Source organism: Carassius gibelio, chromosome A12 (assembly GCF_023724105.1).
Source record: "Carassius gibelio isolate Cgi1373 ecotype wild population from Czech Republic chromosome A12, carGib1.2-hapl.c, whole genome shotgun sequence".
Lineage (NCBI taxonomy): Eukaryota > Metazoa > Chordata > Actinopteri > Cypriniformes > Cyprinidae > Carassius > Carassius gibelio.
In genome coordinates, this window is record NC_068382.1 from 17,014,079 (window position 1) to 17,073,561 (window position 59,483).

A 59,483-nucleotide genomic window follows, 5' to 3' on the forward strand; every position below is an offset into this window, starting at 1 on the left:
GCTCATTCCAGTGACTCCAAAGACTCATTTGATTTGGGTGGAGGAGGAGATGGGCTGCCTCACGAGGGCGTCCCGAACTCCAAGCTATTGACTCTGCCTAGCTTGTCTTTTGAGAAAACAAGCTCTGAGCACTGAACACTTGACTTACCCATTCACACACACACACACATGCACACACATGACACGATGCACTCTGTGTATCCGTGATGGTGATAGTAATAGTAATAATATCTTAGAGAGTAATAATGCTAAATGCAACAATGGTGAATACTCCATGATCATGAGGAATAGTAACTATACCTTGTATTTTTTTCGCTACTGCCAAAAGAACACACAAAGACATTTTGCTGAGGATTAAACAAGTCAATAACGGGACTCTCTCCCCTCAAAGATGCCAGCGGATCTGTTTGGCAACCTCATGACCTTCTTGTGGAGGTGAGCGCAGAGCCCGGGGGAGGGCGTTCCCCTACTTACCCTTGTGAAGACTTCACAGCACTGTATTGCTGAACTCCCTAAAGGGCACTGATGAAGGTATAAAGCAATATGAACGTTTTAGAGACACTATTTTCTTAAATTATTGGATGTAGTTTTTTTTTTTTCCATTTTTGTTATAGTTTTGTCTTTTTGTGATTTTTCTCTTTTTCTCAATGTTTAAATCATTTGTTGTTTGCTTTATTTTTTCACCATAGAATTTTTTTAGCCTTCTTGTTTTAACAAAGACAAAAAGAAAGAAAACATTTTTCAAAATGCTGGGATCCATGTATTTGTAGGGATAATGTTCTTATTATTATTAATAATAATGATGATCTAATATATCTCTTTAAAATAAAGCATTAAACAGCTCTTTGTTTTTTAAGCACAAGCATTAGACTGGTGTGCCCTGACTAAAGAGTCTCTTGAACACATCTGCAGAAAGGATTGCGCGCTACTCTAATGGAAGGGAACAAATACTTGAATTAATTGAATTCATGAAGCAGAAAATCACTGCAAAACACACTCAAGGCACAGAAAACCAGAGAAGCATTTCTTTTACATTTCATTGGAACTCTGGTTTAATTTCAGATTGTTTTTGGCACATTTTTGAACACCAGCTTAATCTAGTTAAATAAATGCTATATTATCAGTACAGCTCATACAATATTTGTGTGAAATTTTAACATTAAAAAAAAATCTGAGAAAAGCAAAACATTTGAACATTTTGTCATTAAAGAAGTCTCAAGAACTTTGTTCTTGAATTAAAATGTTGAGAGGACTCTTTTTCCATTTTGCTTGGCAGATCAGTCTGCAATGTAGGACCAGCAAAAAGAAATAAAACACGACTCAAATTCTGCATTGAGGTCGAGAGTGGACCAGGAGAAAACTATGAGAAAATGGGGTGTCTTGTTAAATCAAAGTTCACTGCTTTCATCTCTCTGCTCTTAATGACCTGAAAAACAGCACTTAAATTAAGAACTACCGTGCAAAGATTATCCTCATCAAGTTTATTATGAATTATTTTGAAAGATAATTTTAAAATGGCTTTGAAATGCAACCTTCTAGTAGTCTTTTTTGTTGAGAACCACTACCTTGAATATAATAAGAGGTTATTTACAGTACATATTCTGCCTCCCTACCCTTATATTTTACACTACACACATGCAAGTAAAAGTGCATTTAATTCTTACACTGAAGTCTCACTCAGAATCAAAATGCGTGTTGATTGAAGCTGTTGTCAAGTGCTCACTGGAGCGATTCCCTTTTGGTTTTCATGAGAGATAATCGGCACATCTGCAGAGCTCCTTTAAAACTCAGGAAAGCTTGCATTTCACAAAGTCTAACTCTGTAATATACCCTTTTTTGCTTCATAGCACTGGATGCAGTCCAAATCTTTGGCTGCAGTTGTATATGGCTTCAGTGTGTTTGAACCTTGTTTTTGTCATTGGACCAATTTCTGAATGATTTACTCTCTTCACTTTAGCAAATCTACATAAGCTTTCTCCATTCCCACTTGAATTATGCATGGGCAGAATGCATTGCGAGTGGTATGCATCAGGATGGTGTTCATAATTATTGTTGGATGTGCAAAGCACTTAAATGATTTTCTGTATAACTCTGCATTGCACCAGACATTTGGTTACCGTATAAATGCTTTAATAGTGGTGTGTAATTATACTTCAAGGATATCTTTAGTGTGAAATATTTTGAACTAGGTGATGCTAAAACAAAAGAATGGAAATGGAGAGTGCCATCTGTTTGCTATATTATTTAATAATTTTATACTTCAAACGCTAACATATCACAGTATAAACTCTTCTTTGACACTGAAAGAAGGGGATGATGTTCCCACTCAGCTTTTCCATGAAACTGCAAAATCCTGGAAAACATCTTGAAGTGACCAGATGGAAAAGGAAAACATCCCCAGGAGGAAATGACAATTAACCTCCACTGTGCTTCCTTGCATGTAGATCATATTAGCAATCTGGCTTGTCCCTGGATTCCCACTCCTAAAATGAAACCTAATATCTGAGGAACTTTGGTATTCAATCTCCTCCATGCAGAAGATGAATATTGGAAAATCTATGATAACTTCATTTACTAAACACGCTGACTCCATCAATGTGACTTCCAAAACATGACGCCGTTCCCGATGAAAATTGTGATAAATTGCCTTGGCTAAACATTTGGGGAAACAACACCTCAAGAGACATTTTAGGTGACTTAAAAACTCAAAGGCCTCGTTTACCAGCCAAAAGTTTTTTTTTTTTTTTTTTTTCTCAGCAAGTACACTTTAAGAAAAGTCAGAAAAAGACAGGGTAGATAACTTTCTTTGGCATTTTTAACTATCATTCAATTACACATACCTTAACGCCATTTGTCTTGTCTTAAATGAGGAGTTCAGGAATCAGGACCCTGTGGTCTAGCCTGGGGACCCGGTCTGAGCCTGTTAAAGTCTTTATCCTGTTGGAGTCACTGTATCTGGTTCCTTAGCGCTGGCAGTTCAGGGCCCCAGGAACCTCTTGGGTCTTTTAGGGCAACAGCAGTTGTTGTTGTTGGACCTGTGAATGGATTTTGATAGGTTTCACTCTGATGTTAAAAGTTCACATCAAAATTAAACTTCAGTGCATAACGGTAAAAAAAAAATGTTTATATTCTTTCTGCCTGTCAGTGGTTTTATTCCAAAGTCTCACATTCTGTCCTCATTTATCATTCTTTCTCATGTGTACAATAAATTAGTGCAGAGAAATACATAGAGATTGATCCCGGATCCCATCATTATTCTGTGGAGTGAGGTGCACAAGAAATCAATAGCATAACAAATACCTGAAATTGCATGATGTCTGTACAAAAAAAACATCAAAATTGTATTATCCTGTCAAAGAAAAACAGCAAGATTTATATTACATTCACAAGTATCCAAGGAACTAAAGAAATAAAAAATAATTGTAAAAGTGAATGATAATACTCATGGCTCATGCCCTCAATACCAAAAATCTAATGCTAATCCCATTGAAGTGCAAAACAGTAAACACAAAGGGATGCATTTGTCTTCCAGAAATTGTAAACATGTTTAATGTTATGTTTACATATACAGTAGAAGAAGCTTGAGCCGAATATTAGAGCGTGTTTTAAGAACAGAGAATAGTTTTATGTTATCTGCCAAAAAATACATTTAATATTCATCATGATCATATTTTAGATTTTAAACTGTTTAGATTCTAGACAGAACATCTGTGCAGAAATATTCAGAAACAATCTCGTAAGAGATCTGGGCCCGGTTCCCCAAAACGTTCTTATTGCTAAGTAGTTCTAAACCTATTCCTTAACCTCTCTCTTAACCTTATGGCATGATTCACGACACCTTCGTACGCTAAGTATATCTTCTGTAAGTCACAGTTTCGTAAGGTTGGTCTGGACCATTCGTATGCTCTCTCGTAGCGTTGTTAGAGCTCAAAACGCTAGTCACCGCCACTGTGCAGCAGTATTTTTTTTTAATTTTGAGGTCAAACTATGGTATGTTGACAATATTGTAGCTCAACAATGATTTTATGTTATGGACATTTTAAGACTCATAATAAATTATGTTCGCAAAGGATACAGGCCTATTTATGAAGTTAACTTTATGTGGTTCAGAACTAATATGGTGGTAATTGGCCTAGGCTATTTTGTAATGTAATTAAAGCGAATTGGCAATCACTTTTGATAATGAAAATCCGGCAAACAATTTGGCTCTAAATGGCTAAGATCTATAAATGGGTAAGCATGGTGGTGTCCAGTAAGCGACCAACTATGGCAGCGATCCAACGTGTCCTTGTATTGAATCAAAGACGGAGCCGCCGTTTAGTCCATGTCAATTTTTTTATTCGGCAAAACTTAAGCCCTTTTGACATTTTGCCTTACGTGGCTATATATATATACAAAAAAAATCGCCACCCAAGACAGCTCATTATGGAGCTGCTGGACCTTCTCAGACCTGCGCTAGGTCTAGTTTTTTTTTTTTTGCTACAGAGAGCTTCATCGAGGTCGTGGGAGAGTGGACCATCTATAGGGGTGTGATCTCTGACCTGGTGGCAAGGTCCAGCAACACTTCAAGTTCCTCTGACGAGAAGCTTTGTGCCCTTTTTTTTACGTTGCTTCCCCAGCATATTCTGTATCTAACTCTCTCTCTCTGTTCATTGTAAATAGGTTGCTTTTTATTGAAAACATTAACCAATGGCATTCAATACCGCATCTAACATAAGTAACTGCAGCTGCTTGCCAATCAATTCTGATTGTACATTACCATTAATATAAAAGTGTATTATATAATTTTTAGAAGTCGTTAAACCCATGTCAAGAAGCGCCACAAAGGGATAAAGAGGGAAGATTAGCGAGCGATACCCAGTTCGTCTAACCGTCATAACATATCGTGTGAACATATTACTGACCATTTGATCATTTAATTTATAGTCTATATTCTACTGATAACTTAAACTATGTTAAAATAAATGTTACTGTAAGAACGTGTTGTCTGTCTTAACGCTGTATTGCACCTTCGCGTGAAGTGGATAATCGATTCATGAGCAATCGACGCCAACTAATTCAGCACCCTCACTTTGGACAGCGCTCTTGTAACGTCGGACGTAAGAGACAGCGTGCTAAGAAGCTTCCTAAGGGACACTTCGGGGAACACATATAGGAACATAAACAACTTTGGTAAGATATATCTTTCGAGGTCTTCTTAGCGCGCTAAGAGTGAGCGTTATCGGGGAACCGGCCCTAGTCAGTTTGCCATCTCTATGGACAGGTCTGTCCTAAAATGTTATTGTTTCATGTCAAACAGACATTATATTTCTGAATGTCTGTGACTTTTTTATTCTTTTGATTTATAGGGCCATACATCATTCTAAATCCCTTTTGTTTATTGGCCTCAAGAGTGCACCAAAGTACTTGATTGATAATGAGAGATGATATTAGATATTAGACCACTGGCACCAGCGTGAATTGTTTTCTGGAATTTGTCACCAGCTTTTGACTAAACATGACGTTTCTTCATTTACTAAAGGTGTGTGTGGTTCTTATCTTCCACTGCTAAACTAAAACAGAATTTTGTTTTTGTTTTTTGAAATACTCAAAGTTGCAAAAATACACTAAGCGGCATTAAAACAAGCGTGCTTGTGGCATTGGTTTCTATAAAAACACTTTTTGCACTAGGGAGGATGTTTTGAGTATTGAGTATTAACATCAAGGAAAACTGTAGTCCTTATGGCATTAACCCCCTTAAAAATGCTTGTGCTGTACCTCAGCCCTACACAAATCATCAGCACAATGAAGTACAAGACCATTTAATGAGATCACTCAACAATGAGATGCTAAAAACCCAAAACCCTTCACAAGCCATTAAAACCTATAACATTGCCTGTCTCCTGTATTCTTAAACCTACATAATGGTTGAAGAAGCTAAATGCAGGCTGACTAATAGGCTGTATCTCCTGTTCCAAACAGAAGCTCGATCCACCCAAGATAATCACAGGAGGAGGAATCCTGCACGTCGGCCATGTAGTGACAGACACCCTTCATATAAAAGTATTTTAGAACATAAAATAAACAGTACAAAGAAATGGAGCTCTCCCAAGCCATATTTCATGTTATTCAGCACATTTGGTCACTGTCATTAATTTGCCTATTCTAGAGAAAACGAAACCGCAAAAAAGTTTTGTGGTGAGCAGTTTTCACACTAGTGCTGTATGTCTGTTTAGGCCATTGGTTCAGACTTGTGTGCAGTACATTGTGTGTGGCATACAGTACATTAATGCGATAAGAGTCTAGGGTTATGATCTGCTGATGTTATCTCATCCACTTCCTGTTGTTAAGGTCTAAGGCCGTTCAGCTCTTCACGTCTCGATATGTTCTTGATTCTTCACGTGGGAACATTGCCAAACTTTGTTGAACTGTTTGAATGTTATAGATTGAGATGATAAGTGGAATGTCATTGTACCAACTCCCTGTTTCCTTTTTAGGGAACCAGACACTACACTGCAGATTTAGTTCAATTGTGGCTTGGCCATTTACAGTTGTTTTTAGAAAGATGTCTCTGATATGACTATGCAAATGAATGACAACATACAATGTTTTATTTTCTTTCCCTAACTCTTAATATAAGACAAGTAAATATATTGTGGATGTTTTTCCTAATATATATTTCTATAAATGTATAAGATGTATAAGGATAAGTTTTCTCTGAATGTAGGATCTCTGTCTCACATTGCATGTCATGTTAAGTGCTAAAGATAGATGCTCTCAGACTGAGTTCCCTCGAGCTTCTGCAGCTCCCTTGGTATATAATGCAACCCAGATACGGTCAAAGACTTTCTCCACTTTGTGAAAACCTCTGATGATTCATTCAATTCCTAAGACAGTGTGACACCTCAGGAATTATTTATGGCTTATAGAGGACAAGTGTGAAAGCATCATGGATTTCACTTGAGGGGATAAGCCTTCAATACCACTCTAGAGCTTAAGCAGTTAAAACAATAGTGTTGTTCTATGGTCAAATCTTGACAGTTTGTTTGACATTTTAGATCTAGAGAAAACAAGACATGATAGGGTATTGCATCTGAATAACAAAGAATCTGAAAAACATAACTATTACTTTTTCTTCAAATACAGTTTATCTGACTATACATTGGTCACATAAAATTAGGCAAAAATTGGGCCTCCTACAATGTGTCAAAAATAATTCAATCAGTTCTGAAATCGCAACAAAAACTAAAACTGAACAATGTTTTTTTTTTTTTTTTTTTTTTTGTGGGGTGTGATACAGCTCACTTCTGGCTTCTTTTTCATTCCAGTATATTCAGACAGATGAGACACTCTGATGTTGTTCACATTAATGCCCTGCTTAGTTTTATGTCAAAAGGAACCGCAGCATGTGCATCGCCACATTGAAAACATGTCCATTCAAGGCAGCAGTGAGTTTGTATTCAAATTCAAAAGATTTGTACACAGTGATAAATCATGTCAATTGGTTTGAAATCGATCTTTGCGAATTCTAAAGGTGCTTCTTTTCAGAAATCAGTTCTCTAACATGATATAACACCGATCCAAACGGTCTTGGCTCACTGAGGGTGGGATGAAACTATTGTAGGATCACTAACCCTTTAGTCTGCCCTCACTCTGCAGTGTATTACGATCCAGTTTTCATTTTGTTCTTCATGTATTGGGGTCTAGTCAACCGTACCCTTCAATATTCTATAAATTTGGTGTCACCATTTTGTTTGAAACCTCCAGCATATCATACTTGTATATAAAGATTTGTCCATGAGATGGATTATTATACAAAACACTAATGTTTTTATCATGTTTAATAATTATAATTAGATAATGTGGAATAGTGCTAGAATAAAAGAATAGTGCTTAATATTTAAAAATTTTTAAACTCTGTATTACCGTTTCCTTTCTTTTAAAAAAAACAAAACAAAAGGAAGTTTAATGCTGCTGCTTCTACAATAGGAGAGCCTACAATTACTATATATATATATATATATATATATATATATATATATATTAATATTAAAAGCAGTATTTCCTGGTTAAAATTTTTTCATGAAACTGTTAATGTATATTAACAGTTATCAAACTGTTATATAACTGCTATATATATATATATATATATATATATATATATATATATATATATATATATATACATAATTTTTTTATTTTATTTATTAAACATAGGCAAAGTGCACGGCAGTACTTACAGTACATTTCATCGCCTATAGTTCTGGTCAGCTCGGACTATTCCAAGAAATACCAGCACACATTTCAAGGTAAGGGTCCACTCTTCAAAATGCATCCCACTTTTTAATCCAGAACAATGAAAAAACTAAAGGGGAACTAGGGGGAAAACTAAAGATTATCTTTTTAACAAATAGGTAACAAAGATTACGACTTTATTCAGGATTGTCTTCTCTTCCGGGTCTGTTGCGATTGAGTGCACGACATCCTCATTTTTTTTATTTTTGGACCAAAATGTATTTTCGATGCTTCAACAAATTCTAACTGACCCTCTGATGTCACATGGACTACTTTGATGATGTTTTTCTTACCTTTCTGGACATGGACAGTATACCGCACACACAGGTTCAATGGAGGGACAGAAAGCTCTCGGACTAAATTTAAAATATCTTAAACTGTGTTCTGAAGATGAACGGAGGTCTCACGGGTTTGGAACGACATGACACCCTCATCAATGACATAATTTTCATTTTTGGCTGAACTAACCCTTTAAGTGTCCACGCTAACAGTTTAAGAACATTTTTAAAGACAAGATTACTCTGAATGAACATTTTGTTAACGTTACAAGAAGAACGTTTGTACTTTGAGAGAACCTTGCCAGAATGTTAGCCAAAGGTCTTAGAACATTCTCTGATAGCTGGGATATTTCAAGTCTAATAAAGTCATACATTAGTGAGTCTGACTTCAAAGACTGATTTCAACTCATAAGTCACTGAAAAGCTTTCCCTCGTGAGCCAATGGCACCAAGCCTGACTCAGCTCATTGGCATATGTGACACATATACTAATGAGATTTGAGTCTCACTATGTTTAAAATATCAAAGAACTGTTAATATTTATTTTGTGAATATTTGTGCATTTAAATCTCAGGAGAATGGTTCCTTTAAGTTATGTTAAATAAACGAAATAGCCGGGCGGGATCAGGTTCTTGTCAAAGTCTGTTGGAGACTAACTTGCTCCTGCAGACATGTCACTGACTTGTTTCAATAATTCACACACAACCAGCTGCCACACTCTGATTCTGTGCATTAAGCATTCCAGTTGTGTTAGTGCAATTGTGAGGAGCTTCACAATTCATGCGTGCAAAGAGCGTGCATTGTAGTTTAGCTCAGGCTTTCAAAAAGGAAGTTTGCATCTCATTTGAAGCTTTGACTAATCACTTTGGGAAGGACAATAGAGAGGTATTTTGGAGATTTGCTGTCCCCTTTCAGAGATGAGTAATGTGTTTCTCTCTTTGCATTGGTCTGTTGTTGACTAATCCTGTTTGTGATCATTTAATTTAGCTTCTAGCTCAAGGGGCAAGGTCCCTCTAACCCTTCGGTGTACTCCTAATAACAATAATTTTCTTAATCAGGATTATTATCTTGTTTTCTAGAAAGAAAATCAAAACATCCTCCAAAAAATATGTACTTGAAGCAAACTGAAGCACACTGTACCACTTCTTGGAGGTCAAAAAGCTCTCACCCTTCATGTAAGTCCACTTATCTCTGAACACAGACTCCCTTTAGGAAATCAGGATGAGCAGAGGACACAGTATTCCTCTTAAATCCTCGTTTATAATTGCATAAATGTTTAATTTTAACCCAATTTCATTTTGATTTGAAACAGACTCTCTCTGTACCAAAATGATAAATTCACCTTTTGATGAAACCCACAAAAGCTAATAAAAAGTTTTAGACAACCAGAACAAGATGTGTGACAAAATAACAGCTTTTTTAAGTGCAAAACAAGAACAACAGATAAGTAATTAAGGAATAATGTACAGTCAGCTGGCCATTATTGGTAAATAAACCTGACATTGTGATTTTGTATCACCCTCAAGGTGTTTATTGTGCCATACTGACTGTCTGTACAATATACTGTATCTCTTATTACACAACTACTTACTAAAGAAATTATTTATTTTATGTTACTTGTGTATTAGCAGGAAGCTTCTGCTAAGAAAATGTGCAATGCAACACCATAGAAAACACTGGAACAATATTACAATTACAAAAAAAAAAAATGTTTCCTTGGTCTGGAATGTGTACACAGCTCAGTTTGACACTTGTATTACTCTTGTTTAATTGTATATTTCACTTTCTGTAATCGTAACAGTGAAGTCCAGCTGATAAGTGGATTGCACTGCACACAAGGTAGCTCAATTTCCCAAAATATAATAGAGACACACAAAACAGCTTAACAAAATTGGAAGCACAACTCAAAGGCACCCTGTGCTCTGTATCCCAGGCTCTGAGCCAGTTTCTTTCAACTGCAATTTCGACATTCAAAACGCAACAGCGTGTCCACTCTGCTGATAAACAAACATTCGCTTGGCTTGCAGCGAAATGATTGGAGGCTTTTCTTGGTATTTGATTGGCATGGTGCTGGCATACACAAGAGATTTCCCCAAGCGGAGAGTATAATGAGAGAACAACAATAAATATCTGCTCTACAGACAAAAACACTGCGACTTGACACTAGAGTGGTCCGAGGAGATGTGAAGTGTCACTAAAGACAATTAACAGCCATGGTAATAGTAGGGTGTTGGTGAGTTCTGACTCATTGCCAGTCTTAGACTTCTGGGGGCCCTATGAAAAACTGTGTCGTAGGGGATGGGGATATGAGTGGTTAAGAACAATTGAATGAAATGCATTTGTCCGCGCTTCCCTCTGTCATGAATCGCGCTTGCAGAAAGAGCTTGAGAAACCCTGTCTCCTCCATGGCTCGGTATGCTTTCAACTAATTTTTTTAGTCTTGAGCAAGAATGCACAACATTCACATTACACGATTTGACTTGTTTTCTACGTAGAAAGGGTGACAGGGCATCACATTAAAACAAATAATCATTCATGTTTTTATAACTGCTGGCCAAATTCAGCTTGTCTATTTTGCGTATAGGGAGGATCGGCTGTGGTCTGACTATAATGACATTGATGCTAGTATGACCTCTGCTTGATAAGTGATGTGTGCCAGCCGATTCCCATTCTCTACATGCTTTTTCACTGCTTCTATCCCTTGTGAATCCATTTGGGGTCATCCAAGGTCTGCATAAAAGAAGTATTAAGCAAGGTAATTTATGATATGAGCCTATGCCTTTTTACATAAGGCTGAGTCTATTAATCTCATGCCTCTCTAGGTTTTGGTTTCAGGGGAGGAGAAGTGGCAGAGGACATTTCCAAAAACAACAATACATAACCCAGATTTTGGGTGAAAGAGGCTGTGACTCATCATGAAACTTATTTCTGGGTTCTTGACCTCTATACTGCTGTAAAAATAAATGGATAGATCCAAATGCTTTGTAGATAGTTGGGGAGGCACTATAGCAGACCTTTTACTAGTAAAAAAAAGTCTGTGCGGTCTGTAAAGTACTTCAAAGAGGAATAAGAAAGGAAATAATGCATCCATTTATAATGGTTTACTCCAGCATAGCTGCCTGCACAAGTATAACAAAATTTAAAATGCCTAGTTGCTTATATGAAATGCAATTTGAAATCCTAAAAACAGTATTTTTGCATAATAGGGTTTAAACATTGGTGAGACAGCCATCAATATAAAAATAAATATTTCCATAATGCATGAGTCTTTTCTCCACAGGAAATATGAAGCTCAGTGTACAGTGTGCCAGGAGTGGCTTGGCTTACATTTACATTTTGTCGTTTTGCAGGTGCTTTTATTCAAAGCGACTTACAATTGGGGGATACAATAAGCGATTCTTCTTAAATTCTTCTTCTGAATGTTAATTACATTCATCATAACTGATTTGCTGGATGACATCTGTAGGTGAGCGTTCTTTCATTCTTTCAGCAAATTGCTAAATTAACCGAGCAGCCAAAGCTTCATGGCTGGATTAATTTCTCAGTTTATAAAAGTTTTAATACTTGCTATGAATCTGGTTGCAGTGTTTATGAATACAATCATCTAAATCATCACATGATTATATAAAAATGTAAAAAGGTAAAAAGGAAGAAGACCGAACCACAAGGTCAAAAGCTGCAAACTATTTCACAATTATCTCCAACAGCCAAGAAGGATACACATCTAAAATACTTCCCACTTCCCAGGCTTCAAACGTCAGTTTTTTTTTTTAATCAAAGAGTATGCATTAACTGACGTTTGAAGCCTGGGAAGTGAGCAATATTTTAGATGTGTATCCTTGCTGTTGCAGATATTTGTGAAATAGTTTGCAGCTTTTGACCTTCTGCTTCAGTCATCTTCCTTTTTACTTTTGAAGACGTGCAAGCACTTATTTTTTAGATGCATGGAAAATCAAAAGTACACCTGACTTTTTTGCTACAGTATATCATATAATATATGGTTTGATTATTATTATTATTATTATTTTTATTTTTATTATTATTATTTTTCATTTGGATGTTTTGATTATTTTATTTGAGAATGCATGAGCATCAAAGCTTTGCTGTGAACAAATGATATGCAAGTCTTCTTACAAGTCTACAGGGCAACAGCTCTGACTTTGTTTCAATTATAAATTTATTATTAAGTTAATATGTGGCTGGAATATATATTAGAGCTCTATTTAAGGTTGGGATTGGCTCTCAGGGATGCATGAAAATAAACCGTATTAAACTTTCAGATGCTGCTAGAGGGCAGTATGGTGTTAGGTTGTGCATACCACTCAGCTATTAATAATAAAATCGGGCATATCTATCTCTCTTTCACTTTGTCTCTCTCTTCCTTTTCGCTCCTTCCTTTAAGCCTATAATGCAGGAAAAAGTGTTCCTATTTCTTTCAAGCTTTTCTATTCCGTGTTTTTGTGAACCTTTGAATAACCTGTTCAAAATGGTTCCTGTGAACAAACAAACAGTGACGAAAATAAAGGCTTAAAATGGCAAGGAGACGTGTTCACAGTCAGTATCCCACTGAGGTTTTGCTACAGATTAAGTTGATACATGAGTGCTGATCAAGAAGTGCCTTTAAGAGAGAAAACAAATCAGAGAAAATCTCTCAGAGACAAAGTGCAAATTAAGTCTTCGGTTTCTCAGATTTCCCCCCATGAGAAAACGGCGTGGGAATCTCTCATGTGTCTACTTCAGAGTTCTCAGAACTGTCACAGACTCTGCTCAGATTTGCAGACAAAATAGACATTTATTGTAAAAGGGATATTATCTGTGATAATATATCCAAATTGATTTTGTAGCTATTTTGAGAAGATTTTTTTTTTAATGAGTTTAATGAAAAACACATTAAACTTAATTGTGATGTAATACACTGCAAAAAAAAAAAAGGTCCTACCTTAGTATTTTTGTCTTGTTTCTGGTACGGATATCTAAGCATTCATAAATTAAAATACATTAAGAAGCAAAATCACGTGAGATGGAAGTCTTGTTTTCTGAAGAAAAAAAAAATGTCATGCGAACATTTTTGCTCCGTCATTTTTGTTTCAGACACTCCCCCACCATCCTTTGTTCGGGCAAAAAGAAAATCCCGCCCCAAAACTAACACCATTGGTTGAGCCAGTGACATTATAGTCACTCAAATAAACAATTAAAATTCCATTTGGTTGTTGGTAGGGGTGCAGAAATGACATGCTTTACCTTTAAGTTGCATAAAAAATGCCTAACTGAGGATCTCCACTAAGTGGCAGTAACCTATGTCAGAGAAATGTCTTAGCAGTAAAGTTTTCCTCTGGGTGACTGTGGTGTCAGAGCACCAGACAACGCAGGAATATGACACCATGGCTCAAACTAATTAGTAAGGGTCCTACAGAGGCACTAAAACCTCTCAGACCACAGCGTAACTTTAGCCACGTCTTTGCTCATTCAATCACTGCTGAAGTGCAGGGTTAACGGTGTCTCCAGACTCTGTAGAACTTTAGAGTTGCATTTGAAAGACTGCTGTCAGCAGATGCGTTGTCCTGACACAAGGCAGAGTGAAACACTTCATCAAAGTCATAACAACATGTGACTCTCCTTGACATTCCATGTATCTAAGAACATTGTGTTCATAAGGTGATTTCCTGCTGTCAATCAACCCTGGCAAAGGCTGCAGCGGGCCAAGCACTTCTTCACCAGACAAGCGTCCACAAGGACAGTAAATCCTCGCTTAAGAGATGGATGTCATGTATTTATGTAGTGATTGAAAGGTTTGCTGATCTTTTAGATGTTGGATGTTTGGCACAGTTTTGCTAGCATATTACTTTCTGTACAGAAGTTTATTAAACAACACAAAATCAATCAGATGTTCAATAACATGATAACAAGCAGCTTACATTTTAGACATTCTTTAATTTTGCTCCACACAAAACCAGTCTTAAGTTGCTGGGGTATATTTTTAGAAATGGACAAAAATTAAATGTATGGGTCAAAATTATAAATTTTTATTTATGCCAAAAATCATTAGGATATTAAGATCATGTTCCATGAAAATATTTAAATTTCCTACTGTAAATATATTAAATCTTCATTTTTTTTATTAGTAATATGCATTACTAAGAACTAAATTTGAAAAACTTCAAAGACTTGATTTTTTTTATTTTGCAACCTCAGATTCCAGATTTTTCAAATAGTTGTATCTCGGCCAAATATTGTCCTATCCTAACAAACCATACATCAATGGAAAGCCTGTTTATTCAGCAGATGATGTTTTTTGAAAAATGTACCCTTATGACTGGTTTTGTGGTCCAGGGTCACAAACAGACATAGTGTGACTGTCCTAGACTGACTCCGATTTGTCAGATCCCACATAGCCTTCATTGGCTGACATCAAATTGATATCAAAACCTTACAGTTTAGTGCAATTGGACCCATCAGTTGGCCATCATCAGTTACGGGACAAACCAACACCCAGACAAGAACCAGGCCTTGTCCTGCAATTACTCCCACATATCTGTTGATCAGTCTGTACACTGTTATTACAATAACAGACAATGACGCATATAATACCACTCAACTTTGCATTGATTTCTTGTTGTTCAGTTTATGACTCAACTGTCATTTTCTATTGCATATTGTATTCCTCCTACCTTTCCCATGTATCCCTTCCTGAGGTCCTCCAGATGTGATTTTTACAGGAGCCACAGGAGACCAGCACAACATCTATTAATGTGAGAGTGGTTTTGGAGTCCAAGTAAAAACAGGCCCAAAATTTGACGATGATCTTTGGCCCTCAGAGACAGCAACAGCTAATTTGCTCGAGAGCAAAATAATTGACCTACAAATAATATTCTCTGAAACAAATGACAATCTAGTCTAAAATACTAGAACTGTGGATGGTGTTTTCCATATGCACCAGAGCATACTATCAACTAGCATTTCACATCTATATCTGAAAGGGCAAAAATACTCCAAACCTCATTTCCAGCCCTTTGAACTTTATTTACCAGCCGAGGCAGTGTGCCATCAAATGAACCTGGCTATATTAAAGCCTGAGATCTGAATTCCCGAGGAGTCCAGATGACTCCATGCAGAGACATGAATATGCAATATTCATTTGGCTGGTTTTCCCCTTTTTTCTTGAATTGATGGAGTCTAATCCTAATGTCTTTTCTGATAAGCCCAGCGCCATTGATTGCAATGAGGTGACGTTGGCGTACTTCTGAATGAGTGGTCCGGCATTTGCTCTGACCTCTCTCCGGCTCATGGTCCCCCATTAATTGAAATGGTGCCGGGGCACATTTGCATGGACTTATTGCATGATGAAGGAGGCCGGCATTAATTTTGCTCATGTGTTAACTCAACATCAGATCACACCAACTGCCACATGAATACTAACACTGTATGCTAATTGCAGTGGAGAGCTTTGGGCTCCTTTATAGTCACAAAAACAAAATGCATATGCAACCCCCAGCCCTCGCAAAAACAAACCCCGTATATTAACACTAGTAATTTTTATTTTATTTTTAATGCGCAGGTTTAACATTAAGCTAGTTAGTATGCTGAATCTTAATGATCTTGCATGCATGTTATATTTGGGGCAAAATAATAATTACAAAATAATAATAATAAATGACCTCATAATTTGTAATGAAAACACAATCTTCCAGTGAAAACATACCGATGATGTTTGCCAGGCTTCTCCAATCATTTTGTCAGCTTAAAACTACCCATTTTTGTATTAATGACCAAGCTCAAATTCAAATATGCCTGAATCCAATAAATACCTGATGGATAGAATCAATTCCTCAACCTACATTTTTTTTTTAAATCTTGTATACGTTTCATGTGAATGTACATCATAATATCTGTTAAATCATGACTTTAATTTGCAATGAACCTAACAATGAAAATGACATTTTAATTTTAGCATTTATTAATTTAGGTTAATATTAATTTATGTACATACTGATATATATATCAGTATATATACTGATATATATATATATATATATATATATATATATATATATATATATATATATATATATATATATATATATATATATATACACACATTTAAAATTGTTTACATTTATACTAGTGTATTTATAAACAAGATAGAATTAAAAATAAACAATAGTATATTTCTTAATTACCTTATACTATTAAATGTTGTGAAAAATAATTTGTTAGTTCATGATACATTATGCATTAATTGTTTTTGCTCACCCTTCCCATGAGATATGTTTTTGATAGAAATGTTCTTTGAAAAAAAAAAGAGACAATGTATTACTCCATAACACAGCAGATCCAGTAAAAATGTGGGAGTAAGCTGTGTAAAGTTCATTCTAAATCCATGCCATCTCAACATCCTTCAGCTCTAATCATAAACAAGTTCTGAATGTGGAATCCTTTTTATAAGGGTAACATATCTTTGTAAAAAAAAAAAAAAATTGAACAAGGCTGGCTTTCTTCAATAAAAGTGCTGAAAACTCCCAGGTATGCATTAAGTACCCACTGAGAATAGTCTTTCAGGGTATTATTTAAAGGGATGACCTTTGGGTTAAACAACATGCCATCATTAAAGGACTTGTCAAAGTGTGGTACACCCACTTCGGCCAGTCGTGATTATTCCTGCCTGTCAAGACTCGGTCTATGCTTATTATATGAAATCAACACTGCAAAATGTTTATCTTGGAACACCAAAGTGGAAAAAATGTTGATGACATCGCTAACAGGAACTTTGACGGAAGGAAAAGCTTAATCGCCTCTGTCAAAAACAAAAAAAAACATTTACCTTAAACCTGTTTGCTTGATTTCATTTTGAGAGCAGCTTGATATGGTACATTATGTTCTGTGTTTCATTATTAATTCTCTTTATTTGGAGACACAGAAACACAAACGTGTAATACAAATCCCCATGTGTGGCAATCTTCTGTCCGCTTGTTGAATGAATGAGCTCAGGTAATAGCTCATTAGTCATTCACAAATATCACAAGCAAGCACACACATTTCCAGAGTGCCTCCTCACAATACATTTCCCCCCAACCAATCTCTCTCTCCCCCTCCCCCTCCTTTCCTCTCCCCTCCCACTCTATGCTAGTGTGTGAGTTGCTCTCTCTCTTTCTAGCTCACAGGCACGCACTCTCAGTGGAGGAGAGGGTTTCAAAATCCAGCTGTAGCTCAAAGTGATCGCCTCCTTGGGCATATCCATCTAAGAGGATTGTGCCCTTTTCCCCCTCGTATCACTTTTTTTGTTGTTCTGAAACTGTAGGATTTTTCTTATCTGCACTCAGGTTTGGAATATAGTGATTGTTCTGCTGAAAACAACTGAAGTTGTTTAGATGACTGAAGCACCTGCCTATGACTAATTTGCGTTTTTTTGTACTGAGGTGATCTGTGTGTCCTGACAAACATGACACAGCTTAAGTAATTTCTTTTTGGTCTACTGGAATGGTTTCATTTTGCCATTCAAGGGATTCTTGCTGACAGCGTGGTAGGAATCCAGGAGTAAACTCTAAGGAGAAATCATGAGCTGGACTCATTACAAATGCTAAACTTCTGTCTGCTTGGAGCTACGCCATCTGAGGAATCCAATCAAGGTAAAGCATTATTTTTGCTTCTTGTATTTGGTCACTTATATGAAATGATTTAACCAATATGGTAGTTCATTATTTTGAGGGTGTAGGATCTAGCTTTAAATATTTTGTTGATGCTTAAGCATTAGTAATTTGATAGAAGTAGTTAATTAAAATCAGCTGACTTTAAAGCTATTACATCAAGTAGTGAGAAAGTTAATCCACCTCTCATTGATAGGAGTGCTGATTTTCTTGGCAGAATTTATGGCACACTAAAAAATTTTGACCTTACATGTACCACAGGTTAAAACATAGTTTATTAAAAACACCTAATATGCCCCACAAGTTATAAAACAGTTTTTTATTATTCAATTTATAATTTTATAGTATAGTCATAACATAAAACGAATTTAAGATTGACCTTTGAATTGACCGGTATCGTAGATTAAAATCACTGAAGAAAATCTTTATTTCATTCATAATTACAAAATAAGTCTGTAAGTGAAACCACTTCCTGTTCAATAACTATTTGACCACTTTTTTACCATTAATTCCTCTGTAGAGATGACCACTGTGTCAATGGAGCCCATAGTGGCGATGGTGGAGAAGGTTTCCAACGTCACTGAGCTTCCAGTAGAAGCTTCTACTAAAGACATGGCTGCCACCTTCACCATTGGCACCATCCTGTCCCTAATGTGTCTGGTGGGTGTGTCTGGAAATATCTACACGCTCGTGGTCATGTGCCACTCCATGCGCTCGGCAGCCTCTATGTACATCTACATCATCAACCTGGCACTAGCTGATCTGCTTTACTTACTCACGATTCCATTTGTGGTGTGCACGCATTTCCTGAAGGGCTGGTATTTTGGAGATGCCGGATGTCGGATCCTCATCAGCATGGACTTCCTTACAATGCATGCAAGCATTTTCACCCTTACTGTCATGAGCACAGAACGTTATTTTGCTGTCCTCAAACCTCTGGATACAGTCAAACGCTCGAAGAGTTACAGAAAAGCAATCGCTCTCTTGGTGTGGACGGCCTCACTGATTCTCACCTTACCCATGATTATCAGCGTCCAGCTGATGACGGAAAGCTCCAAGCCAATGTGTCAACCCACTCTGAGCCCTCTCTCATATAAAATCTACATCTCCTTTCTCTTTGGCACCAGTATTGTAGCTCCAGGGGTGATAATCGGGTACCTATACACACGCCTGGCACGAACCTACTGGATTTCCCAAACTGAGACTTTCAAGCAGACCAAGAAGCTCCCAAACCAGAAGGTCTTGTATCTTATCTTCACTATTGTGCTTCTGTTCTGGGCCTGCTTTCTGCCTTTCTGGATCTGGCAGCTTCTAGGTCAGTTTAAGCCCGAGCTGGATCTCTCCACCAAGGCCAAGCGAAACATTAACTATCTGACCACCTGTCTGACCTACAGTAACAGCTGCATCAATCCATTCCTCTACACCCTGCTGACCAAGAACTACAAGGAGTACCTCCGTAAAAGACAGAGGACGTGGACAGCTGGCAGCTACCTCAACCGACGGAGTCGCTTCCAGCGGTCGCCGCGTCGCTCCTTGTCCTCCAGCAGTCAGCATTGCACCGATAGCTTTGTGCTCGCTCAAACCTCTAGCATCAACAACAGTAGCCTCTAAGGTAGGTTGTTGACCTTGTCTTTTTGGCCTTCTATCATAACTTCATGCTATTTTCCAGACAGTCTGAGTCAGTGTGAAAGAAAAAGATCCTGTCTGAATAAAACCAAATCTTTTCCAGTTTATCTTCATCTTCGCTCAGTCCAGCGGTTCTGTTTTGAATCAACCTTTGCCAGACTGTTTTAGGTTTGCAGTCTTGGGTCTGATTTTCGGACCGCTCTTGTCTCTGCAAAGGGCTACAGCTGATATATGAGAACTTGAAATGCTTGACAGATTGCTTATTGTGCTCATTAAATAGCCTTAATGTTCAAAATACACACACAGTATAAATAGGCAGGTGCACTGGAGAGACATTCAAAAATGTAATGCATTTTAAAGGTGACACTTTACCGCTTCATGAATCAACGTTTTATTTGATTGTATGACAATCTTTAATTTATTTATTTACTAGAATGGATGTATGCTTGCGAATGATGACATATTTAAGTAGATCAGACATTTGATTAAAATAAATTTATTTCTGAAACATAACTATGATTTAACTTTCGAGATTTGTTCAAAATTGGTTGATAGATAATTGTTATAGTGCAACTGCTGGTGCAGGTAAAATAGGCCAGATGATAATTAGGTTCCTCTGATTGGATCTCAGCACCAAATTATCTCCAATCAGCAGAACTGATACCTGAATGCCTGCATGGTACGAATGACAGTAGACTGAAAGAGTAAAGTTCTAACAAGGTGGGAATAGGCTACAAGCATGGTTGAGTTAGGAAGAAAATGTGCTTACATTATCAACAATGAATTACTCACAGTATCTTTCTACAATAAGTCTGTCTGGGATCACTCAGGACAACAAAACTCCCCCCAGATTAGAACTTGATCTTATCATAAAATTAATTTAACATTTCCCAGCAAATTATTACATTAAAAACAGAATGGAGAAAGGAAAGTGAAAAAAAAAGAGTATACATGAACTCATTATATTATATACATTAATTCTCTGATCCAATTCGTGTTTCAGTTTGACTCATTCAGCTTTCAATTACCTTATTTTTCGGACTACAAGTCGCACCTGAGTATAAGTCGCATCTGTCCAAAAATACGTCATGATGAGGAAGAAAACATATATAAGTCGCACTGGACTATAAATCGCATTTATTTAGAACCAAGAGAAAACATTACCGTCTCCAGCCGTGAGAGGGTGCTCTATGCTGCTCAGTGTAGGCTACAGGAGCACTGAGCAGCATAGAGCGCCCTCTCACGGCTGGAGACGGTAATGTTTTCTCTTGGTTCATTTCTCTCGGTTAAGTCGCATCTGACTATAAAAAAATAATAAAATAACATAAAATCATCATGTTTATGAATAATTTAATTTCAAAGTGCACTCTCTAATTAGTTAATAATTATTTAGACAGACTTCTGAGCACGAGACAACCTTAATCTTAATGTAGACAGTCATAAAATCTACATAGTTGCTATCAAACAGAAAAAAAAAAAAAAAAAATATATATATATATATATATATATATATATATATATATATATATATATATATATATATATATATATATATATATATATATATATATTAGTGCTGTCAAAATTAGCGCGTTAACGCATTCGATTAATTTGAAATATTTAACGCGTAAAAAAAAAATAACGCAATTAACGCGGTTGCAGTTTTTTTTATTTCCAGTTGTGGCCTATGTGTGTTCAACGTGCAAAGAAATATGGATAAGACCAAGGAAGGACTTTTAGACGGAAAGTTTCAGTATAAAACTCTGCCGGATTACTCTTCAGTCTGCCACAAGAAACATTACTCTTCATTTAGTCTGCCACAAGAAACAGCAACATTAAAATCATGAACTCAAATGTCATTGTCTAAAAAAAAACAAAAAAACAATGACTGTAACAGTGCGTAAATCAGACCTTTCTGTAACGCTAACGTTAATAAGCTTAAACGAAAATGACGAAATAATTGTGTAGCGGAGTATTTTTTGTACACAGTGTACAGTAGTTGAACTGTCAATCACTCCTGTACGCGTGCATCACTGTCCTCCTCAGCTGCAGCAACTTGCGCTCTCTCTCTTCATCAAGCTTTAAAACAAAAAGGGGACAAAAAGATCATATTGTCTTTGTGCATAGGCTATAGATTAATTAGATACATGAATATCTAAATTTGTGCCTTGCCGTCTACGGTATTTTTTTAGAACTTAGAAAAAAGATGCTGCAGCCAATGAACAGCCAGCGGGGGCTGCTGGACGACTCAACCTCCACAGACAGTTTTTAATGTTTATCAGACAATAAATACTCAAGATTTTGCTTTAGTATAACTCACAACGAGTTTCACACACCTTCTCCGGCCACGTTGAGTTGTTGACACTTAACAGTGGGAAAAGCGACACATGCGCTATTCACTTGTATAACTTAAGGGTGAATGGGTAATGTAGTTTCTGCTCTGGGTGGGATGAATTAGGAAGCTTGCATTGTGAAGGGCGCTCTGAAAATCGGCAGTGCAGGTAAAAGATTAAAACCTCTATTAAAACAGATGTCCAAATGAGCGTACCGGTGCGCTAAAAGCACGTTCTGGGCGCAAGGAGAGGTGGCGGTACGCTCAAGAGCTATATTTGGAAGTGGCGGTACTGAGTACCAGTGTGTACCGGCCCACTTAAAGCACTGGCAATGACTATACTTTGGAATTTTTTTGCAGTCCACTTAGAATTCAAAATGTTTTTTATTGGCATTGATTGTTTTGAAATTCAAATGGTACTTACATGCCTGTGTTTTTATTTCTGTAATAAATATGGCTTTCAAGCCAACAGTTAATTTGGAGGATATTGATGGTTTATTGCAGGTATGTTGTTTACATGAGAAAATCTGTGTTACAAGTTAAACAAAAATTCCAATAAACAATCATATTTTGAATTTAAATAGTTTCTTTGTCTTGAGTTTACATTAATTATTTACATTTTACATTTACATATCCAAAAAGTTTCAGTCTTTTAATTGCGATTAATCGCGATTAATCGCGATTAATTTTAAAAAAAATTGTGCGATTAATTAGTTAATTTTTTTTAATCGATTGACAGCACTAATATATATATAAAGCTACATAAGGTTTATCCACAGTGAGAAATATTTCCTGAGAGTGTTAGAATGCCACTGCAGCCTGATACTGTGATGAAAATATATATATATTTTTTTTTTTCCAAGAGCTGTAAATAAAAAAGCTTTCTAAAAAAAACATAAATACTGAAACTACTGGAATGATAGTTTGGTAGTTTAAAAAAAGTCAGATTTCATGTCTAGAAAGAAATAAAGAAAAAACTAAGTAACAAAGAAACAAGTTCATTCAATTGAAAGCTGAACAAGAAAGTTTCAAACTGTCAATTCAATCACTGCCATATCATCACTTCCAGTCTCCAAAGATTATGCAGGTTATTGTTTCTTTTTCTTTTCTTTTTTTTCATCTCGATGTCGCATTATGCTTCCATTGTCTGACTTCAGAGCACTGAGAGAGGAAATCAGTCAGCACAGCAATGGAACAATTCTTCTGAGGTCTTTCCTCTTGGGTGGATTTTGACAATCTTTCTTTGGCGGGCCACATGACCCATATTTAAGAAGTGATGGGCATTGCCAGAAAGAAAACCTGTGTATCCCTGCGACTCTAAAAATAACCTGTCCTCTACAACAGCCTCTGCACACAGTCCTGCAATGTCTCTGTTTGGTGCAGACACTAAATCAACATTACATGAAATGATTACTCTTTCCCTGAGCTTTAAATATTGATTCACCAACATTGAGGAAGTTATTGCTATAATTAGGTGGATATAACAAACATTATTATTGTTGTTAAAATTATTTAAGCATGTGAAGTATAATTCCGAATTCACTATGAGTGAATTATTTTGTTATAATTTGAAAATCTAATTTAAAAATGGGGGGAGAATGGATGGAAATGGCTAATAAATGTAACAATTAATTGCACAGAAACCACAAGTAGCACAACGAATTGCCACTGTGCCAAACAACTAAATGGTGAAGGTCAGCATTTACATTTTCTATTTTTTTGCATACTAAATTTAGCTACATGAATAGCCAGTGCCGGTAGCATGCATTTACCTGAATTTGCATCCATATTATCTTTTACTTAAGGGCCTAGGAAATAACTGAACAAAAGTCACATTTGGCATTCAAATAAAAAAGATGCATGAAGACACAACAAAGTTTCCTTAACACAAAATTAGATTAAAGTCATTGGGTTCAATCTGGACACCAATCTGTCACTACGTTAAAGACCTTATTTGTCTAGACAGTGGGTTTTTTCATCTGGTTCTGATCCAGTAAGGATCCAAATCAATACATCTCATATATTCCAGGACCTTTTCCAGACCATCTTGTGCCTAGCATGAGATACTCCTGAAAGAACAATTGCTCGATGATAAACTGTTATGATCTTTCTAATCCAAAAGTAAGAAGAATTGCACACATATTTTCATCAAACTATAAAAATAACCCTGGCGTGTTTCAGTAATCAGTGTTGTGCCTGCCTTATGAAAGCCGCAATCATGGATCAATAGATTTAAATTTGACATTGATAACACAGAATATGCACACTAATGTAAAAATGCAATGTAAAAAATTGGTGTAATTTGTTGCATTCTGGCTAAGAAGACTATTGGTAGTTCACATTTGCCAAAATATTTTGTAAACGAAAAATGCAAGGGATGTGCAGAACTTAAAGTGCGTTCGGATTCTGTGGAAATATGCTGAGTTTTTCTTGCAGGATTAGTGATAACAGCTGTAGAGTAGAGATTGGGGTGAGTGAAATACATGTGCAGTGGTTCCATAAATGTTTGAATGTTTAACTTTTATTTCTGGTAAACTTGAATGAGATTCTAATGCCATAGGCTGTAATGAGAAAAAAAAAAAAGCAGAGAAACAGGTTAGAGAAAATAAGAATCAGCTGGTCATGCATCAAAATCTATACAAGTTTTGACAATGCATTGTCAAATTCTGCCCCAGCTACAAATACATTGTGCATTATACATACACAGTTGAGCTGCCTATGATCTAATAAAAAACTGCTAGTGTAAACATTGCGCTATGCAAGATATGTCAGGATTGCTTTGTATTTGTTTTCTATATATGAAACCGTTTCATAATTTTGTATTTCGAGTTAAAAAATATTAATCAAGAAATATAACTATACTACTTTTAAAAAGTATTTCATTACAGCAAGAACAACAACAATATTATTATTTTCTTTTATTTCATATAACAAGAGTAAAAATATTATTTATAATATGAAAAATACATAATAAATATTTATTGCTCTTCCCTCCCTTGCTTTCAAACATTAAACAGTAGAGCTTTTATTTAGGTGGAAAACTGCAGGGAAAAGGATTTTTCTTTTGTTGAAAACAAATTTACAAACCGAACTGTTTGTTCGCAGTCATGCGCTCACATGCAAAGTTTACAAGAAACATGCAGCTTATCAGATTACATATTTTTTATAATTACATATAATTATAATTATTATTATAAATTATAATTCTTTGCAATTTGATAATTAAACCATTTTGCATTCTCAACCATTTTTAGAATTAATTAAAAAAGTTACCAGCCAACTAAGTTAGAGGCCATTAAGCATTTCATTTGATTCTTTTCAATCGTTTTTTTATGCAAACGTAATCTCAGCCTCAGACGTCACGCCCACAGACCGTTGGCTAAACGTCTGATGCATATGGGACACAAAAGTGGAAACACTTCAGGAGTGTTATCAAATTGTTTGAATTCTACAGGATTTGCGTGAGACGTGTCGCAATTTTTAACATTTCACCTCTATTCTCTATTACGCATTTAGCAGAAACTTTTATCCAAAGCAACTTACATTGCATTCAAGCTAATAATTTTTTCCTAACATGTGTTCCCTGGGACTCGAACCCCCAACCTTGCACTTGCTAAAACAATGCTCTACCACTTGAGCTACGGGAACACCTGGACAAAAAGATACCGTTTCGCCAAACCCCCTGATGACAGAAGAAAGCCACTGTGTTTAGAACTGTGATGAGGAGCGCTTATCAGGATCAACTAAATGCTTGATTTTCAAAAGTATTTGAAATATTTCAAGTTTGTGGCATAGAATCTTTAAAATATGTCTGAGAGTTTTACACACCGGTCCGTTATTGTGGTAACATTTCCACACCCCGAAACTTGACGCTGAACAAAACTAACTGTGATTGGTTGTTTGACATGTCGGTCAAATGGCCTCATGGGCGGGCCTTGGCCAATAAAAATTTGCCATGAATTCCAGACCTGGCTACACGAGACTAATGCAAACGTGCTAGACGGATGTGTTTGACCAATGTGCTCTTGTCTGGCATCTTTTGTCTTGCTATGCAAATACAATGCTCTAGTTAAAATAAGGTCTGCTTTTTAATATATATATATTTAACCCCATTCCCCTGCCCCATCTCGTGTCTTTACATTTTCTGTGTGAATGACTTTCATTTATACTTGCCAAAATTGATTTTTACTTGCATTTGCTGGGTGTTAATTTTAGATCCTGACTATAAAAAGATCCAATGTATTAATCTATGACTATGAGTAGGATACCGAGATGTCGATCACATTTATAGGGCCATTGATCCAAGCACTGTAAATGTGTCAGGGTTGCCCCTTACTGAGGACACTAGTAAATGTGTCTTTCTCTGATATTAGAGGGTCACAGAACAGCACAGTTCCATCACCCCACGTCACCCAGCAGGCTACCGCAGTATTTGTCTTGCAAGGCAAGGTGAATAAGCAAGGTCAGGCCATTACAGATAGTTGACACCGCCATCACTCAAGCAACACCTAGCTAGTTTTAATGCACACGCATGCGTTAATGACTTTTTGTGAAATAATCATTGCAGCTCAGATCCCTTCAGTCTTTATCCTGTCAAATTCTACAGGAAACCCACATTCTGTGCAAAAACGACCAGCTTCTTCCCATAACCCTTTAGTTCCTCCTTTTGCAAGAACTGGAAAGCATTGTTATGCAACTTAAGAAACATTCAAGACATCCTATCTTTTCGTCTATAACTTTATCCCCATTTTAGATGAAAAGAAACTATGGGTTTGTATTATTCTCTTGATTTTTCTTAAATCCACTGGAGGTTTGCAATCTTTCACTGAGAAGTTAACATGAAAGCTTTAGTTTTAGTGCTTTGCCAAGGCTTTGGCAATGTAAAACACCACCGCTGGATGATTGATGTTTTAATGGTACATTCTTGTTCTTGTTTTTCCATGTGTTTTATGATGATGAATGATAAATGTGACTCTAGGGTGAGAGATTACATTGTGTACTCTGTCTGAATCATATAGTTTTTTTCCATTAATTTACATTTACATCTATTAATTTTGCAGATGCTTTTATCCGAAGTGACTTACAGTTAAGAAATACAACAAGCAATGTATCATAAGATGGGAAGAGATATGTTTTCAGTTGTTTCTTTAAGACTGTGAGGGATTCGGCTATTCGGATGGAGTTAGGTAGGTCATTCCACCACAGGGTATGGTGAAAGAAAACGTACTTGAGACTGATTTTGTGCCTCTAGGATGGGACCGTCATCCAACGCTCATTTACCAACCGTAGACTTCTGAAAGCAGTGTGACATGGGCTCTCTTGGATTTATTGAAATCAAGACATGCTGCTGAATTCATCAATCAAAAAAAGATACAAAAGGAAAAAGATTAAGCTTGTTTAAGCTTGATGTTCTTCAGAGAACTAAGCCTTTGAGAGAAGGACATTACAATGAAAAGAGACAGATGAGAGAATGTGGATTACAAAGATCAACAAATGAGTCATTAGAAGTCAGAGAGACTCATTAATATGGATTATAACATTTCCCTTAGAATATACAGTCCTGTGAATGATAAAGAAGCGTGTTCATTCTTAAAATGTCTATCTGAATGAAAAAATATATATATATATATATATACATATACAAAATTGTGTTTGCAAAAGCCTATACAATCGATGAGAAAAGTCAGGACTGATAGTAATTAATAGCAGATGTTTAAAAAATAATGAGCAGATGTGATTCACCAGATTTACGCTTCAAAGATCCTCAGTGTTTTCATGAAAAATGCCGTTTCCATGTATTCACAACATCCGTTTTGATGCTGGACAGGGATCCCACGGAAGAAGATAATTAACAATGTCACTACTAAATCTACCCTCGGCTGTTGGAAAACACAAACATGAAGGCACGAGAAAAACAGTATATGACCTTCTGCCGGCTGAGAAAATGCCATATGTGATGAGCTGACAGATGCAAACCGTCTTAAAATCAGTTCCCTGGAGTTAAAGGCTAAAGTGGTTTTGATATATTTACTTCAGAGCTGACAAACAACATGACATCACTTTGTGCTTTAAGAAAGAGAGTATCTACATTTTTATTCAATATTTGTTCAGTTTTAACTTCATTCTGGTAAGTCTGAACATACTGTATGCTCATTTATATGTTAATTTCTTCTTCCCATACTCAAGCCCCCCCCCCCATAGTCTTTGAGGCTAAGATTGAAAAAGCTCTTGTTAGCTCACTTCACTCCTTGTACCTGTTCTAGTGTTTTTTTTTTGTTTTTTTTAAGTTTGAGTTTGCTGAGAGTCCTTATAACATTCTTTAGGAATGATTTCCTGTATTAGACTAAACTGGTGTTTCTGACAGTGGTTAGAACAAAGTGTTCAATTCTGTGTACTTACACATCGCAAGGGTGTTTATACAAGGAAAATAAAAATACACATGGATACAGTGCGGTCAAAAACTCTGAGAGCAATAGTGTAATTTATTTTATTAGCATTTTTATTTATTATTATTATTTGCAGATTATAGAGTAATAGAAACTAGGAGGAATCTCTCTCTTTGTTAGCTAAGATGTGTGAGTTTCCCAATGCCTTGTGAAACAACCAATGAGGGACTGGATCACAGGGTCAACTGAACCACAGAGCATCAGCAACGGAGGCAAGGAAACAGCAACGCAGCTCCATCCCTCTGTATAGCGCATTCCTCAGGTGTAAAGCAATTAGAAAAAGGATACAGACAAGCGGGATGTATTTCTCACAGAAAGTAAATCAAATACTTCTTGGTTGTGCAAAATACGGTACACAAGGATGTACAAGGACACCGTGTGCTGACCCTGTGTTTGTTCGCCTTGTCTTTTCTGCAAGTGCATGGACATGTCTGTACAGTTCATTATGAAACAGTTCACAATACAGCTGATGCCCCCTGACCTTTCTATGTTGCAATGTCCTTTTACTCCCTTAAAGGAATAGTAAATCAAAACATTCTGCATCAGAAAAATCTGCATCATTTACTCATCCACATGTTGCTTGACTTGTGTAACTTATATAACTTTCTTTCTTCTGCAGAACATAAAAAATAAAGAAATAAAATAATATATATATATATATATATATATATATATATATATATATATATATATATAAATAAATAAATAAAAATTTTCATCGTAAGTCAGTGGTAACCAAAATTATTTGGTTAGTAACATTCTAAAAAAAAAAAATTACATATATGGATTTGGCAATCAAGGAACACATTTGAGCAGGTATTGCTTTCCTTGTTCTGTAATGAAAAAAAAAAAAAAAAAAAAAATATATATATATATATATATATATATATATATATATATATATATATATATATATATATATATATATATAAACATTACATTATTTATTTTGATCTCTTTCTCCCTTTACAGTTTCCATGGTGCCCCTGAGAACTTTTGCAAACTTTGTGAGACTTCTTTTAACCAGAAATGAAATTCAAAAATAGATTTGGTTTGACCTTAAAAGTGCTGTAGGAGATTCTCAAATTCTGCCAGAGTTAGCCACCCCCATCAAATGTATATAATTGCATACCTTTCATCGCTTGTATCTTCATCATGTGTCTGGTTCGGACGCTCTGAGGGGCTGTCAGCGAGACACATTGATTCCTCAGGACACCAGTTTCTGTGGTACCTGTAAGGAGCTAGGGACATTTTATGTGTGGTGTTCCAAAAAGTCAATTTACAAAAAGTAAATGTATAAAAGTCTCAAGAGAAAAAGTGTCATTGCTATTTCTTAACAGGCACTATTTCCCCAATTGGCAACCTCTTAAAGCTTTCTGGAAGCTGAAAAATCTGCCTGATGGCTCAAGTAACTCACATTTACAAAACTTTACACACACTCATACCTCATAATTTAACCATAATCCTATCTTTGCGGTCCATGCTGTGAGTTGCTCTTTTCCCACCGATCAGAGCAGTAAAGCTGCAGCTTTCGGGGTTGTTTTGAATGGAGAGGAAGTCCTTGAAGGTGTAGCAGCTAAACTGTAGGTGAATCAGCAGGGTGAGCCAATAATTAGAGTTACTGTATGTGTAGAGTCCGGGAGGAGCGGAAAAAGGAAAACAGTGAGCTGGGACGATGCCGCAGTGCAAGCCCGAGGCAGGGAACACAGGATAGGGCAGGGCGTCTCTTAGGAGAGTTGTAGCTCCACAATTATTCCAGGTGTTGTGCTCTGAGTGGTTTTGTTGTTGTGATGCTCTGAGAGGAAGGGCATTGCTGCAGAGAGTATTCTCTCAGGTGTTAGAACCATTAAGGCAGCAGGAACTCATAGATGATATATGGTCTTGATGCACGGTCCAAGAAAGACAAGCAGCCTTTGTGTGACCTTCTCCCCTTGGAGATTCAGTGTTCGTGTTCTCTGTAGTTAACTTATCAACACATTGTCCTCTATAAAATGACTGTTGTTGCAGAACAAATCAGTGGTATAATTGTTCTGGACTGCTCATTTGTGTTCGGGTAGAACAAAAGTGCAGCTTATCTCAGCTGGACGAGAATGAAAGGTTTTGCAGGTTAAATGGTTGAGATAAGTTTACCCTATATTAAAATGTCTCATCTTTTTGGACCCTAAATGTGGAAATTATAAGAGACCTGGTATATTATCTTGTGGGTGACTAATGGATCTGATGTATCTGTGCATGTGAGTGTGTGCCTGTACATCAGCCTTGAAATGGAAATTGGAAAAACAAATGCACTTTCACACTACCTCTGAATAACAGCTGTATGCTGTCCAAGCCACATTGTTCCTAAACTGATAATCACAGTGCAATAGAGATTATTTGTTGCACAGAGGGACTGAGGTTTTTTGTGATATTGCAAATTGTGATTTGCATGATACATCTAAAGGAACAATCGTGTCTGAACACACATTCACACTATAACTTCCTGTTAGATATCCCTTCACAGGATCCATGAGTTATCAGCCTAGCTTAGTATGACACTTCCGTATATGTTCATTGATCAGTAGATATTTCACTGCACTTATCATACAATTTATTTTCTTATTTTTTACATTTAAACATATTCAGGGCACTGTTCCGTGACAGTGTCCTGCTGTGCAATGTAACAAGCTAAACTTAATCTAAATCACTGTTATTATTTTTATATCACAAATTATTTAAAAAATTATAGTAAATATTTATATAATAATGAGGATATAGTAATTATAATATTAATTAAACATTTTGCCATATATATATATATATATTCTCATTCATATATATATAAAGACCTAGAATATTAAAAGGGGGGGGGGGGGGGTGAAATGCTAATTTTCACTCAATCTCCTGTTAATCTTGAGTACCTATAGAGTAGTACTGCATCCTTCATATCTCCAAAAAGTCTTTAGTTTTATTATATTTATAAGAGAAAAATAGTCTGTGCTGATTTTTTTCGGAAAAACACGAGCCGCTGGAGGACCCTTTTTCGTTGGGATTGCATCATCCTTAAGAAATAAACGATACACAAATCGTCGTCAAACTGGGCCTTGTTTGTAAAACAAGCATCTTCGAAATGCAGGGGAACAAACACAAACACTTGCACAACTCCGTCGATGCTCTTTAAAAATAAACTCCGTCCACTGGTCCGTTAATGTTTTTTTTGGTAATCTGTGCAAGGTTGTCTTGCCCTCGCAACCAAAAACACACTTCTTTTGTGACATTTCGCTATCGCTCTGATCAGTGAATGTCTGTGCTCTCAGTGCTCTGCTATACGGGAGCGCACGCTCTTCTGGGAGAAGTGCCCTTAGGATCCATATAAGGAAATTCCGCTCCATCTAACGTCACACAGACCCATACTCGAAAAAAAAAAAACTTTCCGAAACTTGTGACAAACCAGAAGTAAAAAAAATACTCTGGAACAAAAATACTCCTTCAAACGTACAAATTAATTTTTGAAACTTTGTCCATGTTTAGCATGGGAATCCAACTCTTTAACAGTGTAAAAAACTCAGTATGCATGAAATAGCATTTCACCACCCCTTTAAGCTTGATTGCAAGGTTGCTTATATGTTTTGCATAAATTGTCTATGCATACATTTTAGATGTCATTTGTCAACTACCCATTAAAACTGTATTTCTAAACATCTGCACCAGTCTATTTTAATAAATAAATGTGTCATTATTCTGTATTATGTAGATGCTCTACTTTGCACTAATATACACAATGTAGAAAAGGGAGAGTAATTCACTCTGTGGTAATGTCCTAAATAAAGGCACTGATTTAACAGCCTTTGATGAATGAGTTTGCAGACCTCACATAAGATTAGAAATATTTAGTGAGAGAGTTTCTTGATGGTCTGTGATTGTCTTTGATGGGGGAAAATAACCTAGAAAGAGGTGTCAAGCAGCTTTATAAAGGAATGTTGATTCTTGTGCCTTCTGGTTCAGATCATATTGCACGCTTATGCCATGTTCCTTGGAGACATGCTCTTAAATTCACAGCTGACTTTCTCCTCTCTGTTCAGACTCCCGCGGCACCCTAATAATCACTTACCCTTAACAAAATATATCACAACATAGCATAACACTAAAATTGCTTTCCTGAGGATTCCAGTGAATGCTATTACAGGGAAATTCAGAACAGTTGTCCCAGTTATGAGGCCTATTACTTAATTTGCTTAAGCCTGATTTATTCAATTACATGCTTGCATAAGTTAAATTGGAATTTTAGAAGTGAAGGAACCCTCTAATGCAAAGTTATGACGTGAAAAAAGAAGGGGAAAAATGTTGAATCTCAAATACATTTAAATAAAAAAATAAAATATTGTTCTTTTTAAATGTTATTTTTTTTATCATGTGTGGGATTTCCTTTCCAGAACATTCCAGTTCATAGTAATCCTTACTTGCTTGGCACTAAGTCGATGTAATTTGGTACATAATAGTTATTACCTTCCATAAAACATCAGTATTTGAAATCTTTCCTGGGTGGTCTTGCATGTTCCATGTTTAAAACCTTTTTTGACTGCCTGGTCTTAAAGCATCTGACATTCTACTCCTCTTTAAAAATCAGTCACAAACTATTTTAATATGATTATTAGTTCCATAATGATTGTTTTGGAAATTGTTTTGGATTTCTATGTAATTCAGAAATGATTGCAACTGGCGACATCTCGAAAACTGCTTGACTAAGCCATTAAAAATGATATTGGGTCATGTCTTTCCCAATGAAAGAAAGTGATGGCCCAGACTGCTTCAGACAAGCTGTCACACTAGACTGCATGCAAGCTGTCCAAGAAGCAGGAATCTGTAATATTATGGGGCGCATAAGGTTAGATTGCTCAAGATTGCCAAGACTAAGATTAACCCTAAACTGAAAACATGTAAATACAAAGGCACAAACACTATGATTTGCAACTGGCTAAAAAAAAAAACATCAAATAAAGCACCATGTGTGAGTATCAGTGTGTGCCTAGCAGATGCAAAGCTTAAATCTGTTCAGAGTGGATAGTTGAAATGGTGCATGAATTTTCCTAATTGGATCTTCCCTGGATTCCTACGGCAGAAGACAGCCAGCTAATACACCTCTGCTGAGGTACTCAACTGAAATTTAGCAGCATGTAGCTGATAAATTGCGTAATACTCTTAGCCCCATCTCAATTTTAAATGCATATTAAACCCTGCATTTTCTATTTGATTATGTGGATTACAAAAGAGAATATAGTCAAGTTATTCATTTATTTTTTATTAGGATAAAACACTATAGATAAATGTTTATCATATGTCTTAAAACAAGTCCTTATCTGTTCATAAAATACAAATATACTCTCAATCAGGCTTCAGGGAACACCAACCCTATTTATTTATTTATTTATTTATTTAAAAATGGTTTATAAAATACAAATAAGCATTTGAAGATTTAAACTCCAATACAAATGATTCTTTAACGGATGTGGAATGTCTGTTTGTCCAATGCAAAAGAAAATGGGGATCAAACTTTTAAATACCAATATACCACATACAGTAAATGTGGGATAAAGATAATAATCATGTGGTCTAGCTAGTTTTCTGAACTGATTCAGTTTGTCTGGGTGAAAATAAATTTCTTGCAATTGCAGTCTCTCATTTTTTTTTTTTTTTTGTCTGATAGAAAGATATCAGATGAAATGACTGGTGACTTAGATGTTCCTTTTGGAGACAGCATAAGTAATGATGAGAAAACTACTTTTTTTGTTGTTTAGAAAATGACTGATCATTTCGCTGGATAAGACCTTTATTCCTCTGCTGGGATCATTTAGAGCCCTTTGAAGCTGTATTGAAATGGCAATTGGGACCTTCAGCCCATTGGCCACCATTCAAGTCCATTATATGGAGAAAAATCCTGGAACGTTTTCCTCAAAAAACTTAATTTCTTCTTGACTGAAGACATAAAGACATGAGCATCTTTGATGACATGGAGGTGAGTAAATTATCAGGACTTTCTTTTATTCTGGTAGTGAACTAATCATTTAAATCCCAAAATCTTAATTGGATGTTTAAATTGTAATATTTAAAAAAAGGAACCAGTACTTTAGAAATAAAAAAATATATATTAAGAAGAGCTGCAAAATTACCTTTTGTAGATATACTAAAATGTCTTCATATGCACAAGTACATGGAAAAATATGCTGTTAAATAGTGGCATACTGTTGCTGGTCGACATCTCACATAATGCATTGCAAAAAACAGTTACAGTTATATGAAAAAAAATAATTTTACTGTTAAATTTCCATGTAAATTTACAGGATTAGAGCACTATACGGTGTCTAATTCATTATCTTACATTTCAGAAGAGTGCTTGGCTGTTGCCCTTGTAAACTTTATATGCCCTTTGGTTAGTGATGGGTCGTTTTTGAATGATTAATTAATTTTGAACGAATCTTTAATGTGACTCGGGAAGAATGAGTCATCTCGGTGAGTGAAAAAATATGCAAAATTTTATAGGTTCAATACTGGAATTAGTCTATGGGGCTTATGGGACAGTCACTTGATGAAGGAATGACTCAAACCCGAAGACTCTTGAAATAAACTAAGCAATTCTTTTTCTTCCTGGAAGTGCATGAGGAGCTCACCAGGTCGTGGATGGCACCTTTTACTGGCAGAAACCGGCCTGCTGGTTCCTCCTCCCTCTCCACCTTCAACGGTGGTGCAGCAAAGGGGTATTCAGCTTGCAGGGAAGATGTTTCTGCCTTATACGCTATGGTGTTACTTCAGGTGCACCAGGCCAAGGCACTGAAGAACCTGGACGAGGGTGGTCATGATCCGGCAATTCTGAAAGAGCTCTGAACCACCACTGACCACGCGCTTCGAATGACAAAGGTCTCCGCGAGTTCTCTGGGTCATGCGATGTCCGGCTCTTGTTCCCCTTAGAGAGCAGGGGGTTCGCATTCTCAACTATCTCAATGATTGGCTTATACTAGCACACTCTTGGAATCAGTTGTGTGAGAACAGGGACCTGGTGCTCCGGCACCTAAGGCTGTTGGGACTTCGGGTCAACTGGGAAAAGAGCAGATTCTCCCCAACGCAGAGGATCTCTTTTCTCGGTTCGGAGTTGGATTCGGTCGAATAGACAGCACGCCTAACAGAGGAATGTGCACGGTCAGTGCTGACCTGCTTGAATTTGTTCAAGGGCAGGACAGCGGTGCCACTGAAAGTTCCTGGGGCATATGGCAGCTGCAGCGGCACTTACACCACTAGGGCTATTGCATATGAGGCCCGTGGTGGGCCTGGCAGAACAACACTCACCGGGTCTAAGTTACACCACCCTTTCACCAAGCCTTCATCCTGTGGTCAGATCTTACATTTCTCTGGGCAGGATTACACCTGGAATGGATCTCCAGGCATGCTGTGGTTTATACGGATGCTTCGACCATCGGCTGGGGTGCCACATACAATGGGCACTCCATGTCGGGGGTATGGATAGGCTCCTGTTTGCACTGGTATATCAATTGCCTAGAGTTGTTAGTAGTCCACCTTGCCTTTAACCATCTCAAAGGGCGCTTATGAGACAAGCACATGCTGGTTGGAATGGACAACACAGTGACCACTGTGTACATCAACCGCAAAATGGTCTTTGCTCCCGTTGGATGTCGCAACTCGCCCGCCACCTCCACTCTTTCCAGAAATTAATTTACGCTGGACTAACAACTGTTGATTTAAAAGTAGTTTATAAGGAATGTCTGTGAAGAGCTTCCGTCTAAAGTGAGATTGCTCATTTTGAAAGATAATCACGCTGTCCAATTTAATATGTCTGTCTTTAATAAATCTGTAGACACTTGTCTAACTGACTTTTAACGTGTAGTTCAGTTGTGAGGACGGTCATGGTTCAAAAGAGACATTCACAGGCAAGAATAATCAAGAATCTGGAAGGTCTGAACATGGTTTATCTTATCTAACCTCATTAATAAATGACTGTTGGACTGGCTGCTCTTCAATTAGAACCACATTCAGTGGTTCTGCAATGTTAATTACAGATTTGCTCTTTCGGTGATGCTAAGATACTGCCTGTTCTTTCCTGCATCCTTGGTAACTATTCAGAGCACCTGTGGTGTGAATTAACCATTATGTTTGTGAGTATAAACCTGGGCTGGAAATATTTTAATGGAAAATCATTTTTTCTCTTGAACTAATTAAGATTTTATTTCATATGGGTCTGTTAGTAAACATATGAAGGTGCTTAGCTGTTTGCAAGAAACCGCACATGATGGAGGTACCTCATATCCCTTATCTCCTAAAAGCATTAAAAGCCCTGACCACTGAATAAATCACCTAAGGTCTTTAAGTTCAAGTGTTCCAATTAGCACCCATCCCATCTCTGGGATTATGCCACGGAGAAGTCACTAATGGAAAAAAGATTTGGAGTAAAGGCATTTTATTGCAATCATTAGTTTAAAAGGACACATAGAACATTATAACGCAATGACAATTTTTTCACGTACAAGTGAACAGTGATTACATGTTCTTCATGGCTATATGTGTGCAACACTTTAGTAAATAACCTTAATAATTAGAAAGACATCTGTAAAGCTAATTGAAGATCTTAATTATTTCCACTGGTGCGTCAGTCGTAGATCCTGGCCAAAAGACAAACAGTATTTAATTATACGATTCGGTCTCCTCATGTGTTCTGAGTTTTCCCCAAGGATCTTTTTTTTTTTTTTTTTTTTTTGAAATACAGTCATATATTACTTTCCACTTGTGTTACTGAGCCCTGTCTTTGTTTTGCATGGTTCCGTATGTGGTGTCATCCTGCTTATTGAAGGGTGGCACGCAACTAATGCAAGTGTGCTGCAGTGTTTCTAGTTTTACTGCTCCTGTTGGGCAGAATCAGAACAAGAACAAACACAAAATGCAAATATGGGACCCTGAGGGCTCGGCAGCCGAATCTTTCAACCTTGAATTTTGCTAAGAGTCAGGTAAAATACTTTATACAGAATGCCAGCATGCAAAAACACTTTATATCTAATCATGACTTTTGAGGGAAATAATAGTTAATGAAATTACATATGATTGTGGAATAATCTGTAATGGGAATGTAAAAAAAAAAAAAACTGCATCTGACAATTATGTAATTTTGTTATTTAAATTAATAGAAAGTATTATACTCCAGAGTCTTATGCAGTTAGTGAAGTATGAGCCAGAAACGTTCTTGCTGGGTCTAGTGTTTTTGTAGCCCAATAATGATGTAAGACAGTACAGATTGTGGTCGGTAAGATTTGTAAATGTTTTTTGGAAAAAGTCACTTATGTTCCCCAAGGATTTTCTATGAAGCCCGTATTTATAATACATTATAAGGGTATTCTTAAAGCATTATAATGAGTGCATAGTGCATTATAATAAAACTTATAATATGTTGTATCATCTCATTAATATTCATGAGGACAGTTATAATATATTATAATATTTACTCATTTGTGGTTATAGCTTTTAAGAGTATGATTATTTATAACCCAATGAACATGTTACATCCACTTTTAAAAATGGATAATTTTTCTCATAGTTATAATGTATTATAAGTCTTGCCATTTTTCTGATGCTACTTTACTTCAAGCGGTCAAAGACCACTTACAAGTAATAATAATAATAATAAAGAATGTTTCTCTCAGCTATAAGATCACATATCGGATCAGATGAATATGTAATATGACACATTTACTTTTAACTATTTTTTATTGTAATAACAGTTTAATTATTTTGATGGTACCCTTTAGACAGCCGTTGATAAGTATCTCTGCAACTATCAACTAGTGGTCATTAGAATATTAGTATGTCCGCTACTGTAAATATATGCTAACACTATTTTGATGGTCAACCAACAGATAAACTGATATATTTTACTAGAGTCTATCATTCTTAAGCATATCAATACTCTAATGAGAGTTTGTTGGCATGTAGTCCCAAAGTTGCTTTTAGTCGATTTTTTCACTAGGAATATTAAGCTCACATCAGTTAATTAACATTAGCTCCACAGAAACACTCAAATACCACTCAACATCTAACCACTCACAAGCTGTAGTAAGATACTGTGCAGATCTTAAATAAACAATGTCAAGATATGATACAGTCCATTATACTGTAAATGAAGTAGATTTAATATGGTGTTCATTATGTGTTATAAATAATCATACTCTTAAACTTATAATCACATATACGTAAGTATTATGATGTATTCTAATTTTTGTTATGATTATTCATGAGTTGATATAACATATTATAAAGTTTTTTATAATGCATTATGCATTCATTATAATGCCTTAAGAATACCCTTATAATTTATTATAAATAAGGGCTTCAAAGAAAGTGTTACAGGATTTATTTTAACATAAGCATAGTAAAAACAGTATAAGTGTAAATATCATTAACATTTTAAAATAACTGTTTTCTATTTTAATATATATTAAAATGTAATTTATTCCTGTGATGACAATGCTGAATTTTCAATAGTCATTACTGCAGTCTTCAGTGCCCTGATGATCCTTCAGAAAATCCCGCCCACACCTTACTAATAAAAAAATAAAATAATAATTCATATTATATAAAAATATATTTCTGTTTATTATTATATTTATTTATTGTTTTTGTTTTAATTCATTTCTTAACTTCCTTTGAAAGGTATAAAAGGTATAAATATGTTTAGGCTGTGTTCAGAGTAATGATAAACAAAACAAGAAAAAATGTAATCTCCAAAACAGAAAAGGTGCACAAAACACATGTGGGCTCAATATTTTGGATTGGGAACCTCTAATCCTGCATCAAGATGCATCACTTCCCTGCTATATGGGAGTTAACGGTTATCCGTGACAGCTGATATTTTTGCTCTGACATGGACTCAGTGTAAATTGTCATTGACAAAAACACCAATTTGCTCAGTTACTCAATACCTGCCTTTCAACTGCAGCAGCCTACAACAGACTAATTGCCATGGCGGTCACTGGAGCAATGTGAGATGAAGACCCTTGTTCAAGGGTCCTGTTGTGATTGAGCAAAACTGAAAACTCAATGTGTCCCCAGTGTCATCTCAACCTCACAATGATACTTAACCATTCAACCACCTCCAACTCTCTGGAAGGTATGTGATTCGTTTTTTTTTTTTTTTTTTTTTTTTTTTTTTTCTCAGACACATTTCTTTAATACATTTAAGTCTGTAAAATATGATGTCCATCAGATTAAAACCACAGCAGATAAATGTCAGCTGCTGATGCAAATTACCTCAGATAAATCAAAAGTATTGTTAGATTGAGTGCACTGGTGTTGGGCTGGTATTTAAAATGCTGCATGTTATTTGAAAAGGTGTTCGTAAAGATCACAAATATCCTTAACTGCAAAACAAACAAGCAAACCAAAAAATACATCCTTCCAATATCCTGGTAGTCCAATTCAGCAAATAATGGGTTTATCAAGTATAAAGCATTTTTTTGTATACAGTAGGTGTATGCTTACAGTATTTATCTTTTAGAGTGTGTAGTATAAATGTGAACATGTAAAAATGTACAGCGCTACATATGGAGCTAATTTGAATGAATGAGTCATAAAGGAGAAGAAACAAGAATCAGACATTAGTGCCTGAGGTTCATTTGTTTGATTCATGATGTACCATATGGACCATCCATCTGAAATATAGAGAAGAACTTCCTCACCCTCCAGACATCATCAATACAAGATATGATAGGGGAGCTTGAAAAACACAATCACTTCTTCACCAAAATCTTTTCATCTCATCAAGTTTCATGAAATGCTGTTTTTTTTTGTGCCTCACCACCATAATAACAAAGGAAATGAAAACTGGGGGAAAAAAAAATTTCCTCTGATCTCAGCGACAGCAACTGGAGGGTTTATTTAAACAGAGAACATGATGGCACTTGTGTACACACGTCTACCCGTTCACCCGCTGCTTCAGCTGATGCTCATATGAAACACTGAACCACCCATCATCAGGACTTCCACTGAGACATCCAATCCAGAGCTTTACATTATACAATATTCATGAAGAGTATCCAAAAGAAACTTGCAGGACCTTTTGAGGATGTTTTTCCGTGAAAAAATAAATAAAAACTCTAGAATGTCCTTGAAAAGAATACCCCTTGTTTTAAAGAATAATTGACAAAAAATTCTGGGAAGAAGTATTTCAACCCTCACCATCTGGTACGTCATATTGTTATTTTTTAACATAAAGGTGAATTATCGGGCTTCCACAAAAAGCAGTCTTACTGTTTTTATTATTGATAATAATAAGAAATATTTATTGAACACCGAATCAGAATGATTTGGATGATTAGAATGATTTCTGAAGGAGTATGTGACACTGAAGACTGGAGTAATGACTGCTGAAAAATCCAAGTTTTGCCATTACATATATTAAAACAATTTTTTTATATAGTTTTATTTTTTGATTATTTTTATTTTAGTCAACTTAAGCCCTCATGACATTCTTGTGTGGAACAAAGATGTTTTGAAAAACATTTAGGCTACAAACAAAATTAACTTTTATTACCGGTAAATGAAAAAATATATATGTATATTTTGTATATTTTATATAGCTTCTTTTAATTAAATAACTTCTGCAATGGGCCCAAAACATCAGATTGAGAAGGAAAACAAACCCTTAAAGTATAAACTTCTGGCACACATAGCCAAGTTTACTGTTTATCCATAGGAGCTTATTCCATATATTGGCGGACACCTTCATGTCAGTGGGGTTATGTTTAGGGTTGGAGTTATGTATGAACCTTCTGTACTACCTATCTGGAGCTGACTTAGACCTCCATTTATACATATCTCAAGCTGTCAGGCCAAACCGCACTTGTGATATGTCACTAGAAAACAAGATGTGACTAAATCAGACAGTGTCATCAAGCAAGGTAATCCCACAGGGTTCTCAACACAGATAATCACACAGTGCTGTTCGGCTTTGCATCCAAAGACACATGATGATGCAGTGGAGAAGTGTCCTGTGGTACACCGATAAGCACAAGGATTGAATTCCGCTGGCTGGGATTAACTGAAATGAGAATGGAATGGAGGTGAAGCTGGAAACCAGGTTTCGTGACATACATAAGTCAAGTGGAACAAACACTTCACCCACATCCATCTCTATATCAGGAGGATGTGTAACACATAGCGTGATACTCATAATAACTTTCTTTATAAATCCTCTCGCATATAACACAAGGATTTGATTTCAAAATCCTACTTAATGGGCTTTAACATTATACACAGTTCCTCTCAGCTAACTTGCAAATGAAAGCACTCTGATGTAGAAGCTTTGGCAATATGATTCAGCTGGCGTGCTGCAGGGGTGTACTGGCCAAGATTACTGTGCCCCGCACACGATAGATGGAGCACAGCTGATAAAGAGAAAGCTAGATAGGGGGAATAATGGCACCTGTTGACACACGATTGTTGCTCGTGTGTGCTCACTGGCTGGTTTCCCTGCCCTCAGTTTCTAGTCTCTAGTCTCTCTTTGTCTGCATCTCACTGATTTACAAAGCCATTTCAGGTCATTCCACAGACGGCACACAATGCAGCGTATTATGGTTTTCCACTGCCAGCCAAATGCTATATTTCAACAGCTTGATTTAATCAGAAACAACATGGAGGATTTACTAGTGCAATGCATTAGACCATCAATCGGAACATAAAAACAATACTTTTTTTTTTCTTCACAGATTCCTATTCTAATTCAGTTAAATTCTGAACGGTTAAATTTAGAGGTTAATCAAACAGGCTTATCTTTCATGAAAGAAGAGAGAAAACTATGAAAACCTAGGTGACTAACACCAAAGTTAAATATCCTGAAAAGACTTCTTTTAATATATAATCGACCAGTGCTTTTCATTGTCGTTGGGGAATTAAACAATGTGACAGTAAACAGGTTTATATCGGGCTGGTGTTAAAAAATAAATAATATTGTTTCTATAAATATGTACAAAGCACAGAAAGGAGCAGGGAGGACAGATAATAAATAATGGCACAGAGCAAATGCTTCAACAGAATCCATGTCAATTACAAATGCTCCTGAAAAGTAATCACTGCAATTAGCCAAAGCCCAAGAACAGACTCGGAGTAGTGCGTCAGCTGTGCTCCTGGAAACAGAGACTGAAAAAGGCTTTTTCCTCATTTTCTTTCTGCATTGTATTTCCACTAGTGATTGGATTAGTGTGAAAGGAAATTACAACTGGCCTAAAGGAGTTCAATTTTGTGCACCCAGAATGCACTCAGAATTTAGGGCATCACTCATACAATGTTAGTGCAGGTGCTAACAAGCCAGATTATACTTGGTGCCTGACTAAAGCTAATTTATTGGATTTCTCGCTCTTTCTTTCACCCAGTGATGACATTTCTTCTCTATTTCCTAGTAATCACAGTAAGGAGATTGTGGGCTGCTCTGCCTGGCTACTCAGCACCTGATCTTCTGGCCCTGAGTCATTCTGTTCATAATGAGCATACGATTCATTTATTTTTGGCTCATTTCTAAAGACTGCTGGCACATAATGATACCGTCTTCCTGTTCTTGCCTTTTCTGGAGAACAATTGGTTCTTGTGCACATCAGGGGAGAAGTCTATTTTGGAAAATCTAAACAAGACCTAATGGAGAACATGTCTGCTGAATTAATTTGACCAAAACTATCCACAGAATGGTAAATGACAGATGTGCAATTAATCAGGAAAACAATGAGAAAAACGTTTTTGAAATAAAGCGGTTTTGCGGGACAACACAGATTTTTGGGAAGCCCGTTGCACAGCTAATATAATTCAAACAGTTGGAGATCAATTGCAGTGTAAACGATCTGTGCGCTAAACTGTGATCGGTAAGGCTGCACACAGCTGGTGTGTCTGCCAGATGTCACCTTGCTGAAATCCCACTGTGATAATTCCTCGGATGAGGGCCTTAATGATTCTCTCATTGCTCAAAGTAATAACCTGAATGACCACTGACATCTGCACATACAGCCACAAACCTCTCTGATTTGCATTGGCTCTTTATTAGTATACATCTGATGGACACTTTACTAACCAAGGAAGCAAATGAGAGGATTTACGAATGGCAGATGAATTTAGTATGTCCAGATTATGTTCATCCTACACACATTCATACTTCCTAACGGTTATTACTTATTCAAAAAATGTAAGCCTACCAAGAATTATTATTTTGTTTTCAAATAATTGGTTGACTAAATGCTTTCATTCCTGAATTAATCTGTATTTTAAATTAATCAACTGAGTGAATGATTAATTGAATCATTAATTCCTAAGTGAATCGTTGTTTTTGAATGAATCGATTGGCTAAATGAATCATAAAGCCTTTCACTGTTTTGTTACTGAATGAATCAGTATTTTGAGCATACTGTTATATTAAATGATTTAGTATTTCACTAAGTCATCACTTGTTTCATTCCCAAATGAATCAGTGCTTTTGAACAAATCGGTTGAATTAGATTTACTTGTCGTCACTATGCAACTTGCAGAAACTCTCTATCGCCTTTCACACTGCACCCGGAAAATTGCCAGAACATTGCCGGGTCGCCTTCTGTGTGAATGCAAACACGTCCCGGGATTGATCCTATGTCTGAATGTCTGTCGAGAACCTGTAAACACAGCGTGATACAAACAGTTTCACTAAGTGGTTTATGAACTTCACACTGCCAATCAAATTCAAAGACTAGGACTAATGTGTCTCAGTGTGGAACTAATCTGATGTTTACATAATTGCTTGCTATACTGCAGTGCAACAATGGCATTCCTGTGTAGGTTTGTGGAAAAAAAAATTTTTATAGAGTTGTTTAAGGTTTAATATTATATTATTCAAGTGACTTTCATGACCGAACACAGTCACGTATATGAGTGACACACACAAATGCACAGAACTGGTTCACAGTTCAATAGGTCAGCAAAACTTTGAAGCAGCTGAAAAGATCATTCTATTATTACTGTATTATTTAAAGCACATGCCCATATCTCACCTTCAGATACCTTCAAGGGTTAAGGCAGATTTTGACTCTTTGACTCTGTGTCAGCACCTTCCTGGGCGAAATCCTGCATGAGAAATGTGAAATGTGTCAGGTCCGTATGCCATCAAAGCTGTGGGACTGGACTGAATATGGAAGGTTGTGACCTGTGAGGGGACAACATTAACACCAAAGAACTAAAATATTCTTTTTTTTTTTTCCAGTACTTCTTTTCAGAATTACTTGGAGATTTTATTAAAATGTAGTTTCCTTTCACTATGAGGTTAGTTATTTTTAAGAGAAAACCTACAAACTACAACTTCAAATATAATCTAAATGCCTCTGGGTAACAAAATGAATGCTGAAGGAAAGAATGCTCCTGAATGCTCTTTGGAAGGAAAAACTGGATAAAAAAGTAGATTTTTGCTCTTTGTAATTTCATATGTAAATCATACTGTTTGCAATGCCGTTATTCTCAAACATTTTGCAGATTGGGAAACGCCATTATACTGCCAGGTAATTATTATTGATACCAACTGTTATGGTAGTATAGGTAATATAGGAAAATGAAAGCTAGATAAAGCAGGAGTCTTGGCCTCCATGCAATTCAACACAGAGGGAAGAGTTTGCTCAGTCACATACTGGTCTCTTTCTCTTCTGTTCAAAACCTGACCATATAGGAAAGCAGTCTAGGTTAAAATAAACTGACAGACGAAAAGTATGTTTATCTGCCAAATGAGCTCCACATAATTTAACTGGTTGTTTTGTTGCCATTACAGAGATGGACGACTGTCTGATGCAAAACAAGAGCAAAGCAAGCCAAGATGGCTGGTATCTCCCTCCTCCGAACAAAAGAGGGAGACCAAAGTAGGAGCAGAGCAGGCAAGAGAAGAAAAACAAGTCATGAGGAGGCGAAGAAGGCGAAATCTGTTTCTCTCATATTTACGAAAGAGTCTTGCTCTTTTTGATCTCATGGGATGCATTTGACATGAAGCTATTCTACTTCATTTGACTTTAATGATTTAATGATCTTCATTTTAGGGTACTAAGTGGCAATGCAGCCATGGAAAATCTGTTAGAACACTGCGGGAAGGACTCCATCCATATGGACGATGGTGAAATGCCGCATTTTATTGTTGTTTGTTTTACACAAAAGATAAACAGAAAAGTACTGCCCAAAATCTGTATGTTTCTTTGTTGTGTTGAATCTGCTGAATGCCTTTTCTGTTTTTGTACAGAGAGCTCAAATATACTTGTTAACACATTGTTTAAAATATTTAACAATTTGCATTAAGGATGCACTGGCTATCATACACTGATGATAAATATAAACACTTAATCCAGGTTAATTCTAATTTAATTATAAAAATACTGATAAATAGTTGCAAAACGAAGTATTAAAATATGTACACGTTTAACACTAAAATTAATAAATGCTGTAAAAAATATTGTTCATTGTTAGTTTCATGATAGCAATGCATTAACTAAAGTGTTACCATATTCTTAATGTCCGTGTTGTATTTTATGGTAAATTTAAATGGGCAGATGATTTGTTGTAAATATTACAGTTATGTTATTTACATTTTTGCCTACAGTTTTGTTTACACAAAAGCTAATGGCAATCAAAGATCAAGTGAAGTACTAAAATATGTATTAAATGAAATATAAAAGAATACATAAATAAAAATAATAATATTAATAATAAAAAAAGGCTCCAAGGTTGCATATCATACCTCAAGGAAGAATAAGTTGGTTCCAATTACTAAAACAGTACACTTTTTTACTTCTGTGTAACAAGTTAATTTATTTCTAATACAAACTTTCTTAGTGACATGATTATAGAGGATTTAGTGTGCAAATACAAACAACCAGAGGCAATTAAAAAATGCAAAGCAGGAATGCAAAAACTGTTATTTAAAAAAAATGTTTGGCTGAGGTCTACACAGATACTTAAACAATATTATTCTTTGTGTCTTTGTTTGGTAGCACTTTATTTTACAGTCCTGTTCCTCATGTACATACTATGTACTTATTATAGTAATTACAATAACTATGTAATAACTAGGTACTAACCCTGAACCTACCCCTAAACCTAACCCCACCCCATGTAGTTACCTTGTGTTACCAGAACTTTCTTAGATAAATACACTGTAAGTACACTGTAAGTACACTATAAGTACATGTTAGTACACGTACTGTAAAATAAAGTGCAACCCTTTGTTTTGCTATTGTAATGTGGTGATGCGGTTTTTCTTTAAAATTTTTATTTACATTTTTTTTTTTTTACATTTGTCACTATTTAGTCTATGTGCAATTGCAGAATTTCTCACTGTAGCTTGTTTAAAAGACCCAATAATGCTTGCTGAGAAATGTACCATACATGCAATCAATAAATATTTTCAGTAAATAGTGGCGGTACTTGAAACTTTTTTTTTTCCTTATACATATTATGTATTTTACATTAACAACATTTTCAGGGAAATACGCAGTTTAATAAGACAGTAACTGACTATAGGTCTTTGAACATAATTAAATATAATTCAGTGGACCGGTAGTTTTCTGTTATTAAAGTACAAAAATATCGGTAGTACTTTATTTTACAGTCCTGTTCCTCATGTATATACTATGTACTTATTATAGTAATGACAATAACTATGTAATAACTAGGTACTAACCCTGAACCTACCCCTAAACCTAACCCTACCCCATGTAGTTACCTTGTGTTACCAGAACTTTCTTCGATAAATACACTGTAAGTAAACTATAAGTAGATAATAGTACACGTACTGTAAAATAAAGTGCAACCAAAATATCCATGCCTTGAAATGGCAGAGCCGAATTAAAAGCTTTTGTTTTGGAAATGTTATTGCTGTAATAAACTGCCATTCAGATTTCCCAGGAGGCTTAACGAGCCAGATGTTTCAGCAGATGCTGACATCAGAAGATTGGACAGGTTTGTTTGATTTAAAAGCCAACCAATGGACAGCACAATGGAAATATTGCTGTTTTACTGGGAATTACAGTAATATTAGTAGTCCTTCAATTAACTATTATGTTAGTCTGAACAAATGTTGGGTGCCAGTTTTCATATTAAAGTCCCATTTTTGTACAAATGATTCAAATTAAAAACATGTATGGCTAAAATACAAGTTAAAAAGAACACAATTGTTAGTTTATTGACACTTTTAATATAGTTATAGATTTCCAAAGATATTTTAAAGAATCCTTTTAATCAGTGTTCATAGTAATATCCTTAGACCTATACATTTACAAATATACAGGAAACCTTATCTATTTGTCTTTTTAAATACTCAAATTCTAATGAAGACTGAATGTAATTAGTATGCCTATATAATATCTACTGTAACAATGAGTCATGCATCCATAACATTTTTAAAGAGTCTGAAATGTGTATCATATTAATAACAATGAAAACCCATTATGTCATAATGTGTGTTATTCTAAGAATCTACTGTAAGACACCTTGAAAGGGCCATTGTTTCCATAAAGTATTGACTGTGCATTTGATTTTCCAACACTGACATAAACATGCAATTAGTCATATCATTTTCTTAAAAGAAAAAAGCCTTGTGGTAAGTTATATAAACTTTGTGGAACCTGTGTGGAAGCTTTTCATTCCATATCTGAAGCTATCTTTTTCCAATTAAGATAAGGTTGAATCACCTGTGAAATGCATCTGCCACCAAAATAATTGCCATAGGTGCAGAGTGGCCACACAGAACAGAAATAGGGAAGAAGCCTGCACTGTATCTGTCTTCAAAATCTATACAGTATATATATGTATGAGAACCAACAAAAGGTGAGAACCAACTACTTTAGTTTTTCACCACTGATGACAATCACAACAATCATCCAGTAAAACATTAAATATCAAAGATTCAGCTATATACTCATGCAGTCCCCATCGTGAATGCATGCTGCATATGAGATCTCTACCCGTGTCCAGGACTTGCTAACACCGCAACATGCTTTAGTGAAAAGTGTTCTACCAGGTGTACATTCCTTTTCTGTCTGTTGTCAGATCACTTAGCAGTGATTAGACATTTAAGCCCTCTCCAAGGACGTATGGTAAATGAGCTCATTATTATAAGTTATGATTTTACTTCAATATGAATAAAATAAGGGAAATTAATCTGTCTGGCTAACGCACTATAACACAGCATGGCTCCTAACTCTGATTTATTATACTTGTGTTCAGTGTAACAGTGGCAGATCTCAGAAATCTGAATGAAGCTAAACTACCTAGGCGCTCCACTAACAACTTATGCCACAATGTAAAATGCACACAATTAAAGTGGCCCTTAAAAGGTAAATATCTTTTTCATACAACGTAATATGATGCAAATATCAAAATATTAAAGTGCAATGACCACCAAAGCATGTCAATATTTTCATTTTATTTATTTTTTTAAAGGAAAGGGGAGGTCAATTCACGATATCCCGGTATTCTATAGCCCTGTACAGTAGAATGCTTTGCTTGAAAATTCTCCCAGATATTTTGTTATATAATACACTGACATTCATTAATTTTAAGTTTGCATATCCAAATACATTTTTTTTTATTTTATTTTTTATTGTAGAAATAGAAGAAGTCAAATCTGCCATTGTGTGTTTTCTAAATAAAAGATATTTTGAATTTTATGCCTTTCTTAATCCATTCTTAGTCCATTCACATGTTAATACTGGAATTATTATTCTCACTATATCCAAGTGGTAACAATGTACTCTTTATTGTTAAATTATATTGTATTTAATTTAAAATAAACAAATGTCTTTAATTACAAACGGTCTCATCCACCTCAAACATATCTTTAACTCTTAGAAGAGCGATTACTCATGGAGATTTCAGATGAGCTGAAAAACAACAATATTTTATCTCACAAATATGAGCTGGCTATATACCGTACCTTAAATAAAAATAATTCAGAAAAATAGCAAGAAGAGAAAACCCATTCTTCATTCAAGGTTTTAAAAGACAGCAGCTTAAGCTGAAAAAAAGAAAGGTCTTCCCATGGGAAAAACACTCAGTACTCAAAACATCATTTTTTGTTTACAAAGCTCTTAATTAAGCACTTTATTATACTGTGCCTATAGAATAGCTTTTTTGAGATACATTCACTATGGAATATAAACTCTTCATTTTCATGACACTTTCAAGTTTGCCACATCACGGCCTTTAATCCTCTTAAAAGTAAGATGCTTCATTCAAGCATGCACACACACACACACACACTGTCAAATAACAGTTAAATGTCCCTCTGCACTATAAAAGTATACAAAAGTATATATTAGAAAGTGTACAAAAGTACAGTAATTAAATTAATTTAATTAATTAGTTATATTTATGTATGTATGTATGTATGTATGTATGTGTACACTTTGTAGGCCTATGATTATTATATATAGGTTAGGTTATAAGTAAAATTCACAAAAATGTCATAGGAGGAGTTTCACTTTTGTGCGTGGGGGGCACCTACCAGCAGATGGGGTGGAGCAGTCGATTGTGTTCCACTCGGAATGTCTGTTTCCCGTTACGCAAACATACTACAATTCTTGCGTACTTGCCGAGTTACTATACGTACGATCAGAACTAGCGTGTGCAAGAAGCGTGACTGGATGTACGGCAAGTCAAATAGTTCAAAATACCATCCTAAATCTTAAACTTTAAAATTAATTTAAGACGAGAGGTTTTTCAACTTGAAATGTAAAAAATAAGACAAAAATAACGGAACAACTGCAAGATGAATAATTAAAAAAAAAGAACATAAACGGGAGTGTGAGAATCATTTTACTATGCTGCAGTGTAGCAAGAAATTTGTCCCTTTTTGCTTTCCTTACATCCAGGTGTGTTTGGTGCATTTGGATGCGGTGCATTTGCTTTTGTATGTTTCCAAATCCGTGGAATTTAGGCTACTTTGGGAAAATGTTTGATTAACTATTTGGTTGGGTTTATTACACGGACCTGGCAACCCGAGGGGAAACAGACATTCAGAAGGGAACAGAATCGACTGCTACACCGGCGTCGGTTGCTGTGTCAGTAGCAGCATGGAATTGATGGTTGAAGTGCCAGAGTTAGAAAACTCCACACTTTTACTAGTGGGTTTATTAAAAAAACGACGAATGTCCATTTTGTTTATTTAGCATGTAGACTAAAGCAGGAACAGAACGAAAAGAGAGTCCACTCACGTAACTTACCGCGATACTTTGAAGTCCACCAAAATAAGCTTTTTCAATATAGTAATTAAAAATAATGAATTCTAAACTTACTCATTTTATCCACAAAAAGTACAAGATAGGACAAATAAAATTAGAAAATATGTATTTATTTTTATTTTTCAAAGCACAAGGCATTAATTGGCTCTGGTCTGGGGGGGGGGGGGGCAGTGCCATTATAAGATTTTTAACACAGTCACTTACTGATTTTTTATCTGTTGGTATTTGATAGGACCCATGATGCCATGTGTCTAAACAGGATGTCCAGGACCTCCAGCAGAAATATAGGCCCACAACATCAAAAATACAGCTGTATATTTCATTGTACTCATGGGTTACTTTTTATCTCTGTGTTCACCAAACTCATCCTGAGTGTTTGCTGCTAAAAAGCTCATTTTTAGTTTCATCTGACAATAGAAGCCAGTCCCATTTGAAGTTCCAGTCATGTCTGATAACTGAATATGCTTTAGTTTGTTTTTGGATGAGCTAGGATAATTTTTCTAGTAACCCTCCCAAACAACATGTGGTGATGTAGGTTCTGTTTGACATTTTTTTAAAAAAGGTTTTCTGAACCCGAGATTCAATTATTTTCTGCAATTCTCCAGCTGTGATCCTTGGAGAGTCTTTAGCCACTCAAACTCTCCTTCTCACAGTGCATTAGGACGATATACGTCCTCTTCCAGGGCAGATTTGTAACATTTTATGTTGATTGGAAATTCTTAATTATTGCCCTGATGGTGGAAATGGGAATTTTCACTACTCTAGCTCTTTTCTTAAAGCCACTTCACCAATTTGGAAGGCTCGGTTATCTTTTGCTGCACATCAGAAATATATTATTTGGTTTTTCTCATTGTGATGGATGATTAAGGGAATTTGGGCTTTGTTTTCCCTCCACTTTATATTTCTGTGAAACAGGTAGTCATGGCTGGATAATCTCATGTTTATAATCACACTGGAGTGCTCAAAATTGTGAATATTAATGGGAATATACTTCAGAGATATTTTAAATTCTACATTTTTGTTAATTTTTTAAATTAAAAAAAATCAAAAGGATTAACAATGAAGATGCATTTTCATAGCTTAGCATAGATCATATTTACCAAGGGGGGCAATATTTTTGACCATAACTGTATTACAGAATATTGATGAAAATTAACAGATTGATGAAAAATGTGAGTATAAAACATGCAACAACAAATAGACTAACTAAAAACTGAATAAGAGGAACATTTAACAATAATATTGTAAAACTAGTAATACTAAAAAATACAAAAAAATAAAATAAAATAACTATTTGTTAGGCTGTTTTCTTTATCAGATCTTAAATCACTCAATCCCACAAGCCCAGTTGCTCAGCCCTATGACTTAACTGTTTTTTTCTCTGAGCTATCTGAGAGGGGAGAACAGGGAGAGCAGGGCTGCCTTCACTGAAAAAGGCAATCTGCGACCAGAGAAGAACGAGATTCATGCTCAGAGCCAGATTATAAAGCAGTCGGCTCCACCCCTTTTGGCGGATTTTTGGAAAGGATTGAAGCACCATTGGTTCGTTTTCAGCTACACAAACGTGATCAAATCAGGCTTCAGTATCAGAGTAAACAGGGGTTTTCCCAAAGCTTCTTAACACAATGGGACAAGGAACATTGGTGACTTCACTTCCCATCCTGGCCGCATCAACTCATCGGGTGTGCATTATTTTCCAAGTGGTGACTCAACGGACCAGAGTCATTTATTCCTTTTTACACATTATTCAAACATTTGCCAGGTTTTTGTCCTTGAAACACTTTGAGTGTAGTACTCATTTATTATGCATCTCATCTGATGGCTCCATTGCAAATTACAAAAGGTCATTTTAGAGATAATAACAGAGGGTTGAGCAATTGATAACAGAGTCTGAGTCTGTGCATCTCTCAACAGTGGATTGCAGCAGTGTCTAATAACATAAGTGTAAGTTCATCTGCTTCAAGAAGAGAGCCGTTTTTACCTCGCCAATAAGAAATGATTGATTTACTGATGAAATTGTCAGAGCACCGCTGACAACACGTTTCTATGCATGTATATTTTTCTGTGTGTGAGTTTGCATCCGTAATGTAGCTATGTTTGTGAGTTTGTAAATAGAGTTGTATAAAAAGAGTATGTGCTTTCCATACATAATTAGATGCAATTTTGTGGTAAAAACTGTTTTTTTTTTTTAAATCTATATTGTTTAATAAGTTTATTTGTTCTTTCAGTGTCATTGTCAGGTTTGGTTCTTTTGTTGTTGTAGGCAATAAGGACCTTTGAAATAACTGAAATAATTTGGTAAAGTGATATGGACACATAATGTGATCAAGCCCTATTCTTTAAAGTGGCAAAAATTCAGCCAGGCTATTTTTAACCACCTTACAACATTTACATTACATTTAAATGTAATCATTTAGCAGACACTTTTATCCAAAGCGACTTACAAATGAGAACAATAAAAGCAATCAGATCAACAAGAGAACAACAACAGTACTCAAGTTCCATGACAAGTCTCAGTTAGTCTAGCACAGAACACGTAGCCAGTTTTTTTTTTTTTTTCTTTTTTTTCAAGAATATGATAGACAAGAAAAGGTAAGTAGTATTAGTTGGTTAAGTTACAAGAACAATTAACAACTTAAATATATGTATTATTTGCATTTTAACTTCAAATTAAGGGCCAAGTTAACTGCAGTAACAAAATGAATTATTTATTGATGTCTAGCAAACTTTGGGATTGTTCATGTTTGGAAGTGCATGTGTGGGGGTGGATTACAAAGTGCCAGCTTCCATCACCATCATGGATGAATAATGAAATTATAAGCGACTGTTCGAATGATTGATGTGTTTGTGTGCTGACAAAATCACTAAAATGAAGTGTGACCAGATGACTTCAGCTATTTGATGAATACTGAGCATTAACCACCATCTTTCCCAAGGGGCCCATTTTTCCTCTGACTTTGGCTTGTAGCTGACTTTTTAAAACATCCAAGCTCTAACCCAGGACCTTATGCGTGTAAAGCAGACATGATAACCACTACAGAAATCTTCAGGGCTTCTAGTGTGGATGAGTTTATAGGTCAAAACTGATTTTATTGTTATATTTAAATATCTGAAAAGCATCCGTAGATCAGTTTATGAACAGCATTTGCAGTTTTTCTTCAAAAAATTTGGAGAACAAAAATAACTTAAAAAAAATATATATATATATAAATGTATTGTAAAATGCACAAGCACTGTTTACATTACTTTTACCATTTACAACTCAAATAATGCAAATGATGCGTCACGAGAAAATGGAACCTGTTAGTTTTTGAAATTCATTTATGTTTAAGAAGTTACTAACTTTCATTGTAGGATACATAATACACTAGCTCTGAAATATGAAGAGCAGCTTTAAACTGTGTCATTATCAGTCAGCATGTGTTCTGTTCGGCTGAGGATGAGAGAATCACTAACCAAAACTGGCAGCAAGCTATTTAGCAATACTAAATTTCCATCTCAGTATAATGAGAAGCACCACTTGTACAGACACTTTTATCATCAATGGTAATACTAAGAAATGAAATACATCTAGGGAAAATGTAAAAAAAAAAAAAAAAAAAAATTCATCTGTGCACAAATCAAAGCCTTTTACTTTTCAGTTTAGAATAAAGGACAGCGATAGATAATGTTCTCTGCCTCATTAAATCTGGATCGAGCAGAGGTAGGTCCCAGCTGGGCCCAGAGACGAGAAAGACATATTCAAGCCAGTTCGTGCTGGTTCTCTATGTGAGAAACTCCTGCCAGGACTCACTTTTAATTCACTATTAAAAAATACATTTCTCGCACACTTGTGGCCAAAAAGCAAGACCAAATGTATGATGGAAAGGACGACAAATGGGTGGGTGGTCAATTGTGAGGAACAGGTATTGTATAATAGAAAACATAAATTATCTGCACATCTGTGTCTAACCAGCTAGAGCCACCTTATAAATCCTAGAAAATTCAGAACATTTGAATAAGAAGAACACAGACAGCTTATTATTTTTTTTTATTATTATTATTATTTCCATTTTGGATGGCTGCCTGCTTTATCTGAGTATTTTACCTGCTCGCCAGCTTAAGTGTCTACTTCTCCATGTCATATTATAGGGTTTTCAGGCTTAACTAGAACAAAGGAAGAGACAGCGAGAGTCTCCTCTGGTAATTAACACTTTAAAAAGGCATGACAGAGCCATCTGAATCCCAAGGGAGTTTATATTAAAAGAGCAAGTGGAACTGGAGGTGTCTCATGTTGTTGTATTAACATAATGAATAAAGAGAGAGGCAGCAGAGCAAATCAGTCATATGAAACGAACTGTCTCATACGAAAGGATTTTACACATTGCCTCTGGGCCAAAGATTAAAATGAGAATTGGGCAGCAAAAAAGGTAACACAACTCCTAACACATACCAAATTGTTGGATAAATGCTGATGCATCTTCATGCTGATACATATGTGAACGTGACTTGCCATGCGCAGAGTTCATCTCATGGGTTCAAACAGTTTCTCTAATGTAATCACATAAAAGTGTGACGTTTACTTTGTATTCAAAAAAGTTCACCACAGATCAATCAAGGTCCACAGGATATATTTCCACTTTGTGCTTTCTTTTTAACACCTTAAAAGGATATGGCTGTGCTCACAATCAAAAGCCAAGTTACCGTAGCTTGTAACTGCATTTTAAAGTTTAATAGAGTTAGGCACAAGATTTTTTGTATTTGTTTTCTGTCTCTCACCACATAATGGCACCCAGAAATAGTGAAATACTGAGAACCGGTTTTTATGTACCTCATAACAAGAGCTGATGCTTTCACGCCAAAATAGTGTTGGAAAAACTGAAAAATGCACCTTTCTTGCTAAAAAGCAAAAAATGGAGGTCTGCACTTTCAAGGCAATTAGGAACATAAAAGGAAAACTGAACGATAGCTTTGCCCGGACCTTAAAAATAAAGTCTTTGTTCCTGGAAATTCTCTCGTTTTGCATGTTGACAGATGGATTCTATTGCATGTTGAGGTTGTACCATTTGATGCAATGTGTAACAATGCTATAAGAGTCAGAAGAAGCCCTTAGCAATCGATCTTCAGTTACACATGGGAAAGCGCATAGATCACTTATGGGACTGACAGAGGTCACAATGACAGTTTAACCTTGGCTACTGTACCATATGACACAAAAAGACAGCCTCTGTGCCAACAATGAAATCGGATAAACAAAAAACTACTTAATTTTTTAGGAAAAAATGAATAAATGAAATAAACAGAAAATCACATAGTCCCTCTTATCTGGCATTTATTTACAAAGTACTTGTGACTATTACTAATATCCCCCTTGTATACTTGGCATTAAAATGTGTTTGAATGTGTTACTGAAAAAGGAAAACAGCACTTATATATTACATCAGAGACTTTTTCCATAACTATTGTGAATTTGAAAAACACTGGAGGACAATTTGAAATGTTCCCCATCATTTTGACAGGTAAAAATAAGGTACTGCATAGGGTCTGTTGTGTTTATCCTACTTTAGATTCCCACATTAAAGCTAGCTATTCAACACAGAGCTTGGTTTGACTAAAAGAAAATTCAGAAACAGAAACTTGTGATATCAGAGTAACAACACTACATTTTACTGAGATACAAAAGTAAAGCGTGACAGAATATCTGCAACTCAATCTTTCAAAGTGATTAGACCTACTTATGTAGAAATGTGTGACTATAACATTAGCATTTGCAACTTTAAATGCAGTCAGAATCTGTCCCTGACCATCTCTAAATGTGGTTTCGATGCTCAGGATGTATGTGGATGTACATGCACCTGACATTTAATGTGGTCAAGTAAGTGCTCTCTGAATTGTGACCTGGTCACAAGCATGTTAATGTCAGATGAAAATGAAGTTATAGTCATCATTTGCTCAGTGTGCATTTGTCATCTTAAGATTAATAAATATCAAATGAGTGCATCCTCATGACAAAACATAATCTAAATGTTCCTGTACAGGTGCCCGCTTTATTAGAGTAAATGTCAGAGTATGTTATTGTCCGGTTTCAAATGTCAGTAGATACCTGTATCTTTACCTCAAAGTCTCAGAGGGACTCGTCCCGCCAGCCATGACTGGGCAAGAAGCTTTCATTTCCTGCACTTTTCTTTTAGACCAGATTCTCTCTGGAAGTTTTAATTGTTATGGGCTTTATGGTAGAGTACCACCACAGACGTCCTGAAGTGTTGCTTGGGTACAAACAATCTATCAGTTCCCAGCACATCCGAACTCTGGCAATGCTCTCTAAAACGACTTGAAGTGAAAGAAATACACTGTAAAAAATAAGTGTAATTTTAACTGTAAAATTTTGTAAAAACGCTACGGAAAAAAACTGATAATAGGTTAACAGTAAGTTCCCGTGCTATATACAGGGAAAAACTGTAAAAGATCTAACAAAGCATTTAATGTAAATTTACAGTAAAATTCTGTTAATTATACAGCTTTTAGAAGTAAAAAAAGAACAAATCAATGTATAATTTACAGTCTAAAACTGTAAACTGATATTCCCAGAATTCCCTGCGTGACACTCCACGTTTGAAAGTATTTTGTTTAAATAATCATGTTTTTAAATAGTTCTTGTTATCAGTTATGTACATTTGAGCTTTATGTTACATCTTCTGTTGCATAATGAAAGTTTTTTGCATTATTTAAGTATCACGTGTGTTACCATGATGGTGTTTTGTGTTTCCATAAATGTGCACCTTCTATATGTTAATATATACTTCTGCTTGTGGTGAAGCTACTTGTGATGAGCTTTGATACTTCATGTGGCTTTCTCTTATACAGTACCATCTTTATTATTATGGTGGTTGTCAGTATTTTCAAGGTACAAAACAGATTTAATTTTGTGTGTTGTTGAATTTACTGGTTTATATTCACATTTTCTTGTTTGTAAATTACAGCTTTATATTGTAAAATTAACAGTTTTTGACGTAAATGTGTTTACAGTTTTCTGTATTTTTACAAAATTATTCTGGCAACCACAGCTGCCAAAAAGTTTTTGTAAAAACAACAAGAAATTTTTTACAGTGTAGTGACTGGGGAAAAAAAATAAACATCTGAGTTCGAAATCTGGAGCTTGGTGGTTGGTTTTCTTACAGTAATTGAAGGCCTGTGAATGTTCGTTCTGACATCTTGGAAGACAAGCATTTCCTATTTTCTTTGTACTGTCAGTTGGTTGGCCAGCTCAAGAGTCCATGCACCATACAGCAATGGGCCTAAAATTATACCAATGTACCCACACAGTGAAAGAGATACAAGGCAAAAGAAAAGGAAAAAATTACAGGATGAAACCCTTATCCACGTAGAATTTTAATTAAGACAAAACATTAAATTAGTAGATGCTTTTATCCAAAGCCACTTACATTGCATTCAGTCTAAAAATTTTCCTATCATGTGTTCCCTGGGATTCGAACCTCCAACCTTGCACTTGCTAATGCAATGCGTCATCACTTAAGCTACAGGAATACATCAAAACTATACCTTCAAAAATAGCTAATTGTCTAAACAATCATCATGAACCTATCAAGTAAATACTAAAATGCCATTCATATTTATCATTTTATAATTTTGTCATTATAAGTCATGGGAAATGCTCTGCTCTTGATAATTTCTAAATTCACACAAAATTATTTTTGTAGTTGTAACACCACTATTAACTTTAAAAAACAATGACTGTTTTCAAACATGTTTCTTCAAACCTCCTGTCTTTCACTGGCTGCAAAAACAGAAAGCCATGCCTCCAACTCACACTCTCAGTTGAGTCACTGTTGCTGTGCCCGACTGGTTAGAATTCTTAAATAAAAAGCAATGTTATGATAGCAACACACAATGTTTACACTTTTTTTCCAACTTTACAGATGCCTTTTTATAATTCGTACAGTCACAGCATATTAAGCTGGGATAAGAGAAAGTATTTAAAAATAGAGTCATGACATACTTCGTCAGCTCCCATCTGAGCTCCCACATCTAAGAATACAGCAAATCATTTGTGTGTAATCGTTTCCTGTTTTCTTTGTAGTATGTAGGGGAAGTCACTCAGATTTCAGGAAGTTTAAAGCTATAATATGCCCAGATCCCCAGATGCTGTAACCAGACCTTTGACTTTCAGACCATGCCCTGGCATCTAAAAATAAAAATTCCCAGATAAGGGAACCCCACACCCTCATACAATCACACAGGACAGCACCAATACACTCCCACAGTAATATAGACATGAACTGTTCCTCTCAGACCCATTAGTTTCCATGTACAAACACACAATTTAGATAAAATATTTGAGTACATACTCTAAATCAACCCCCATTAAACATATAGGGTCAATTAGAGATAAATTGTAATGTAAGACCCCTAAAATGTGATCCAAACAAACTGCAGATGCTGAAAGTACAAAAACAGTCTCAGTCTACCTTGATTGAACCCTATATAGTAGTATATGAGTGAGAAGTCTAATGTGAAACACCATGGAAACATATACAGTAGTTCTGTTGCCAAGGTGACAGTATGACTTCATGTGCAAACTGAGATTAACAGTGTTAAAATTAACAAGACTGATATAAAGTATCTAAATGACTAAATAACTCT

General features: G+C 35.8%; 1 protein-coding gene across 2 annotated transcripts; it reads left to right on the plus strand.

The window, feature by feature from the left end:
• Nucleotides 1-17,718: 17,718 nt before the first annotated feature.
• LOC128025330 (urotensin-2 receptor-like) lies at nucleotides 17,719-46,737 on the plus strand. Of its 2 annotated transcripts, XM_052611579.1 has the most exons (3): nucleotides 17,719-18,174; nucleotides 18,713-19,804; nucleotides 45,389-46,737. In XM_052611579.1, the coding sequence occupies exons 1-2, from the start codon at nucleotides 18,123-18,125 to the stop codon at nucleotides 19,801-19,803; spliced, it is 1,143 nt and encodes a 380-aa protein (XP_052467539.1). In that variant the 5' UTR covers nucleotides 17,719-18,122; the 3' UTR covers nucleotide 19,804; nucleotides 45,389-46,737. The 2 variants fall into 2 exon arrangements, with proteins under 2 accessions (XP_052467539.1, XP_052467540.1); XM_052611580.1 differs by lacking the exon at nucleotides 45,389-46,737 and having other exon boundaries at nucleotides 18,713-20,913.
• The last annotated feature ends 12,746 nt before the right edge of the window (nucleotides 46,738-59,483 follow it).

Coding starts and splice junctions, on each gene's coding strand:
- LOC128025330 (XM_052611579.1), top strand. CDS start 18,123: ATGCTAAACTTCTGTCTGCTTGGAGCTACGCCATCTGAGGAATCCAAT. Junction 18,175..18,712: donor ATCTGAGGAATCCAATCAAG/GTAAAGCATTAT, acceptor ATTCCTCTGTAG/AGATGACCACTGTGTCAATG.